Source organism: Myotis daubentonii, chromosome 9 (assembly GCF_963259705.1).
Source record: "Myotis daubentonii chromosome 9, mMyoDau2.1, whole genome shotgun sequence".
In the NCBI taxonomy this organism is placed as follows: domain Eukaryota; kingdom Metazoa; phylum Chordata; class Mammalia; order Chiroptera; family Vespertilionidae; genus Myotis; species Myotis daubentonii.
The window spans coordinates 70,437,908-70,498,855 of record NC_081848.1 but is presented as its reverse complement, the minus strand read 5'-3'; the positions used below and the strand labels follow the sequence as shown (position 1 = coordinate 70,498,855).

The 60,948-nt window shown below is 47.9% G+C and overlaps 1 protein-coding gene across 1 annotated transcript; it reads right to left on the bottom strand.

Moving 5' to 3' along the window:
• Positions 1–753: 753 nt before the first annotated feature.
• Positions 754–37,619, bottom strand: SYT13 (synaptotagmin 13). The gene is made up of 6 exons (XM_059709583.1): positions 37,307–37,619; positions 15,338–15,563; positions 12,478–12,612; positions 10,651–10,952; positions 6,236–6,365; positions 754–4,385 (listed from the first exon to the last, which is right to left on the bottom strand). Exons 1-6 carry the CDS (start codon positions 37,487–37,489, stop codon positions 4,081–4,083), a joined length of 1,281 nt encoding a protein of 426 aa, XP_059565566.1. The 5' UTR covers positions 37,490–37,619; the 3' UTR covers positions 754–4,080.
• Between the last annotated feature and the right edge of the window lie 23,329 nt (positions 37,620–60,948).

The following is a 60,948-nucleotide window of genomic DNA, read 5'->3' as shown; positions in this document are numbered from 1 at the left end:
CAGAGCAATCTGTGATCCAGCCATTCTACTCACTCCCAGGTAGATATGCCAGAGAAGCTTGCACAGGCATCTGCCCTAGGAGGGAGACAGAACAGATGCTAGGGATCTGAGCTCCTGAAGTGGTGGTGCTTCCAACTGGCTCTAGAAAAATAGAAACTCTTCGGTTGAAAATTACTACCAGCTCCATAGGCAATTAAGAAAATGAGAAGAGACTGACTCAGAGCCTCAGGTGACACTGCACATCCATAGCAGTTCTGTAACAGCAAAGTAAAGGTGAGAGGGGGAGGGGAGAGAAAGCGAGAGAGGGGGTAGGGAGAGAAAGGAAGGAAAAAAAAGAAAAGGAAACCTCTAAGTGTATATCAACAACAGACTGGGATGGTGGTATATCCATAAAATGGAATATTATACAGCAACAAAAAATGAACTGAACTGGACCTACGTATGTCTGCATGGATAAAGCTCAAAATTTTAGTGTGAAGTAAAAACAGTGTGATGAAATTTAAATTAAATTTTAAAACACATAAAAATACTCTATGGCACCCAGGGCTTACATGTGCATGCAGTAAAGGGATAAAGAAATGCTTGTGGTGAGAAATAAATTCAGGATGGTGGTCTCCTCGGTAAAGGGCTGAAGGAACTTCAACTGTATCTGTCAAGTTTTATAAAGCCTGGCAGTGATTCATGAGTGTTTATCAAATGATCACTTCTGCATTGTATGTCTAAAATGTTGAGTGAAAAGAAGAAAACACCAGGTAGGTAACCCAGTTGGAAATTATTTATTTACCACTGAAAGGTTTTTGCTCCAAAGTGTGACACCAGACATAGGACTACAATGTCTCATGCGTCTTTTTTGTGCTTCGGTTCATAATTGCAAACAAACACACACTTAGCATTGACAACAGGAAACACGGTGGCAGAAATGAATCACAGGGGCTAGATCTCTTGTTTCACGGTCCTCAGCTCAGTTTGGCTTAGGCAATAGCTGCCTGCCCCCCAGGACTCCTCACATCCCAAAGGAATTGCCCCATCTTGCTCTCTACATGGGGTGATTTGTCACTCAACCCACAGCAAGAGTCATGTCCCAAGTTGAAATGGACAGACGTGTGCAAGATCTTGACCAATAGGCACTCAACAAATAGATATTAATGTGATGTAAGAAGTGGAGCCAAGATTAATTCTTTGTCCCCATCACCATATCTATGAAAGAACCAGATCACGGTGTGGGCAACCGTCAGCTGGAGATGGTTTCTTACTTTATTTTTATCTCTGTTTTGTGACCTTCTTAGAAAACACTCCCTGGCAAAGGACCAGGTGTTCCTTTCAAAAAATCAAATGTGCTCACACGGACCCAATTACACTAATGTGGTAGTAAATTGCAAATGTGCCTGGTACTAGGTAAGCTGATGCAAAGAGTGCTGAAGTTTTTGGATTTGGCAGTCTGGTATCTCTGAGTAATATAAAATTCACCAGGACGAAGTTTGGGTAGAAAAGCACAGCGATCATATTCTCTTCTATCATCAATGACATTTACACAGAGTTACAAATTGTGAGTAGGTGAATGGTAATACTCAATGTCATGACTTTCTAGGCCAACTGGGATTTCTGATGCCTGTATCTTTGAGCAATCAGCCAGGACTCTGATTTTTATGCCAGTTGCAGTGACCTGTTCTGTCTACTCCCCTATCCATCCTTTACTCATTAATTCATTCAACAAATACTGTACTTAGGGGCCATGAGCCAGCTTTGTTCAAGGTGTCAAAACACACCAGACAAAAACCCCTGTAAAATCTCTCTCATTTCTGTGCATGTCTGTTAGGAGAGCTGATAACTGACACCCAAGATGTTCTGTGGTGGCATTTGATTCTTATTAGCAGCAACCTTTAGTTTACAGACTCTGGAAAACTAAACCTCTGAGATCCAAAGAAATGAAAGCCTCATGGTGGAAAGAGCATGGGTGGAGTTGATATTTCTGGAATCAGAGACCCAACCCAATCCATCTCAAGCATCCTTTGGTGTGACTATAAGGCAGGTACATAGATTTGTAAGGAAGTGGAACCGTATTTCCTGATTTTAAGCCTAGAATCCAGACTTTTTTAGATTAAAGTAGCAGATGTTACCAAGAAGAAAGTACTGATCAGCTTACATAGAGAATGTTCTGTTCTCTTTTAGCTATGCCAACAAAAAAAAAAAGGAAACAAGAGTGAGGTGGGTGAGGGTATCTCAAAAACATGATATAGGAAATCACTAACAAATGCTTTGCCTAAAAAAACTTGGCAGGAGGTGGTAAATGTTAGTGATCAAGATTTCTAATTATCTGAGAGGTTTTCTCATTAAAGGGGGATTAGATATTTTTTCTGTTTCTTCAGAGGGTAGGTAGAAGTTGTTTCTAATGATTTTCTACTTTGGTGCAGAAAGGAAAAAATGATAACTATGGGCGATAAGATCCCTATCAGATTCTCAGGGGGAGGCTAAGAATGACTTATTGAGGTTGAAGGATAGCCCTAACCCATCTTGTCTAGAAATTCTCGTTTAGATCAGCACTAGGGTGACATTGGAAGGCCCAGAATTTGGATGTCAGTATTAAGGAGTCCAAATGCAGAATTCATGGTTCTGAAAATGCCTGGGATGGTTCTGGTACTTTCCAGGCATTGTCAGCTGCCAACTTAAAGCTTAAAGATGATCCTCTGGTGGTTTCAGAGTTTGCTTCTAGCCAGGGAGTGCCTACAGCTTTCAAGCATGCTTTCATCTATCAATCGCAGAATTTACCCAGACAGAGCTGCCATGTCATTAGTCCTGCTTAGCAGACAGCCAACAACAGAACCCAGGAGTCCTGGTTCGAGGGCAAGTATATCCACTCCACAAGGCTCATCATTTAATTAATGATATGGACAGCTATTTGGAATAATAAGGTAGGAATCTGAAACTTAGCTGCTGGTTACTTACTGATTTTAAAGCGACAGGCCCTGAAAACTGAAGTGGGAGGCACATTTGTAAAAGCCTTCGTTTCCTATTTATCTTCCTTCTCCACCTCCACAGAGCCAGGCATAATAAACTAAATTAATATTTGTCCCAAACTGAATTCTTCCTGAAGTGGCTGGACCGCTAGAAGCAACGGGACTATCTTGGAGGGTCACTTTGGTGATGCTGGTGGATGTGACAACTAGCGCCCAATAACTAACAGGGGGATCCCACACTGTCAAGGAAGTTCCCCCCCCAAATATAATATAAACTGATTCTGAGATAAAACAATAAAGCTATTCAATAAAAAGTACAAATTCATTCCAAGAGCAGGATCTGAAAAGCAAAAATGAAAAATATTAAGAATTAAAATAATTAAATTAAAAACCTAGAGGCTTCTAAATGTCACACTGATGGTTGAGACATCCAGTACTGGAACTGGCTGTGAAAACCTGTCTGGAATGTTGTAGAAGGGATTCCTCCAGGCACAGTGCTCCAACCTCTGCATCCAGACCACCGATGCATGTTAAAAGGCAGGCTCCTGGGGTCCGGCCGGGAACACTGGTTTGGAATGTCTACAGGTGGGTCCGGGAGTCTGCTGGTGATTTCTTCACACTGAGGGTTTGAGAACTGCTGGATTACTGCTGCCTGGTTCAGGAGCACGACTTCGTGCTGGCCGAGATGTCAACCCACCCTAACAATCTCCAACTCTATGAGTAGATCCAGGATACTTTTATTTTCTTCATCATTTTTGAAATGCTCACTTTTAAGAAAACACATTCTTTGTATCCATTATTGCCCAAACTCAGCTTTCTCTGCATCTGGACTAACATGCCCACCCCGCAAAACCCGCACTCGGGCTGCATTTGCTAAGTGTCTCTTCTGTGACACAGATCAGCAAAATGCATTCCCCAGGGTGACCCAAATGTCCACACACTGCCCTCTCCTGCTCATTGTTCAGATTGGGGGTGTGATGAGAGAGGAATGGGGTCCTGGTCTTTGCAAAGATGTCTGTCTTCTGAGTGTCATTATGAGGATGTGGCACAAAGAAGAGGTCACAGAGGACAGCTGGGACGGAAGGGGCAGGGCCGTGCCCGAGAAGGGAGGTGGACTGGGAAGCTGCTACAGGTGCAGCTGGTGCCACATGGCGATCTGCCGGCGCGGGTTTTTGAGCATCTCCTCCCAGTGGCTGCGCTCAGAGCCGGAGGCGTGCAGGCCCAGGCTGCAGTGGCCCAGCACGCAGCTCTGCCCCTCCTCTTCCTGGCCCAGCACCTCCAGCTCCACGCTGGAGGCCTGCAGCAGGTCATCTGGCAGCTCGAACATGATCATCTCATTCCACACAGGGTTGATCTTGTGCTTGGCTCGTTTTGTCTGCTTCTTTTTCAGCTTCCGAGCTTGGTGCTTTAAGGTCACCTTGACAGAGACATCTGGGCAGGAACAGAAGGGAAAGAGAGTCAGAGAGAAGGGTCAAGAATGAGTTTCTGGGATGTGGTGAGGCCCAGGCTAATGCTCTCTCTTAGGGATGGAGAGAAAGGGTCTCTGGTTCAAGGTCTACACTGAGACTCCCTCTTTATGCACCCCTCCCCACCTCCATGGGTCAGGTATGAATTCAAAAATTATTCAATGCTCACCATACGGCAGACACTGGTCTAGACATGGGAATACAGCAAAAGTCCCTGCCTCATAGAATGTATACTCAAGTATGGAAAACAGACAATAGCATCATGTATAAGGCTGGTCATCGGGTGGCCCATGATTGTGTCATGCTAGCGATAACCAGGGAATCACCCTTTGCCATGAGCCTTTCCAAGTGCCTGTATGTCCCACATCAAGCCAGGCCCAGGACAATGGCTCAGACATCCTGAAGCTTGATTTCAAATTCAGTCCAGAAAAACAAAGCCACCCCATGTCTTCATGCCTTTGGTTCTCCATCCAAGCATGTTTGTCTGTTATGAAGATAGTGGGTCGCCTGCTGGTTGGATGAGTTCTTCTCTGTTCTTTTGTAAGTGTTACTTGAGGACTCCAACTGCACGTGGAGGGTGAGGGTAGGCTGCCTTGGCCCGTGGGCACTGCACCGACAGACCTACCCCCCTAGGAAATCCGCCTCACCACCCACCCCCAGGAGAACAGGCCACCAGACGAGCTTTCATGTACATCAAGGCTCCGGACCCAGATCAAGTTTTCATTAGTCAAGGTTCCCAACGCTAATGTGAGAATAATTGCTCCTCTGCATTTATTGCTATAATTACCACCCCCGGGTGGTTAGTTTGTTATTTCAGCAGATATTTGAGAGACAAAGTGTTTTGCTGTAATTGTCCTGACAGGAGCTATAAAAAAGGTGCAGGAAGCAAAGAAGTGTCTGCAGGGGATGCGGAAAAGGCATTGATGTCTGACCTTTGGCTCAGGAATCTGCAGCAAGGCCAATTCTTCTGATTTCATTCACCCAAAAGCTTTTGCTCAGAGATTCTGAACGCAGTGGCAATTCTTTATTTGTATCCTGCTATAAATATCTATCTATTATATGCTGCCATGAGCACTTGGCTCTGGGTCCAAGCACCATATGGTAACCAGCAATGTTTCCTGCTCTGACAAGAGAACCTGTTCGGCCCCCTGACTTGGGGCTGAGCTGAGGTATCCAGACGGAGAAACTGAGGCTTCCAAGATGTTGAAGAGATGTTTATTTGGGTATGTGGGGCACAGATGCCCTAAGCTTCAGGCTGCCTCTGCCCAGGCACCCACACACCTTCTGCCATCACCCACACCCAGCTGGTGTGGGGGTGCCAGGTTGGCAAAGGCTGAGAAAAGCGAAGAGACTGGGTGGGTGTGGGGAGCACAGGGATGGCTAGTTGAGACAGGAGAAGGGAACCTGGGATGCTGACACCTGCCTGTGAGGTGGGCCCAGCCAGGTCGTAAAAAGTCTGGGCCAAGTTTGCTCTGTAACCAGATACTCCACTCCATGGCTACAGCCCGACCCTTGGCTTCCTGTGACCCGGGAGTAAGACTGGTTCTTCTCCCAGTGGATCCCCAAGGTTGGGAGTCCCTGGCAAGTATGAGCTCATACCTAGGGTCTGATGGATGGGACTGGCCAAGGGATAAATGGATGCGAACTTAAAAAAGTGAGTGTGTGTCCTTTAAAAATTCATTTGAGCTTGGGGTGGAGGACACAGCTGAGCTAACTCCACAAATGTCCTCATGCCCCACCTCCCTGCTCACCTGTCCCATTGTCTTCCAGGTGTTACCTCCCTCTGCACACATCCTCCTCTCACACCTCACTCACCCTTCCCCAGCAGCTCCTTGGACTGGTTGGAGTGGAGGTTCTTGGCTTTAATCAGCACTACCAGGAGGCGGTTGGCCGCCGGGAGGTAGCTGATGGAGAGAAGGACCTCTCCAGCTCCTGCAGAAGGCTCCTGAAACACGAGAGAGAATGTCAGAGATGCCTTCACTTAGGGGTGGCTTCAGCCCCATCAACGAATGGTAAGGCTAGGATCCCACTACTTGTATCCAACAGGCATCCCAGAAACCATTTACCCATCAGCACTGGTTTCTCCACCCTTGCAGAAGGGAGGGGGGCACATAAGGATTATATGTGCATCTGTTTCAATAAGAGTTTGTTTCGTTCACCACAACATGTGATTTTCCAACTACCTTATATTCAAACCCAACATACAAGACAGATCAAAGGATGCCACTCAGGATGTGGCTGGGCAGAGGGTTGGGACTCCCTCTCACCCTTCACCTGCCCTTGCCCAAGTTCCTAGGGCATCTTTACAGAACGCTAGGGTCTAGGGAGCACAGTGGAGAACCACGGCATTGACCCATCCGGTGCCTGGGGCCGTGGGGAGTTGTGATTCATTACTCTGTTTGAAAAGATAATTCCTTCCAGCCCCTACAGAGCTGGGAGAGTCAATAATGTCATGTACTGATGCTGAGCAGGGCCCTGCTTAGTCAACAGAATGGCCAACCATGTCAACAAAAGCCAGGCATACGATGTTAGGCAATGCACCGGAGACTACCTGCAATCCTTGCGCTTGGCAGGGGGTGTGGAGGCCTGGAGAAGCATCCAAAATCTCTATCCCCATCTGCAGCTTCACAGTGTCTCCCCTGAAAGTGCTACAAGAATTTATCGGGAATTTTAACAAATCCATTGAGGGACCAAAAATGACCAAAAGAGCCCCTGCAGGAGGCGGGTGTCTGTCACGGTCCAAAGGCAGTGCTAAGAGCATAGACCAGTGGTCCCCAACCTTTTTTTGGCCATGTCCCACCTAAGCATCTCTAAAATCCTGATGCCCCCTCCCCCGCTGTGACATACAATTCTTATCATTAAAAAAGTGAACTCCTATTCACGTGGAGGGAGCCTTAAAGGCTATTAACTTGGTCTAAACAAACTTCCAAAGAACATGGCATCCATGAAAGAGAAAAAAATAAAAGAACGAAAGGATAGTTGAAGTACTGAGTAAGAAATTGTTTAAAAAAATAATAATAATATGAAGTGATATGAAAAATATCAAGTTTCAAAACATATAATAGAGAACTGAGATGCATAAACATGTCACAGTATATGTTTATATACTATATATGAGGCCCCTAGAACCATAAGAAAGGCAAAAAATTCACTGTGAATCACTCATTCTCGAATTGCCCCCCTTAAAAATCAAACTGCCCCCCTGTGGGGCATGTGCCCCACGTTAGGAACCACTGGCATAGACTCTAGAACCAGACTCTCTGGGTCTGAGTTCCAGTCCTACGATTTACTAGCTATGACATCGGGTGAGTCACTTAACTTTTCCAAGCCTCCCTTTCCTCATCTGTAAACCAGGAATAATAGCAGCAACCAGTGGGGTTGTAGAAGTTAACTGGGTTCATATTTAATGCTCAGAACAGTGTCTGCCACTCAGCACTGTGGACCTGTTTGCTTTATCACCATGAGTTATTAAGGAACGCCCATCACTACTTGAGATTAAGTGGGAACAGTGTTTCTGGATGGATGGGGGCCAGTCTGGGCTTTGGGAGTGAGGCTGGTTGGAGGAGCCGGCCAGCCTTGGCCTGAGTCACACCTCTCATCCAGGAAACCTGTCTTCAACGGGACCCCAATCATTCAACTTGCCACAAGTGACTAGTCATATGATGGAATGATTTGGGAGCTGCCAGGAACCTTGGCAATGTTGTGAATCCTAGCAGCTAACGTCAATTAAACACTATGTGCCGGGTGTAATTACATTAGCCATCACACTAGGCTATAAGCGCCACAAAGCCATCCCCAGCACCCAGCACACAGCTGACACAATAAATACTTGTGAGAAAGAAGGGCGAGACATCCCATTTAATCTTGGCAACAACTCTAAGAGCAGTACTGATTTTGTTCCCATTTTAGGTATAAGATCCTGATGCTCAGAAAAAGCACATCACTGCTTGAGGTCATGTAGCCAGCAAGAAACAAAACTGGGCCTTTAGCCCTATCCGGTTTGGCTCAGTGGATAGAGCGTCAGCCTGCGGACTCAAGGGTCCCAGGTTCAATTCCGGTCAAGGGCATGTACGTTGGTTGCGGGCACATCCCCAGTAGGGAGTGTGCAGGAGGTAGCTGATCGATGTTTCTAACTCTCTATCCCTCTCCCTTCCTCTCTGTAAAAAAATTAATAAAATATATTTTTTTTAAAAAACTGAGCCTTTAACAGAAGTCTGGTCTGACCACAAAGCCCAAGTCCTAACTCCATTGCTCTCCAGCCTCCTTGGCGTCTGCCCCAGACTCTCATTTCACAGTGAGGAAACTGAGGCCCAGAGCCTTGTCCAGGCACCAGGGGGATGGCAGCAGAGCTGGATGGGCACCAGCCTGCTGATTCAAGGGCACTTATTGGAAGTCCATGGTTGGCCTGGGCGGTAGCCACAGGGTGACCAGGCCTGAGCGCTCCACTCCCCGCAGCCCAGGTGAAAGGAGCTGGACCTGTCAGCCAGTGAAGGGCTCGTCACCTTGTGTATGTGTCAAGAGTCCCAGCCAAGCCCAGCTGGCTGCACCGCAGCCAGAGGGTTTAACACCCGACCCTCGGCTCTGCTGCTTTAAGTGCCTGCTGACAAAAATACAGGCATCACGGGAGATATCGCGGGTTCGGTTCCAGACCACCGCAGTGAAGTGAGCATTGCAATAAAGCGAGCCATGATCTTTCTGCAGGTGGAGGGTCTTGCCTTCAATTTGTAACAAATGCAACATCTGTGGAGTATAATAAGGCAAAGCTCAATGAACCGGGGTATGCCTGTAACCCTCTTCCTTCCTCCATCCTCTCCCTGGTTTTTCCTGCCCCCTCCCCCCATCTTTCTCTTGAGCTCTCAATGAATCATTCACGCCGCCCTTGGAGTGGGTCACTGTATGATCCCTGGTGACGCATATGCCACTTTTGGCTGAGTGCCTTCCGGTGAGAACTGGGGCACCGCTGGCACTTTTGTTAACCCATTCTGGGCTGCAGTGACTGAAGGCTTCACCCACCTGTTCACACGCACCCTCCAGCTGGGACCAGGACTCTCTCCTGCCACACACACTGAGTGACCCCCTACCGCTGACTCCAGGCTGCCCTCTGAGATTGCTCACGTGTGTGGGAAACAGGCCAGCCGGCCAAATGAGCGTGAGAGTATATTTGTGCAACAATGACAGCTACGTGTGTGGTGATTACTAGAGTGAATGAGCCATAAAGGCAGGGCTTTGTCTAACTACTGCCGTGTCCCCAGCTCCTGGCAACGTTCCTGGCAACGTTCCTGGCACATGGTAGAAATCCAGCAAGGTATTTGTGGAATGAATGAGTGGCTTACTCTTCCGGGGGAAGGACAGAAGAGGTTCTGGTGCCTGAGACTTTGCCTGTACAGGCTGGAGCTCAGCCCTTTTGGGCTGGCACCAAAGTCTCTGGGGGGCGGGGAGCATCCCTGGAGAAAGCTGGTTTACCAGATGAATGAACCAGTGTTAGTTCTTCCCAGGGCCCCCAGCTCCGACTCCTCACAAATCCCAAACCACACACTAATTAGACAGTGTGCTTTGGAGCAGCCCAGTTCCAGCTGAGGATGGTTGTCAATGCTTATCAATTTTCTGAACCTTAGAAAAAGAAAAATAAGGCAAGGAAGAGATGATAGATGGGAGCAGGTGGGAGTGAAAGTGCACTCCCCACCCTGCCAGGGTCCACCAGGAAAGGTGCCTGCTGCTGGCGCTTACATGGTGTGTGGCGAGGGGACGGCATGAGACTTACAGCCAGAGCAACCTGGCCTCACAGCAGAGTTCGTCATGTCCCAGATGGCGACCCTGCATGGGTGACTGAACTGCTCCAAGCCTCAGTCCCCTTGTCTGGACCCGGGGAGTCACAGCACCACCTGCTGCTCATCTTCCCTGCAGTGCCAGGCACATAGTAGGAGCATAGGAATGAGAAATGAATTTAAATGAGGATAATACTGCCAGCACCAGAGCCAATACACTCATAACACGATGGCAGGGGAGGGAGGTCTTTGCGTGGCTAGAAGCAAAACTAGACACTAGGAATCCCAAATCCTGGGCTGTGGTTCTGCTCCAGGTCACTGTTTAAGACTCCAGGCTTCCTTACACACACACACACACACACACACACACACACACACACACACACGAGCATGAGCACTGGCCCAGTCCTGCCACACCATGCTCCACTAACTGGTTTTATCTGTCCTGGGGAGAGATAACCCTACCTTAATTGAAGTCTTCAGCTCCCCCCACTGGGCGGCCCCCAGAGATCCGGACACCCCATCCAGGCCCAGGCGCAGCTCCCCAGCCACACTGTGGCGGGAGAAGCGGTCACAGGTCCTCAGGGTCAGCGTCAGGGTCGCTGTGGGGAGCTCCTCCTCTGCCAGGGGGAGCACCAGGCCTTCCTCCCAGGTGGTGTGCAGCTCCCGCTTCTTCAGGGCCGTCTGGGCCTCCACAGAGCCTGTCCTGTTGGCTACGCTGCCTTGGACATAGCAGTCACAGCCTCCGTCGTGGTCACTGGTCACGGCTGCAGCCAAGGACAAAGCAACACAGACAGGGAACTTCTTGAGAACCCAGGGAGGGGAGAAGCATGGCCCTGCTTGGAGCTGCAGAATCTGGCTTAAAGGCCATGACCTCAGGTGTGTGGAGAAAGCCCAGGGCTGACCACCCTGGCTTTGTAGAATCACCTTTCAGAAAGACATTGAGAGAGAGCTCTCCCGCCTGAGGGGCCAAGGTCAGCACGGGCTGGTCTTCCTTGGAGAACAGGGACAAGACTCAGTGCTTCCCAGAGCCCTTCCCACCCCACGAGCCTGAGATTTGCCAGAGGTGATGATTTATCAGTGTTGCTGCTGACACCGTGAGCGTTTGTCTGTGCTTTGGATGTTTGTCACACAACCACTTGTGAAGTGAATCACTGAGTACGTTGTTTTATATTCTGAGCCTTGGTGTTTTCAAGGCTTTGCAATGAGGAAATGTGCACCTGCGTTGCTTTTACGACGGGTTCCGAATGATAACATGAGACGCCGTAGCTGATGTTCCCCAGGAAGAGAAGAACTGAGGCCACGTGTCCCGATAGAAAGAACCCCCCACTGAGCTTCAAGGGAAGTGCGTGCAGCCCTGGCTCTGGCACCAAGAGTTGGAGTGACCTTAGACAAGTCACCTGACGTTGCTAGACCTGTTTCCTAACGTGCAAAATGGGGCCACTGTGAAGACCAAATGTAATGAAGTACATAAAAATGCTAAAAATCCTTTAAAAATAAAAAAAGAGAGATACTCCCTCAAAAAAATAAATTAAATACAAAAATCCAATTTACCCAGCCCCAGCTCCCAGGAGCCATGGAGTAGCCCACTGTTACCCGATTCCTTAGCAAAGTTTTCTCTTTGTTTGCTGATAGTAACCTGAATTGTCAGGGTAGAGAGACCAGAGACAGCCTGGCCCTCCAGGAAAGACCACCTGATGCTAGGAATACTGACCATTCAGAACCCACTCTGTGTCCGGCACAAAGCCCTATCCAATGTCAAAGGCACCCATGGCAGAGATAGTTTGCTGTTCATCAAAACCCCATTTCTTCTTTTTGCTGGGCACCTGTTGGACCACATTTCCCATCCTCCTTTGCAGTCAGTGGCCATGTGACTGATTCCAGCCAATGGGATGTGAGCAGGAGTGATGCATCCCACATGCTGGTAGTTTTTAAGAAAAGGTTATGCCCTCTCCCTATTCTCCCCCTCCTCCCACCTGCTGGATACAGATGACAAGGAGGCCCAAGAGGATTATGAAGCCACAGATGGAAGGAGCCTGGTCCCTGAGTCACCATTTGGAGGAAAGATGTCTGCCCACTAGGCACCGACACTTTGGACTGACACTTTGGAGAGACAGAAAAACCCCTGTGTGTCTGAGCATCACACACTTCAGGGTCTGCTTGCTACAGAGTGCTAATCTAGCACCAGCCCCCAGCTGTGGGTGCTCCTATCCACCCCCTCTCCCCCACCCCGTGCAGCTCCTCCAGGGAGACAGACCCATAGAAGACCCTGAATGTCAACTGAGAGCTTACCTTCCAGGCAAGTCACGAACAGCTCCGCCTTCTGTTGGTCATACTGCAGGCAGTAGTGAAGCTTGGGGGCTTGGTTCCAGCTGGCAGCCTTCGCTGGGTTCCAGGTCTCCATGACACAGACATCCTCCACCACACCTGTTAAGAAGGTAAAGCCGTCCCTGCCACCCACGCTGGGGTCCTCTCTTCCCGATCACACCTCGTCTCTGCCATCTATGCCACCAACCCAAATCATGGTGGCAGCACCTGTGTCCCTGGGCCTTGCCTTTCAAGAGACCGTCACAGCCCAGTGGTCAGACATGAGCTGCTAATAGTTATATGACCTTGAACAAGTTGCTTGATTTCTTTGAACCTCAGTTTCCTCATCTTTCCAAAAGAATGATAATAATTCCTTCTTCTTAGAGCTCCTGTGAGTATTAAGTAAAATCAAGTGGGGAAAGTACTTAGCCCAAGGCCTGACCCATGGTGAGCTTTCAGTAAGAAAAACTATCATAGCCTGTGTGGTTCTGGTCACCCTGTTTCAGGCGAACCATCCCCACCCCATCTCTGGCTCCACCTCTCCCACAGGGTGCAGGCTCTGCTCCCCAGTAATTCATGGCCGGACATAAATATCAAAGAATGAGTCAGGAGGAGATGCTGGGGCAAGGTCAGAGATAGTGGAGTTGATTTTTGTGCATGTTCAGTAAGCACTTGCTGAATGAATGAATGACCTTATCTTTAATTCAGAAGTTCCTAAAACCAGAACTGCTCCTCGCTCTGCCCCTCACTTGAATAGGAGCCAAACATCTGGAAGACTCTCGTTATTCAAACATAATACAGGAAGGAAAGGATCTAGCAGCTGCCGCAAACTCTACTTTAAGCAAACTGGAATTTTAAAGTTATTTTCAGAACTAATTTAGAGGGCATAAACATAAAGGAGTATTTAATTTCTAAAATGGTTCATTATCGGGTTCCTGCAAGTAGTGAAAAATGTCCCTGGTGCATCTAAACAAGAAACAGATTGGCTAGGATGTGAGCGATGTGTAAAGTGAGATACACATGCACACAGGACCCGCTGGCTTCCAAGGGCACCGCAAGGATAACCACAGCAAGGTCAGGGTCAGAGGGGGCTTGTTGGGCACCCAGAGCTCTCAACCCTCAGACCACCTCAGCCTTCAAAATAAAAACCAAACCAAAGCCAGCACCACGTGGAGAAGCATGGGGTGGATTCTGCTTCAGAAATTGGGACTTTGAGCTGTACACCTGAACAAATACAAAATAAAACTCAAAAAGAAATGGGGGCTTTGAGCTCTACAAGGAGCTGGTGAGGACTGTGGCCTATGGGAGTAGATACCTCCAGCACATCACGGGCACAGTGTCTGAGGGATCTGGCATCCGCCTCCCCCCTGGCCCACGCTTGCTGAACCAAGCAACTCTTGATTTCTGTGGAATCAGAACTTGGTTGCTGCCTTATGGGATGCAGAAATGAATGAGGAAACCTGAAAAGGAGGAGACAAACTAATGTGTTTTGAATTCTTCAAAGTTCCAGACTCTGATTTGCTCACCTGCTCTCGTTGGTGGAGAGTGTCCAATCCTGGCTTTACCGGAGCTTTCAGAAACCGGGGGCTCCCAAGAAAAGGGAGCCCATCGTGATTATGATTATAATTAGCACCCCAAGGGTCCTCAAGCAAATGGTTTCCTCCCAACCTTAAGCTCTCAGGTCTTTTTTTTTTTTAAATATATTTTATTGATTTTTTACAGAGAGGAAGGGAGAGGGATAGAGAGTTAGAAACATCCATGAGAGAGAAACATCGATCAGCTGCCTCCTGCACACTCCCCACTGGGGATGTGCCCACAACCAAGGTACATGCCCTTGACCAGAATCGAACCTGGGACCCTTCAATCCGCAGTCTGACGCTCTATCCACTGAGCCAAACCGGTTAGGGCAAGCTCTCAGGTCTTTGTGGGTGTATTTAAGATGTGGGCTGGCAAACCTGGAAGCTAAAAGCCAACCAGGACTCATTCACGCCATAGGCACTTTCAGCATTTGTTCTCCAGGAAAAGCCAGGCTGATCACTGTGGTTCTGAGCCAGGTTGGAGGGGCGCTGGAGCCAGGCCAGGACACGTGTTAGGAGGGGGGGTCATGACAAAGCTGGTTATGCTGCTTCTGCTTCTACTGTCTCCACCTCCAACCACACAAACAAAACCCCAAGCCACACAATCCCTCCTCCCAGCTGTAGTTGTCACCTCCTTTTAAAGGCCTGCGTGCTCCTTTGGGTTATCTGCGTGCTGCTTCGCATCCCTGCCCCAGTGCCCAACACAGCACTGTCACCGAAAGGAGTTGCATTCTTGATGTTGATGTTGATGAGTAGAATAGAAACAATAGCATCAACAATATATTTGTATGACCTCCTAGTGCCAGGCCCTGAGCTAAGCACTCTATATGCATTGTTTTATTTATACTTTACAACTTTACCGAGTAGGCAACAGTATGAACCCACTTTAGAGGTGAGGAAACGGAGGCCCAAAGAATTTAGCAGTGTCACCAAAGCCACACAAGTATATAAAAGGGCAGAGAATTTGACCCATGACTCTGAACCCATGGCTTTAACCACGACTCTTTAACCCCTCTCTCAATAATTGTATATATGACTTGAAAGGCAATTTCCATTTCCCAGTGCAAAGCTAGGGGCTTTGGGGAGAAGCAATGTGGCAATGTGTCAGCAGGAATAAAGGACTGTGATCCTGAGGTCCTGTGCCACCTGCTTGCCCAGGGTCAAATGTCACAGACACTGCCGCTGGCCACACCTAGCATCTACCCAGACACTGACAGACCCCCTGAGTGAGTGTCGCTCATGGAGCAGTGAGTGCAGCAGACCCCTACCATTCTGAGGAAGGATGAACAGCTCCTCCGTGACCTGCCTCTTGAGGCGGCTGTCATTCGGGGCCTGGGGGCTGGCGGATGCAGCAGGCTCCTCTGTGGTCCTCAGCGTGTAGTCTGCGTAGTTGATAACCTCTGGGGCCGTCACAGACGGCCTGGGGCCGTAAATGTCTGGGAACTTGAGGAGGGCTCGGGGCTGCACGGGCTCCGTGGACTTTTTAATGTTGAACTGCAAACAAACCACCTGGTTAGTCTTCCAGAAGACCTCCTGTCTGATTCCCACCCACAGAAGCGGGTAGTGATGATCTGGCCTTTCATGGGAGACAGAGGGAGGGCTGGGGTTACCTGCTGCTCTGAGGGGTGTGACCTGGGAAGCAAAACATCATCAGTCAAGCCAGGGCCCACTGATGTGTCCGCCCTGTTCATCCATCCCCCCTCCATCCATCCTATGGCTGAGTCCCCAGGTGTTAGCTGGGCCTGTCGTAGGTAGTCCTTCCTCTGCTGTTCTCTATGCCACTTGCTTCTTTGTTTTCTCTCTTTGTTTAAGCTGGCTTGAATTGGGGTTTTTGTGACTTGCAGCCAAGAGCACCCTAAACTGATGTACTGCATTTTTAAGAAGCATCATAGGAGGTCACGACCCTGGTGTAGGGAACTTCTGCCTAGAGTCAGACACCACCTCCTCCCAAGCCCAAACCTCTCTGCATCCGGCCGAAGGCATCCTCATTCGCTGTTTATCCTGGCCCTGCCTTGGTAAGGCCCTGTGGGTAATGCCTGCCCTTGGCGGAGTGTGATTTATACCCTGGACTGGCTGAGAGCAGTCTGATGACTAGCGCATGAGCCTCTTCAAGCAGTGAGAGCAGCCGCTGATTACTGATCTTGTTTTCTTGTACAGTTCTATGTATTGCATTTCAAAACCCTGGTTCTACCACCTCGTTCAAATGCATCTATGTTTCCACTTAAATAGCTTAAACTTCAGTGCCCAAGAAGCAGAAAAGATGTTTGGGAGTTGAGAGAGGGAGCCTGGGAAAGGATTATAGATGGAGAGGAAGGAGGCGGGCAGGGGAACAGACCCCCATAGGAGGACCTGTGCCTCACACAGCGATCCAGCCGTGGCAGGATTTGGAAGTGGGGATTCTCTCTCTAAATGTCCCATGAACCCAGGGGAGATGGCCTGGGATCAGATGCAGGATGGGTCAGGGAAGGTTTCCAGGCATTCAACACTGAGGGAAGGTCCCGCTGTGCTTGGCATTGCAGGCACAGAGCTGGCGGAACACCCTCGGATGGGGCGCCAGACCCTCCAGTGTGTCTCCTTGGATTCGCCCTGTCTATATGCCTCTGGGCCTTGGGCCACCTCTTCTCCCCACCATAGCCAGCTCTGCATGGACTCCAGCAGCTTCAAGAGGGCGCAGCCTCAGTCACACCCATGCCCCTGCCCTGGGGCTTCTCAGTGGCTGCTGAGGTGTGAGGCATGCAGGGACATGCTGTGTCTGCCCCAGGGTCACCCAGATGTGTTAAGAGTTAAAACTCCATGGAGGGCAGGGGGGACTTGACCACTTCAAGCTGGAAGCCAAACAGGGCACTCTCTTCCCTTCCTCCTCACTACCCCTCCCAAGAGCGGCTTCAGTGGCCTTTGGAAGATGACACCTCCCCGATCCAGCAGTTGCCCTTCACACCAACTGGTGGCTGGCTCAGTCAGGCCCTGGGCCCTGTGCGTGCCCTCCCTTCTTCCCTCCCTCCCGCATCCCTGGATAGAGGCCTCTGGCAGGCTCAGCTTTCCTGTAATCCCGGCTAACTAAGACTGATGGCATGGGGTGGGGGAGGGCAAACCTTCATTTACTGAACAAATATTTATTGAGCCCCAGTACAGGCCAGATCCTGTGCTAAATGTTAGGGAAACAGAAGTGACAAGACAGATGCTGTCTTTCCCTATGAGGCTTATGTTGGGAAAGGAGAAATTAATTATGTAATTAGTGAACTGGAAACAAACATTTAACTTCACAGAGATGGGAGGCGACCCCTTTTGTGACATGAGTACTTTTCTCACCTAAGGACCGTTTACTGATTTGGGTTTTCACGTCGGGGCTCTGTTGTAAAGCATCCCAGGAAGTCCCAGGAAGGGGGAAGCAGACTCAGCTCGAAAAGGGGACTGATGGCTTTGCCCCTTATCCTCGAACTTTAAAAAGGAGAAGGAAGAGATGGACACAGCCTGTTTGAATGATGCCAAACATGGGCCATTGCAGCTGGGGTCTGCAGCTAAGCACGGGGAAGCCCTCAGGGGGAGCTGGGCCGGGGAAGAGGCACCCGCCACCCCCGTCACTCTGGGCTCTAATACTGGTCGGTACACACACTAACATGTGTACAGGAGTTTGAAATAGAACCTGGTGGTCAGTGTGCAAGCCTGGCTGGAGTCCAATTACTTGCTACTTAAATCTTGGGTCTGATGAATTAATCTGTGTCCCCAGTTACTTCATCTGTAAAATGGGGATGTTTACTCCAGGGAATGAGAAGTCTTCAGGGGCAGTGGGGAATTTTTCTTGATTCTGTCTTAAAATTCATGTGACGTTTTGTATTTGACTCCATACGATTGTTTTAGCATGAAAAGTTTCCCCTGCTTATTTTGTGACTTAGGATATTCACAGGACACTAGCTGGCACCACAGCCCCTCTGCTCACCCCTGCCCCCACTCTCCCCTAATGGGCAAGCAGGACTCTCTCTCCCTGTGTTGGCCAATATGTGGTAAGTGAAGCTAGAAGTGAATGGAAGAAAAGTAATTTTGCCTCCATGGAAAGATAAACTCCTAGATGCTGAGTCTGCATGGGAACAACCCTCTCTCCAAGTTTTCCTTCCAATCATATAGATAACTCTTCTAGAGAAAATTTGGGGGGGGGGGGCAGCCATAGACATAGATGCTCTTAACTAACATAAAGACTTGACTCTCTCTGCCTTTTCCTAGAGCATCCTCACACCCCCCCACAACTGCTTGAATCCTCACAGTCAGCAGCTCACTTGTTAACAGCCTTGTATCAGTCAAGAAAGGCCAATGCTATGTAACAAACAATCCCTAAACCTCAGTTCCTGAACAAAATAAGAGCTGATTTCTCACAGTCTGAAAAGAGTCTGCTGGTTTTTCTTCAACTCAGCATGCCAACCTCTTCTACCTTGTGTTTCTGTCCATCTGTGTTCTGCACTGTTCAGATGTGAATTCAATGGGTCCTCATAATAACCCTATCAGGAAGTGCTACCATGATCAATCCCATTTTACAGATGAGGACACATGGCCAGCTTCTGAACAGTAAAGGTTTGATTCAAAGCCAGGCTGACTCACTCCAGAACCCTACATTGAGCCACTCTACTGTGCCTCCAGCCCCTTTACCTACCTCCTCACATTTCTAGTCACACTTTACCACTCACCCATGCTTTTGTGCCACTTAAACTGATGCCTGGGTCACCGCCTGGCCTACCACCTCTTATTCTGCCTCCCCCCACCCCCGCCCCTGCCCCCCAGCACCTTCAGAGGAACAGGCTTGTAAACGCTGGTGCCCATACTTGGTGTCATACGTTTCACCTGGGAAAATGTAAAATTCAGATTCCCAGAGCAACCCCCCAAGGGGTTTGACTCAGAGGTTTTAGGTGGAGCCTGAGGAATTCGCATGTCTAAGAAGCTCCTAGCATGGCCATGATGTGGGCGCTCCCGAAGGCTCAGATGAGAATGCCCGGTTTGAGAAAGGCTGGGTAGATGTAGAAATGTCCTCTGGCATGGTGAGCTGCTCACAGGCACAGCCTCCCCATCTCTTAAACAAGTCCTTTCGGCTCCCCACGAACATTTGTCTGGTAGATCTCCAGAGCCTAGGGAGCTGCTGGGACCAGATAATCTGCTTCTTGGCTGCTTATCTGCTAACCCACGGGGTCAGGTCCCAGGGGGGGAGCATATTTCAAGCTGCAAAGTTGAAATTTACTTTGAAGCAGCTTATCTTCTGGTCCATGCGCCAAGCAGTGTTTCCATGGCAACCCTGCCACCCATCATCTTTTGTTATCCCTTCCAACACCTCCTCTTCTGTTTGTTACAAGTCTGTGTCCCATCCTTTCTCAAATCCCTTCCCTGGAGACTCACCTCCCGCTGGTCTCTTCTTTCCCCTCAGTGATAATTATAAATCTAAAAGGGCTGGCCAACCACCGTCTTAACCCCTAGCTACTACTGCTGGTGGGTTAGCCCTGCTGTCAGTTGGGTAAATGTGCCTCTTCCAACCAGGCAGGAATGAGACACAGCTGGGAATGACAGCCAGGCCCAGTGCAAACCCTGTCTCTGCTGGTTACCATTCATCCAATCTTTGGTTCAGTATTTATTAAATCTCTAAGATGCTGGTCAGCTGCGAAATAACACTGTCCAGTCATTTTCCTCGTGGAGTGAGCATGGCCAGTGGAGTAGGGAACAAGAAACCAGTAGATTTAAAAAGGCAATTTTAGATAGAAGTACTATCGAGACAGAGACAGATGGGAATGGGCTGAGTAGAAGGAAGAGTTGTGTCTACTAAGAATTTAAAGGCTTCTTAACCCAAAATTCGTAGGAAAATCATATCTAGAATTAATCGTCTTACCCATAAGTTTCCATTTAAACCTTACAACCTCAGGAGGGAGGGATTACTGTTATACCACTTTATAGAGCCAGTGTTGCTATCCACACACTGAGGCACCGAGGATATAAGTCTAAAGTCACACAGTTAACTAGACACAGAGCTGGGATTTGGACCCAGGCATGTGACTATGGAGCATATATAGGTTTTCCAGATCATCCATGTACTTCCATGCCTGCGTCAGACCAAGGAACCAAACATTCAATAATCTGTTACCTTTCTAAGGTCTTGGGGAGATTTAAGGAAAAGCATGCTGGGGTTGGAGGAAGATGTCCCACCTCCTACCCCAGCCATCCATTCATTTATTCCATCAGTTATGATTCAACATTGAGAACCTCTTATGTGATGGAGGCCATGAAAGACACCGGTCACTGCCCTCACACAATATATGGGTGGGGAGGAGTGGGCAGTGGAGGGATTAGTATAATAACTGCTATGATGGAGACCAGAAAAATATGAGACAGAGACCATAGAAACACATTAAACTTTGCCTGGGGAGGGTGCAGGCCGTAGTGTGTGTGCTGGAGACAGGTGACTTTAAGGAAGATTCAGAGGCTCTGACTCTTGGTAGGGTGTCCTCCCCCAAAGCCTGGGCAGCAGTTTGACAGATGGAGGGGTGGGAGAATGGCATTCTGGGCCAAGGCAGTGTCTTGAAAGTCTGTGGTGTGTTCAGAGAACAGCAGGTGCAACTAAAGCTAAAAGCCCGCTGAGAAGAGGAGGGACAATGAGTGTTGCCATTATCCCAACATTTTTGGAGGAAACAGAATTAAACAAAACTCCGAGGGACTGGAAACCACAAAATAGCAAGATCCCACCTAAAGATTTACTTCTCATAGGTGATCCTGCATGGACTTCATCAGTTACACCACAATGCCATCAATATGGCCACCATCCCTTGACCACTTCCTATGACCAGATTCTCTTGGAAGTGCTACAGACTTCATTGTACTTAATCCTCATGCAACCCTATAAATAAGTGCCTAATATTTTCTTACTCTATACCCCAATATACATAAATAAAAATAACCTAATTCTTTTCTCTACAGAGAAGGAAATTAAGGCTCAGAGAGTTTGAAACTTGTCCAAGATTCTACAGTTAGTGTAAGACAGCTCTGGGCTCAGAACCCAAGTTCATCCCTAAGCCTGCGTTGCTAACCATGCACTACATGATTCCCTGAGGCTATGTCTTGATGCTAACCATACACAGGTAAAAATAAAAATGTCCAGATCATTGTTTTTTATTTGCTAACAGGTGCCACATCATTAGTTTGATGACCCCATTCTTATTGCATCTAGTTGTCTGGGTTTTTTAATGAACTGCCTAGATGTTTGGGCATCAGCTTTGTTACGGCTCAGTTCTAAATCTGGGCTTGCCATTCTTTGTGCAGAAAATGTGTTTCATTTGTGACATGAGCCAAGATGTCAACATTATGTTGTAACCTCAATGCTCGCCATAAGCACTATTTCAAAGTTGGAATTTTTCAAAGGTCAAAGAAAACCCCTTCGATCAGTAATCTGGGGCTCAAACACAGCCTTCCCACCCCACCTCCCCATCCATCCTTATTCTCCCATCTCCAGCCACCTTGGCAGGGCTGTTGGCAATGGACTTGACTCAGAGCAAAGCCTCCCAGGCAGACTTTAACTTCCAAATTTTCCACTTGCTCCCCTGCTCCCATTGAATTGGTTTACTAGGGCCTTAAAAGTCTTTGTTAAACTGAATCCAAATATCTAAGGGATATCTCAGCCCTACATCAGCAATAGCTCTGTCGGATGGGAACATACATGTTGAATATTGATCTCTATGGTCTTAACCAACAGTGTCCATTTGAATACTTTAAGCATTTTTCTTAGCGTCTCCTTTGTGGGGGCTATGTTTTTAATATGGAAAAGTCATTTTGGTACTAAAGGCTGACATATCTCATTATGTACCAGTTTCCTTGACATTGAATTCAAATTCTTCTACCAGATCAGCTATAGGATTTTTTGATTTTATGATGATCAGCTAATTGATGAAACCACTGACAAAGGCAACAACTTTTAACCTTTGTGTTATGCCACTATTTTTAAAATAATAGCTGTAGGGAGCGGCTATAGGGTTAAGCCTAGGACTGACCTGTTGGCAAAGCCACAAACAAGACCCAGCTTAGAGGGCACAGCCCTCTTAGCATAATTAGGCTTGACCTTATGATGCTCCCTAGATCCTATCTGGGAAGCTAATGGGCTGTGGGAGGTGTAGCAAGTGCTGGCAAAACAAGTGAAACTCATCGTAACTATGGTGACCACTACCTTGTTTACCTCTGGCTATAAAATAAAGGCTCAGTTTGCTGTCTGGATCTCTCTCTCTGTGGCCTTAGTCAAGCACAGGAAGATCCACCTAGACCCAGCTTATTCTCTTTGTCTTCGCCACCCTTCCCCCCGCCCCCCTCAGGCTCACCGAACCCTTGGCTGAGCTGGCCAGGCACAAATAGCTAAGTATTGAAATTTAATACTTTTTTTTTTACACATTTAAAAAATTGGTTAGAGCACATTTAAGGTTATTTACATAAGAATACTTCCTGCATTCTGATTAGCTTTCCTTAGTGGGACAGAAAGGAGGTGAATTCTGTAGAACCCTTTGAGCATGTGAATCTCATCCTTCATTAAGGAAAATAAGTCCTGAGAACCACTATCCCAAGACATACACCCACTTATGTGCAGACACTTGAAGGCACATCAATTTCTAACCTGGCAGGTTCAAAAACAGCCAAGTTGTAAAGTGTGACTTAAAAATAGGATAATTAGTATTTTATATTTTGGTTTTAAGCCAAAATCCTCCAATTAAGCAACCCTTAGATTTCTAGCCAAACAGACCACAGAAGATACATAAATAAGTGCCGGGGTCCAACCCCAGCAGGTCCAGGGGTCCCCAAAGGTGTGGACGGAGTCGGCGAAGAAGGAAGGACACGGAGACAGTGTTTAGTTGATCAGCAGCCTAGCCAGGATCTCTAGCCCGGATCTCCAGCCCGGATCTCCAGCCAAGTTCTGGTCTGGATCTCCAGAGAGGTTCTCGGAGTCGGCGAAGAAGGAATGACACGGGGACAGTGTTCAGTTGATCAGCAACCTAGCCAGGATCTCTAGCCCGGATCTCCAGAGAGGTTCTACTTCGGATCTCCAGCGAGGTTCTGTAGCCATGTTCCCTCACTAGGTTCTCCAGCCAGGTTCTGTCCAGGCTCTCCAGTCAGGTTCAGTGTCCAGGTTCCAGTCAGGTTCTCCTGCCAATCTCTGTAGTCAGGTTCAGTCCAGGATCCCTTGCCATGTTCTCCCGCTAGGCTCTGTCTCTAGGCTCCGAGGCCAGTCCCTCTCCAGGATCCTCCGGCATGCTCTCTCCAGCGAAGTTCTTCTGTCTCCAGGCTCCGTGTAGGTTCTGTCTTCTTGATTCTGTTCTAAGTTCTGAGTTTTTCTGTCTTGTTACAACTGTATTTATACCAGTTGATTTAATCCTATCAATCTCTATTACAAAGGTTAGGGCGTTTCTTATCTCCATTCCAGGGAGAAAAGATTATGTAGTTTAAGCATGATTGTTCGTAGTTAAAGGGATTAATTACCCGCCTGGCACTTAGTTGAGGGGTTTTATTCCCTCCCTAACTTCAGGGGAAAATCCCTACCTGGGGAAAACAACCTTTCTCAGAGACCTTGGTTAAAACACATAGTGCCAAGAAGGTGAGCAAACATATTAAGAACAGTATGCCATATATGCCAGGTCCCTTGAAACAGCAAGCATGGACCGGCTCCCGGCAAATAAGGCCCTGCCCTTGAGAAATTTATCATCCAATGATGGACACCATCCCATTAACCGGAAATAGGAAGTGCTTATGCCATAGCTCTCCTACCTATGCCCGTGGCAGACATGACTAATCAATTCACGCATCCTTTCCTGCTGTGCTCAGGTACAGCCTGCCCAGCTTAGGGCTCCAGGAAGCCACCACCAATGAGTAAGACTTGATAAGCAAAATAAAAGCTCTATGCCCTTCCTGGTGCATACTTATAAAAGGATAAATAAATATAGAAGGTAGTCTTAAAAGGCCAAATGTCTGGACTGTGTGCTACAGAAGGCCTAAGAAGGAGCTTCTCATCATCAATGAGATCAACGAAGGTTTCCTGGAGGAGGGGGTTAAGCCCAACATTCAAAGATGACTATGGATAGGAGAGGGAGAGGTGCTTCAAATGGAGAGAGTGACAGCAGCATGGGTCCAGAGAGCACACTTGGGGCATTGTGAGTCTGACAAACCAGTCGAAGAGAAGGTGTGGACGCGTGGGAGAAATGGAATGGTGAGGCCAAACCACGAATGGCTTCGAATGCCTAGCAAACAATTTTGAATTCTATCTTATCAACAGTGGAGGGACTGACAGTTCATGAACAGGAGAATGACATGAGCAACACGGTATTTTCAGTACATCAAAGTAGCAGGTGCATGCAGGGGGAAACTGGAGGTGAGACGTCCAGCCAGAGGCCTGGTGGGAATATCCAGGTAAGAGGGAGCAAGGACTAGGCCAGGAAATACCTGTCAAGATAAAAAAGGAAAAGCAGCAATGCCGGCGACTCCTCCAAGGAAGATTCGACAGTGCTTAGGGGTGGAGCGATGTGTAGGGAAAGGGAGGAAGGAGAGAGAGAGCTGCGTCAGAAAAAGTACTTCCATGATCGCTGCTCAGGTCACCTCTTCTGAAAAAGCATAATCCCCGAGCATCACGGGAGAACAGTCTGGGTCTTCCATGTGACTTCCATGTGAGTGGTCAGCAAGGAGATTTTAAGGGACAGCCGCTAAGGGGCTGCTCCTAGCATTCTCCTCCCAGCTGTCATTTGGGCTGACTCACAGCTGGTGAGTATCAGCCATAGATATAGCTGTTCCTTCTTTTAAATTAGATGCAAACCTACGGTATCTCCCTTCTGCGCCACATGAGTCAACATTCCAACAGTTTACAAATGTTGTCACAAACATGCGATTTGGTCACTGAAGGTCAGTAACATCAGAGCATTTGGTTCCAAGGTACTATAAATGGCAACTATTTTTTCCTCAGCTCATTTCAAGCTTTTTGAGGACAATAATCGCACCTTCTTATCAGCCTGTGTGTCTGTCTGGCCCGAACGTATCAAGGCTTCAAGATGCGCAGAGCCCCACACTGGAGGCTGGATCCAACGGGAAAACAAAAGCAGTTTTGAAACCATCTGGCCTTGTGCAAACAGAGGGCTTTGTCATTGTTGGTCCTGACCTTTGCCAATTTGTACACATTCTCTGATGCACAGACTCTCCCTTTAATATGATTAATTATTAGGGTTTATAGTAATAGCTCACATTGCTTGAGTACCCTATCAGTAAGCGTTTAGGAGTAGCAGATGGCACATTCGAAGTAGGTTACTGAGGGAAGTTTCATAAAGCAGAGGGAACAGTAAAATGATGGGAATGAAGAGTACCCATCTAGTACATAAGTCAAATCCTTTTACAGAAGTTTTCATGGCAACTTAATGATTAATGCCATTTCTTAATCCAATAACCATTTCGCGTACAGTTGTGATTAGTGCCGCCTCTCAAGGCTGCCTGTGGGAGTCACAGGGACTTGGTTTCTTCCCAACCATGGCAGCAGCCAAAGTCACCCCTTCTCTGTTCCCATGGAGGCCAAGGGCCCTGATGTGCCTCCACTAGGGACAGGCTGTGCACTGAGAATGTTGCCTGGATTTCAGGCCGAGGCCCAGAGAGCTGAAAACACACCAGGGGTGTCAACCCCACTTTCCAGTCTTGGAGCCACGGGGACAACCAGGTTCGGGCCAGTGCCCTGCCTGAGCCACCTGTGGGCTTCAGGGGTGACAGGCTTAAGGAAATCTCCAAAAATGTTGACGATCAGAGCATTAATCAGTTATTCCTTCTTGGGGGGCCCACTGACCTCCCCTACACACCTAACATAGCTGTAGATTTGTATTCATTTGTACGACTGTGTGAGAACATCTCTACCCTTAGAACATGAGCTGCAGCAGGGCAGGGATGTTGTCTGCCTGATCACTGCGGTGTTCTCAGTGCTAACTCAGTGCCGTGCACATAGTAGGTGATCAAGAAATAAGTTTTGCATAAGTGAATATTCGAGAAGTGGGATGTTCGTGCTCCCCTTCCCACACTAACAGAAACCTTTCATTCTTCATGCCTGGCATACTTTTAATGGACTCTCTCTTTCCTACATAATGAACGTACAGTCGAGTCATTGTTTTGACAAAGAATAAATAAGAAAATGACTCACAGGTGCCTAAAATATACTCTGATTAGTAGTCCAGTGCCGAGTGTGCTGGGTGCTTCCAAAAGTGTAGTCATCAACATTACCTTAGAGAACCTTATTGTGCTCATCTCTGTTTTATTGATGAGAAACGGGCTCAGCAAGGTCAAGGTCACTTAGCTGGAAAGGGGTGGAGGCAAAATTCAAATTCAGGTTTGGGGTCTAAGTCTAACTTGCTTCCTCTTATATCTCAATAGCTTGATCATAAAATGAACATTTTTCCTTTAAGAGGTAATTTCCTCTTTTGAGTGGTCTCAAAAAACCAAGATTGTTATTGGATACCTAATTCCGGTAGGTATCCAAAATCAAATTCAAATCTACCATGCCGTGGTTACCAATGGGTTACCTCATCTCCTCTTCACTCCTGTCCTTTTTGGCTTAGTCTCTGTGTGCTTGGTTTTGAGGCTGCCCTGTAAAGGGCGAGGGTCATGTTGCTATTTAAAGGATCTGTTCCACTTGCATAGTAAGAGACGGGCTCATCAGATGACGAGATTGCAAGGAGCATGCCAAAAAGCCTTCCAATCCTGCTGGTATTTTCCTATGGAGTTTCGTCTCTTGATGTACCACCACTGCCTTTGCTGTATGTCTCTCTGAGAGCCTTGCCCTTTCTTCCATGTGAAGTGACTTGCTGGCAACGAGGCTGCATTAGAAGATTCTTGGGGTGCACTGTGAGAAAGGTGGAGGGGCTGACACACAGACTGAGCTTCGAGCTACCTGAACTTTTTCTACACGTGCAGCTCTTTCCACCAACGCTTCTAGTCGCCCCGACCAAATGGCTATTGCCAGCCTCCTTTCCTTTCCAAATGCCATCCTTTCTGCAACACGATTCTTCACTTTATTTGAAAAGCCATGTCTTCACAAAGCCTGCCTCAATTACCTACTTCTCCCTCATTATGCCATTCGTAGCAGCCAGTCCCAAACTGTGTGGTTTATAACGCTTTTCCAAGTCAAATGTGGCTGTTGGGGATTATCTGGCTGGCCTTGTGGCTAAAGAGGTTTTAAACTGTCCACAGGGTAGTCGAGCGATGGGAGATTCAAAAGGAAGGGAACCAATAGAAAGTGAGGCTGCCACACCCTGCAAGCTTGTCTTGATTCCTTGCTGCGCCACTGCAGGCAGGCGCAGAGATTCTTGAACCAGTTTGGTGCCTTCTCCTGCTTCCTGTCCTTGTGAATTTTATTCTGGCCGCAAGCTGAGGCAACAGCCCCAAGTATCCCTCCTCCCCATTCATCTATCCATCCATTCACTGGCCCCTGCGGTCATTCAACCTCTTTCTCTTGCTACCTGCCAAGCTCAGTTTTCCTGTGGAGAAAAAGTATGTCTTGGACTGAATAAGTGGAGGGCGAGGGAGTCAATGAACTGTGTCAAAATATTCCAGGGACTATGCCAGATGCACTAAAACTCAATTTCACAGAATTCCCATAGGACACCCTTCCCCTTCTTCTTATTCATATTCATATATACAACTACCCCTCATTATCTGACTCTCATCTGTTCATGGGACTATACTGGCCAGTGAATTTCAGACAGCAGCCACTTGTATTCTATTACTTTAAATGGGAAAAATCATAATGCATTCCGAGTCCGCCCCCAAGTCCCAATTAGCTTCCCAAAATATCACTGTATACCACTGTGATACCCTTAAGTACCATGGAAACATCTCCCAGGAATTTTTATAATATAAATCAATTAAAACACCCTTCACTTAATTAGCACTTAGGGAGCCCGTTAGTGGGAAGGTCTGAGTGTGTGCGCAGAGAACTGACACAGGTTCCAGGCTCCTTCCAGCATGATCTTGGCCTGATAATGTCAATCCTGGGGAAACGATATTGAAGGAATAGTCGATATCACCTCAGTTGCACCCAGGTTTGTAGAGCCCCTGGGTACCTGGGTGAGGCAGATGGGACCCATGAGGGGCTAAATCTTGGGGGCGGGGGGAAGGTGACAGTGATAACATGCAACATATTTAAAGGAGGGAGCAGCAGGTGTGAATTTGCTAGGAGAACAGGGAGCCAGGACGGCCACACATTCCACTCCTCCTCTGAGACTCATGAACAATGAGGCCTTTGCATGGATGTGCCCACGTGGACTCATTGTTATCGGCATTCAACACAGAGAGCAAATGTTCATTAAAAACTTGACAGATACCGATGATTACTTTAAAAATGAGAGTTTGAATTTTTTTAAATTAAAAGCTTAGAAAATATCATAATGAGATACCACTTCACACCCACTAGGATGGCTATAATAAAAAAAAATAACAACTGCTGGTAAGGATGTGAAGAAACTGGAACCCTCCTACACTCCTGGTGGGAATGGAACATGGGGCAGTCACGGTGGAAAGCAGTCTGGCAGTTCCTCACACCGTTAAACATAGGGCCCCAGCAAGTCCACTCCTAGGTATATACTTGAAAGAACTGAAAACAGATAAACAAACACGTGGGTAGGAACGTACACAGCAGCACTATCCACAATAACCAAAAGGTAGAATCAACCCATGTCCATCAACAAAAGGAGGTCTATCTATACAACGGGATATCATCCAGTGATAAAAAGGAAATACTAATACCTACTACCGCGTGGATGAACCTTGAAAACATTGTGCTAAGTGGAAAGAAGCCAGACATGAAGGGTTACATGTTTTATAATTCCAATGATGTGCAATGTCCAGAACAGGCAGATCCATACAGACAGAAAACAGACGGGTGGTTGCCGGGGCCTCGGGGAGGCGAGAGGAATGGAAGTGTCTTCTTCAGGGTGATGACAATGTCTTAGATCTAGATGGAGGTGGTGGCCGCACACAGTGTGACGTGCTAAATGCCACTGATTTGTATACTTTAAAATAGTTAATTGTATGCGCCATTTAGCTCAATTTTTTAAAAAGCTTTGAAAATAACAGTAACTTTAATCATCAGAACATAGGTCAGTGGCCCCCATAGGTGCGCATATTATGTGCTGTTGAGTGGTTCTGACTCCTGGCAACTCTAAGAATGAGAAATGGCCATACTGTCCTGTTCTCACAGCGCTGCTCAGCTTGTGTCTATGGCTTCTTTTATGGAGTCAATCTATCTCCTATTTGGACTTCCTCCTTTCCTGTTGCCTTCTATTTTTCCAACATTATTGTCTTTTCCTAAGATTCTGCCTTCTCATGATATGCCCGAAGTATTAATAACCCTCACATAGGCATTAATAAATGTTTGATGCATGAATGAGTGAACTTGTCCATGGTCTACAATGCCCACCTATTTAGCATCATCATACACCAGCTCCCCCTTGCTCTCTGCTCTTAAGGTGCACTAGCCTTTCCCTAGACCCTCTTAAGTGCTAGGTTTTATCCTACCATAGGGCCTTTGCACAGGCTCATTCCTCTCTCTGGAGTCCCTCACACTCCACCCCATTGACCTGGTTAACTCCTCCAGCTCCAGCTCTCAGCTTGGCCATCACTCTCTCCAGGAAGCCTTTCCCTGAGCTTGACTGGGAATTCCATCTCACACTCTCATAGCATCACACATTTTCATTTTTTCTGCTCTTCTTCTATTAACTCTTGCGCCCCCTCCCCCTTCCGCACTACACCATAAGTTTTATGAGGACTAAGAAAGGGTCACTGCGTCATTGAGAAGAGGGCAGTTCCACACCCCCAAGCACAGTTCCAAACATAATATATGCTCAATAAACATAACTGAGGGGAGAGGAAGGAATATAGCTACCCTTTTCATCTGTTTTCCTTTAGAAATCTATAAACATTATTTCTTATGGAATGGGTTATGGGAGCCCTTTGTCTGAATATGCATGTTGACTGTGACATACACATACAGAATCCCTTAGTTCTTAAAGCCTGTCTCTGTGAAGCTATTCTTCTCCATCCTCCAAGCAGGGTTTCCCAGAGTTTGTTAGCAAGAAATAAGCTCCAGAGGCAGTGAACACAGCTGCACTACCAGTAAGGTAGAAGTGGGAGATTGTCACTCAAATAGCGTGGACAGTACAGGGATCATCTCTGCTCACTGTGACTTTTCCTGCTGGTCCCAGACTCTGGATGGTCAGTTGCTCTTTATTTCCTTCTGGGTCTGCTGCTTCCCCACCCCTCTGGCCTCTCCCTTTCCTTCTGACGTTGCCTTAAGCCCCCTCTGATTTCTTCTTCAGGTGGTTTTTCCATTGTGGTCCAATGGCCTCTCTATTCCTTCCTGCACCACAGGTGCTTGATGGTAACCTGGACCAGTATCTGAACATCTGAATGTTTCTGAGGGTGCCGCAATGTTTTCTACTGGTGTTAACAAAGGGTGCTAGTGAAGCATCAGTCCCATGAAGACAGGGCCACACACCTGAGTTATCTGTACACTGTGCCAGAGGAGAAACTCGGAAGGGAAGATGTGAGAGGTCTGAGACCTGCCCCTGGAAAGGGATTAATGGACACAGGCGTAGGGGCTTCATCGTGTTTCCAAGAGCCTCGTGTTTCCAGAGGGTATGTGCTCATTTCCTTGAAATAATCTATGCTAATTTCTTGATGAAAAATTCATACTGTCTTCCATGTTGCTAAGCAACCAGCCCAAACATGTCTACTATATAAATGTCTCTGGAAGGCCCTGGGTTGCACCCAGTGCCTGAAGCCTGGTGGGCGTAAGAGGCAGCAAAGCAATCCAAAGCTTCCGGGAAAGGTTTCTGAAGTTCATGGGGATACAATTAATATGGCTAAAGTGCTTAGTACAGTGCCGGGCACATAAAACGAACTCAATAAATGTTAGCTATACTATCACTACTTTGTATTTCTCTATGGAAATGGGATCTATTTCTTGTTGTTTGTTTACATGAACAGAAGACTACTGGCCAGAAGACCAGCTGAGGAATGAATCCTTTCAAAGGGTAAGATTCCATGGAGGTGACACCTCACAGCAGCCCAGAGTCAAATCAGTTCCAGGAGTGGGGTTTGCAATTCATGGAGCCTCCTGTGATACCTGAGGGGCAGGGGAGGCCTCAGCAGAGCAGCCAACCAGAACCGGAGAAAGTTCTGCTTTGGGCTGAAGGTGGGATGCCCATTTCCATGGCCCCCGTACCTCCCAGGAACACGCTTCCTGGCAGTTGCTGGCTTCATTGTCTGTCTCCCCACTTATCAGAAAGAACATATGCCTGTCTTTTCATTGCTGTATCACAGTGCTTAGCATTAACCTTTAACGCTCATCAACTTTTAATGAATGAACTTATTATTAGCTAATGAAATGCAGCATCTGGGCTCTGGTCCATCCTCACACTGATGAGTAGGAGTTCAGACAAGTGGTCCGAATGTTGCTCCAATGGTCTAAGGAAGCAGATAATGGGCGGGAGGGTTGATGGGGCCACACTCATGGCCGTGAGGCCCCATCCCCAGGAGGAGCAGCAGAAAGCAGCCCGGGCCAGGGATGTAGTGTGCAACTAACCACAAAAAGGAGGGCCGTGTCTCCTGATTATGGCCCCAAAGTCCTCCTGGTAATAAAAATATTGGTTGATACTAAATTAATGTTCACAAACATTAGGTCACAATATGACAAAATTTAACAAATGCTATACTGAAGCGTAATTCCCTAGAGAGAAGTACAATCATAAATGTAGAGCTGTTCTTTCATGAAGTGAATACACTCCTGCGTAACCAGTTCCCAGGTCAAGAGGCTGAGCTTGTAAACAAAAGCCCAGAAGCACTCTCCCATCCCCAGCTATTACCAGCCCCCAACAACAGCACCGTAAAGAAATTGGCTTGATTTCAAGTCTTGTGGAAATGGAAACTTAAAAATATGCACTCCTTTGTGTTTTCCCTCTCTTATTTGGTGGGTGTCACAATATGATGATGATTTAAGTCAAATACATTGAAGAGTTATCATGTGCCTAGCTCACTAGACAGTGTCAGGGATACAAGAAAAATGAAAGATATGCTCCCCGATTTTGGAGAAAAAGACTCCACTATGCATAGTATATTGTTTAATACAAATTCAGCACTTATTTATATTATTTCACAAAAACCCGGAAGCAATCTATTAGTGTTTGCTACAATATGAATGCTTGTGTCCCCCTAAAATTCATATGCTGAAGAGGTGGGGCCTTTAGGAGGTAACTAAGTCATGAGGGTGGAGCCCTCAGAAATGGAATTATTGCCCTCATGAAAGCAGCTCAAGAGAGCTCCCTTGCCGCTTCTGCCATAGGAGATTATAGTGAGAAGTCCAGAAAGCAGGCTGTCACCCAACACTAAGTCTGCAAGAGCTTTGCTCTTGGACCTCCCAGCCTCCAGAACCGTGAGAAATCAATTGATGTTGTTTATAAGCCACCCAGTCTGTGGTCTTGTTTTAGCGGCCCAAACGGACTCACATAGTATTCCATCCAAAGCCACTCGGTCTTCCATACTCTGCAGGAAGGGGAGTAGGATTTCAGTTGGTAGTAAGTGGCAGTGGGGGATGGTGGAGGTTGATAGAAGAGGCCCGGGGAGCCTGCTAAGGGGCCAAGCAGCCTGAATACAACCTCTGACCACATGTTAGCTTCCATGTGACAGCACCAGGGTCAGCCTGGGGACCTCTGCCACACATTTCAGAAGGTTCACTAAGGGTACAAGGTAAGCACTGTGTCGGGAGAAACACCAGGTGCTGAAACGGAAGCTTTCTGAAAACAGGACCCCAACTCCGGCTAAGTGCTGGGTGTCCAGGCTGGTGAGCAGTGGGAAAAGGGCAGTTCTCCCCGCGCTCTTTAGTGACTGAGGTTAGCCAAAAAGAGGGCTTCCTCTGAAAGGACCCAGAAATGCGGTGAGTCCAGACAAGGGTGCAAAGGAAATTCAGGGAGAAGGAACCAATGCGTCTGGCTGCCTCTCACTGCCAGCTTCAGAAGCAGCAGCAAAGGGAAGATGATCACACACACACACACACACACACACACACACACACACACACGCCCTGTTCTGCCTCTCTGCTCTGTCTCCTTGCTCAAGCTGACCCATCACATCACTGCACAATAACCCAGCTTCCATCACATCCCTGCACAGTAACCCAGCCTCCATCACATCCCTGCACAATAACCCAGCCTCCATCACATCACTGCACAATAACCCAGCCTCCATCACATCACTGCACAATAACCCAGCCTCCATCACATCCCTGCACAGTAACCCAGCCTCCATCACATCCCTGCACAATAACCCAGCCTCCATCACATCACTGCACAATAACCCAGCCTCCATCACATCACTGCACAATAACCCAGCCTCCATCACATCCCTGCACAATAACCCAGCTTCCATCACTTCACTGCACAATAACCCAGCTTCCATCACATCACTGCACAGTAACCCAGCTTCCATCACATCACTGCACAATAACCAAGCTTCCATCACATCACTGCACAATAACCAAGCTTCCATCACATCACTGCACAATAACCCAGCTTCCATCACATCACTGCACAATAACCCAGCTTCCATCACATCACTGCACAGTAACCCAGCCTCCATCACATCACTGCACAATAACCCAGCTTCCATCACTTTACTGCACAATAACCAAGCTTTGGAAGCTGGGCTGACAATAGTGGGGGAGTTCCCAGGTGATCCTGCCAGATCCTGAGTGGGTGTCGTAGTGACACTGAATCCCTGTGTCTCCCAACAGACTGCCATGGTGAGGCTGAGGAATTGTCTGAGGAGGCAGAATAAAGGGTCCAGTACGTGTATTTCAGAAAAGCAAAGAACCACTGACGCTGGCTGGAGGCGTGAAAGGCGATGCAGACTGAGGGCTTCCATCGTCTCCCACCTCCTCAGCAGGATTCTGGGCCGTTTTTCGTCCGTGGGTTCCTTCAGCTGTCCGGAGGAGCCTAGGAACACGTCTTCCAAATGTTTGAAAAAGCTGAATATAAAAGATATGAGGCTACAGAGGGACATCTAATAACATCCATTTGTGAAACAGTTCAGTGTACGCCTCCTTATTCATTCAGTAAGTAATAGGATCGGGCAGGAGATTTAATAAGTGCCATGATTTAGAATGAGACATGCGCATAACGACATTGTGAAGTCGGCAACAGCCACAGTGTGCTCTGAAGCCGTCTGCGGTCTCCTCGGGGACGAAGTCACTGCTGCTGTTAATACTCCTGTGCTGTGCTGTTTATATTCCCACTCACAGGAAAGGCTAGCTTTCAGTTAAGGTTAGTGAAAATAACGATGTAAGGTTTTCCTCTCCGAGACCCTGAGGCCTTTAAATTCTATCGCAGACCCCTGGGGAGAGGGCGGGAAGGAAGGTGTATGGACCTGAGGTTAAGAACTCCTGGAAAACCTCAGATTTCTGTTCACCGTCACTACAAACCTCAGTTTCATCCAACCACTCGGGGCCAGAAATCAGATTCCTAGGCATGGCCTGCAAATCCAAGGAAATTTTCCAGCCAGCACAGCCAGTGACTACGCAGACATGGCAGTCACACCGTATCCTGCACACATCCCAGTCCTCAGTGACTATGGGAATCTAGAACCTTCTTCCCAGCCCCATGCCCTCTCCTCAAAGAACATCTCAAAGAGCCTTCCCCAACCCCTCCCCCCTTGTCAACATGTGCCATGTCCACCTCCCTGCTGTCACCTGCCACCCCAACACCATCTCCGTCATTTTCTTTGAAATGTCAACTGCGCTGTCTTTGTCTGTTTACGCTATCTGGGTCATGGCTGCATCAGCCTGAGCACAAGGGCAGGCCAACGAACACTGAACTCTCAGCTTCACCACATTCACACCCAAAGATGCAGCCCCAGCTTGCCCCGATCCTTGTCACGTGGGAGGGAACCAGGTGAGGGGATGTGGATGGATGGGTCTCACGTACCCACCACCGATTCATGTGCCTCTGCTGAGCTAGCACCGGGCAGCAAAGGTCTGCTGCCTGCATGCACGTGTGGAGAAATCACTCAGACACTATCCCACAGGGCTGGACACCGCGATGCATTTATTTGTCAACAATTAAAGAAACATGCAAGTCAGCAGATCTGAAAGATCGCGTCCAACTGTCACAAATGTTAGAAAAGAATGTGGACAGGACATATGCAATAGGGTAATGGGGGAGGGGTGCTTAATTACATGGGGCAGGAGATAAAGTCCTCCCTGAGAACGTAAAATTTAAACAGAAAGAGACTTAAGGATAACAAGGAGCCATTGGTGTGGAAAGCCAGAGGGAAACAGGAGGGGTTGGTGTCTTTAAGAGGGATCACAATTCCAGACTGCCCATGAAAGGAGGAGCTGGCATGAGTTTGGCTGGTGAGGTAGCTGCCAGATCAAGCTCAGGGAGTGGTGTGGAATGCTAACAGCGTAGACTCCAGAATCCGGCTCTAAAACTTCTCTAGCTGAGTGACCTTGGGGAAGTCACTTACCCTCTCTGAGCCTTAGCTTTCTCATCTTTAAACCGGGATCAACATATATGTCCTTCATGGAGTTGCTAAATGCCTTAAGTGTAGAGCGCATAGAACAGTGCCTAGTGCACAGTGAGTGCCCTGACGTGTTCCACACTCAGTGAGCAGTGGTGGGGGATTGACAGCTGGGAGAGGAACGCTCTGTTTGTTTTTAACAGATTATGGGCCATTGTGGGGGTCATCAATAAGATGGAAGAGTTGGAAGGGAGCCCAGGGCTCATTCACTACAACCCCTTCCCAGTGGTCCTCTCTGAGAAGGGGAGGGGTTGTGCCTGAGGAGCCACCACTGGGAAAGGCAGAAGAATGGCGGTCCCTTTAGGGCACTGGGCTGCAGAGAAGGTTGAGGGGCAGCAGGCCACGGCTTCTGGAGAAGGGCACATCCACCGCCGCCATGCTTCCCCAGCAGGGAGCCCGCTCCTCCCATTTCCAGACGCACACCACGCTGCCCAGCTGGCTGGTGTTCCTGCCAGTGTCAGTGTCACTTTTGTTGGAATGTCAGCGCCTCAAGGACAGCAGCCATTTCCTCCTACTCCCACTATACAGTGACTGACGCAGGCCCCTCGCAAGGCGACTCAGAGCGTTTGAATAATTGATGGAGAGGAACGTGGAATTGTAGCACGGTGGGGCCACTCCTGGACTCTAAGCTCCATAAGGAACCCAAGGGCTTTGGGAGTCCTTCAGTCATGCCCCTGCCCAGGCCAGCTCCTCAAACGCTCCAGCCAGACCCTCTCCTCTGATCCCCAGAGGACATTTTGCTCTCCCACCTTGGGATGCATCCCGGGTTCACAGGCTATGCGGGGAGCTCCTTCCAAACCGCTTCCCAGGGCCCCGTGCTGCACTGTTCGGTGGGGACACCCCTTATGTCCTGCCCAAAGGGCCTCCGGAGACAAGCCAGTGCAGAGGATAAAAGCCCTCCTGTCTCCAGGGACATCTTCAGATACATCTGGGCGGGGAGGTGGAGGGGGGCGGGGGAAGCCAGAGCAAGCCCCTCTGGCTGGGCTGGAGCTGAGGGCTGCTGGGTGAGGCCAGACTCCTCAGTCCTCTCCACGTTCCCTGCCTTTCCAGACCCCAGGCACTCCTGGCCCAGCTGACCCCTCTGCAGCTACCCCCGCCCCCCACCTGTGCAGCAGCCCCTCCCCTCTGGTTTGGGGTGATTTTCCTTCTCAGCTATGTGACTGCTCTCCCTACACCAGCCCATGATGCCTCCTTCCCCCACCTTCTCTTCCCTCTCACTGTCCCCTTCCTCCTCTCCCCAGCTCTGCAAGCTTCTCATTCTCCACCTTCCCCACGGCCCCTCCCATAGCCCCCTCCACACATTCCCCACCCCAGACTCCCTCTCCCCGCTCCTCCCGCCCCCACGCTCCCGTCCAAGTCCCCCACATTCCACTCCCAGCCCCAGTTCCTGTCCAACTCCCCTTTCCTTCCCATTCCCTCCCGCTTAGCCCTTGCTGTCCCCATTCCTCTCCCGTCCCCAAGTCTCTCATCGCCTAATGACCACCCCTGCCGACCCCCGCCCGGCTTGGGTCCCTCAGCCGGGTCCGCCGCCCCCTCCCTGCCCAGCTCTGCGGCGCAAAGCAGAGCCGCCGCGCCGACTCCCGCACCCCAGGTCCCACCGCTGCACCGGGACACCCCGCCTCTCCCCGGGAGGCCGAGGCGCCGCCGCTCACCTGTTGGGCGGGCTGGAGCACGCCGGGTCTCGCCTTCTCCGGGTCGGGGTCCCGGTCCCGCTGCAGCAGCCCCTTCTTGGGGTGCATGTGCCGGCACAGGCAGGTGACCCCGCACAGAGCGAGGATGCTGGTGGCCGTGCCCAGCGTGGCGCCCAGCGCGATCACGGGCACCGACAGCACCATGGTGCCCGCTCTGGGCGCGGGCTCAGTCCGCCGCCGCGCCCCTCTCCGGGCCGCCCCGCCGCCTCCCGCCGCCAGGCAGCTCGGGCTCGGGCGTCGGCAGCTCTCCCGCCACCGGAGGGGCGGAGGGGCGGGGAGGGCGGGCGGCTGCGAGGACGTCAGAGGAGGGGCCAGCCCAGCCCGCCGCGGCGCCGCCCTCAGTACCGCGCTGACGCGAGCACCCTTCCCGCCAACACGTGACTGGACCCCCGACCCCCACAGCCAGAGCCTTCAGTGGCAGGAACCCTAGGATGCCTCAGGCCTTCCCTGGCGCTTTGTGTGCGAAGACATTGTGCCGAGAAGGCGCAGTCACACTGCTGCGGGGGAGAACCGCGCCCCTGGCTCCTCCAGGGTAGGTACCGCTGACCCCCTGGCCACCCCTCTGGTGAGGAGGCTAGCACCCTGGTTCCTCCAGGAGCCTTTCGGGCACCTGCACACCGAGCTGGAGGGTCCCGTCTCAGGAACTTGAATTTGTCAGGCGTTTGCTACCTGGGAGAGCGGCAAGCTCCGGGTGGAGGGCATCGGTGCTGGGGAAGATGATTGGGCTGATTCTATAAACACCTGCATCTCCTTTAGCACCGAACCGTAATTCACCTTTGTTATGTGAGCAGCAGGTCTTCTCAGGTCCACTTGCTGATGAGGAGGCTGAGGCCGTGGCCCAGAGGGGTTGTGGGGCAGCTAGAAAAACCCTGCCCTCCCGAACTGCACTCGGGTTTGCGGGTTCAAGTCCACCCCTTACACTTAGAGGAAGGACTTGTCTCAGAAGGACAAGGCTATCAGGTGCAGCAGCCAGGAGTCCACACTTGAGCGGAGGGGGAGATAAGAGAGGGATGCTCCCCAGGGAGAGGAGAGCTCCAGGCATGAGGAGGGTTGTCTTAGATCCCAGGACAGTGATGGGCAGTGTTCTTCATTATGCGGGGTCGCTGATTCAGCAAGTCTTTGCAGCCAGTGGCTGTGCTCTGGGCATGCTGGGCACACGTGTGAGAGGGCAATGCCACCCACAATAGGGCTTTCAATTTCCCACGAAGTTGATGACGCCCCAAACTGATAGCTCCAGCCAGACCTGTCCGGCTGAGCGGCAGCAGTGACCACCACCTGGTGCCTCTTCGTGCACCAGGGACCTACCACTGCCAGGGTTAGGGGTGCAGACCCCCCCAACACACACAGTTGAAAATCCTCATGTAGCATTTGACTCCCCCAAAACTTGACTCCCTAATAGCTTACTATTGACTGGAAGCCTTACCATTCACATAAACAATCAACACGTATTTTTTATGTTACATGTACTACGTACTACATTCTTACAATAAAGTAAGCTAGAAAAAGATAAAATGTTATTAAGAAAATCATAAGGAAGGGAAAATACATTTACTGAAAAACATACTCATGTCTGTGGACCCACACAGTTCAGCAGTTCAAACTCATGGTGTTCAAGGGGCCACTGTATTTTGTTTCTTCTCATGATTTTGTGGGTTGACTGGGCTCAGCTGGGCGGTTTTCCTGCTGCACATGGTGTCTTCTTGGACTGCAGTCCGCTGGGCTGGAATGTCCAAGATGGCAGACCACATGGGGAGCAGTGGTGCTGACTGCCGTGGAGCACAAGTGGGCCGTCCTTCGTTGCACTTTGATTCTCCCCCACTTGGCTGGAGCTTCTAACAGTGTGTCAGCCAGGTTCCAAGCGGAAGCAGGAGCTGCCAGTTCTCTTGAGGCTGGTGTTCAGAAGTTCTAGAACGTGGTTTCTTTGGTCAAAGCAGTAGTCTCCCTCTAATCCTTTCCGTCCTGAACATCTAAAAAGGATGTTTCTGAAATGCAAAGCTGACGCTGTCACTCACGCGCATATAAGCCGCCAGAGATTCTCCAGAGATAAACTCAAGAGCCTCCAGTTAGGTCCAAAGCCCTTTGTGGCGTGGTCCCTGCCAACCCCTTCTGACTTCCCTCTGCACATTTCCCAGCATGCCCTTGAGCCCTAGCCACTCCCAGGGAGTGGGGTTTCATTCAGTGAGTTAGTGTCTTTAGAGCCACCCCTGGGTGCATACAGCAGGCACCCAGTAACTGCTTGAAAGGATGAATGACTCACATGATCATCTCATGCAAGACTCCCAGTGGGTTGGAAGGAGTCCCATTTGCTAAATAGCTCCATTTGATTCAATTGATTCTTCCAAGTATTTATTTTGTGCCTGCTGTATGCCAGGCACATTTGCCTGCTGAGCTGCATTTGCTGCCAACTGCAAAGCCAAAGCACCCCCGTCCCTGGTGGTAGACTTAGCATTCTCTCTCATAAGAGCTGCCCTGGGAGGCCTTCTTGGCTCCTGAGCCTGGCAATGCAAAGTGTTCTGGGGGAATAAGAGTTTAATTAATGCTGTCAGTCCAGATCTCCCATTCGGAGCTGATCCTCTGGGAGACCTCAGTGCCATGTAGCAGGATCCAGGGTGGGGGTGAGGGGAAGGATGAAGAGCATTTCATATCAGACACTGTCTGATAGGGATCAGACAGCTGTCATGTGGTCCATTGTTACTATGGTTACTAGGATGACAGTGACTATCAGTGCCCTTCATCTTTAACAGGAAGAGGGACCCCAGCCCAAGAAGAACAGCTTGCCTTTTGCCTCTTTCACACACACAGTGGACCCATGGCAGGGCTAGGGCAGACCTCCGGACATTTGAACCCAGTCAAGTCATCAGGACTCTAGGTCACCTTGGCTACATCAAAGATGCAATTTTTTGCTTCTTGGTTATTGATATTCAGGCAGTAGCTTTTAATGGCAGCTCTCTAAGGAAAGGCATCAGGGGGTCCCTTTGAAAAACTAGGTTATCTTTATTGAGAAAGGCGGTTGACAGAATCAGCCGAGTGGAACAGTTGAGACAGTCTAAGGAGGAGGCCTGAAAATCATTGGAAATGCTGGGGCCACCAGACTACAAGGGCAGACAGAGCAGAAACATTGGGGGACCTTCTGGAAGGTTCCCCAGTCTCTCGATAAAATGTCACCATTGCTATTTAGATCAATAATTTACTCATTGGGTCATTACATAAACTGAGTAGTCACTCTGAATTTCCAAGATATTAAAATACTTTTATCTGAGGACAGCGTTTCAAATATACAAGGTTCTCTTATCAGCAAACATTTATATCTGCCTGCATATCATGCTAGTCAGGAAGGAAAAAAAAATACACAAGCAGAACTGAATTTTAACATGGGGAGGATTTCAGAGATCACTTTCATTTTCCCAATAGGGAAACAGGCCCAGAGAGATTGTGGCTTGCCAAAGGACAGGAGTGAATGGTAGAGCTGGGAATGTCTTATAGGTCAGGGTAGGTTGCGTTCTGCTGCAGTAACAACCTCAAACTCTCAGGGATTAACTCAGTAAAAAGCATATTTCATTCCTATCACAGTTTAAGGAGGGTCTGGTGACTCCCGTAGGCATCGCATCTCATCTCAGGAATCTGGACTTTTGCTGTCTTGTGTCCCATCTCCTTCCTGCCATGCAAATTGAAGAGAGAGCACATTGAGGACCGCTTGTGCCATGGCTGCAAACGGAGTTCATAGTTTCCACCCCATCGCATTGGTCAGAATTTGGTAACAAAACAAATCTAACAAAAGAAACTGGACAATATAAAGAAACATGAACAAAAGCAGCCTCTGCCTCAGAAGCCAACGCTCAGGACTTCTTGCCTTGTGCGTGTTTCGAACTCATTCATGAAGTCAGCAAGGTTTCTGAGTTTCTCCCATGTACGAAGCACTGTGCTGAGTGAAGCAAAGGTAGTGAGCGAAACCAGGCATGCTCTCTCTCGTCATGCAGTTTACATTCCGGTGGAGAAGATGGGCAGTAATCCTTCACCATATTAATACATGTGAAACTACAACTGTGATACGAGCCAAGAAGGACAGGTTCAGGGCTGGGCTTTAACTTCTTCTGACACCAAGGAAGGCTTCCCAGAGGAGGTAGCAATTGGACTGAGGTCTAAGAAAATAACATTAACTCCGCAAAGAAGAAAAAAGAGTATCCCAGGCCAAGATGCCGTTATGTGCAAGGACCCTGTGGTGGAACCGCACAGTGGGCGCGGGCAGCAGTGTGCTGCCAACCAGCTCTCAGGGGGCAGGCATGGGGGACTGATGTTTAGCATTTGTTGATTTCTCTGGCGTAAATAAATCAACAGCACCGTCAATTTCCAGCTACCAACAAATTCCTGAATATTTACCAATTGGCTCTCTGAGCTGGTAGGAGCCAGCCCCAGCACCCAGATGGGAGAATCTCTGTGTGAGATGAGCCTGAAGGAGAGGCAGGAGCCAGCCCACAGGCCTGTAGGCCATAATGGAAGACCATTGGGTGTCTTTAGATGGGTTGCATATGATCAGATTTGTGTCTTGAAAAGACGCCCCCTGGCTTCAATATTGAGAACATATTGGAGAGGGACAAAGTGGACACTGGTGGACTAGAGAGGAGGTCAGAGCAGGCATCCAGGAGAGGGATCCCACGCTTCCCTAAAGACATGTATAGCTAGCTAGATGACGAGCTGAAATTGTTGATGGCATGAGGACAGGGCAGGTGTGGTGGGCAAGTCACTGTCTTTCTCTGCTGACCTCCACTTTTCAGCTCTGTGCTGTCACTCTCTCATTTGATGACTCTGTGGTTCTCCAACCTGGACCACTGCTAACTGGAGGTTCCCCAAGTCCTGGGCCCTCCCAAATGCAGGGTGTGAAGGAGGAAACTGCCCCGGATAAAGGGGTGGGTATCATGGGTCCCCAACAGAGTGACGCAGACCCAGGAATGCTGAGACACTGGCCGTAGGGCCAGGAGGGAAGGTGCTCAGATGAGGCTCTGGAGTGAGGCCATTGTAACCCTAACCCACAGCTGCCCATCCCAGAAGCAGAGCTGCACCGACGGGCAGCGCATCACAGACACGTGATTGAGCCTACTGCAAGCGGAACCACCCAGCGGAGCCCCCAAAGAGCCAACCACAGAATTAGATGGGTTTAAGTAGTAAGTGATAGTCCTGCTGTCATAGGATTACTGTGAGTGTATGTACGGCACCCAGCACTGGGCCTGGTACCCAGAAGTTGCACAATGAATGGCTTTGGTTATTGTCCTGAGTTCCCAAAGGCAGCCTCACCAAGCATTTCCTAGTAATGCCTAGTGGGTACACGAGCCCATCAATAGTTGTGTACAAATAATATTGGGGACCCCAACACCAAAGAATAGAGTAGCAGCTCTCTGACCCAACCTCCTCTGAACCAACTTTCCAGACTGGCTCGTGCTCTCCATTCCTGGTGCCCACAGCCGATGAGGCCTCGTGGCCAGCAGGCCCCTCTCGAGTGGCCTGCAGCCTTTCTCCCCTTCCAGTTAAGTTGTGTGCTCACTTAAGGCTCCTTGTGTTTGTCTCCAAGGCTTTTTATACCAGGAAATCTCATGATTTGATTATATATTTTAACTAACTAACATGTCAACTAACGAACTAGAAGAACAAAGGAGAGTGAGTTCTGTAAAAACTAAGGGGAGCACTTTGGAAAGACCTGAAATGTATGTTGCTGTTAGAACTTCTGTTAAAATAGGTCTGAGCAAGTGATCTGTGAAAGGTTGGGAAGAATCATAAACTTCTAGGATCCGGCCATCAGATTGCTAGGCAGGTGTCTCTAGGTCTCCTCCGCTGAAAAGAAAGCGAGACTGATGTCACAAACGATGCACCGCGGTGTGCACAGAGGAAAAGCGCTTAGAAGTGCTTCCTGCGTGCGTGTCAGGCAGGGCTCTGACATTCGGTCTGTGCCAATGTGTTTCACAGACTTTAAGAAAGATGGAGCGCAGCTCTCATCAGTAAGAGGTGGGAAAACAATGACAGCTCTGATTGAGATTAAGGGAACATTCTTCAGGTGTGTGTGTCCCTTAAAACTGTTATTGAAGGTACACAGATCATAACTAGAGCTAATGGATTTTCACATAGTGACCATACCTGTCTGGCACCCGGATCAAGAAACAAAACAATACTCACACCCAAGAAATTCTCCGTGCATTGTTTTCTAGAGTCCCCATTGTAACCAGAATTTTTATAGGAGCTGAGTAGCCCTGGTGCCCATAGCGTCAGACTTAAGCAAGCTCCCCAGGAGAATGGGAATGAGAGAATGCTGCCACCTAGAGGATATAGGGGGAAATGGGCTCTCCCCTCCTGGTCTCTACTTCCGGCATCACCTTCTTTATGAGGCCTTCTCTGCCCTCTGTCCTTCACCTCCTCACTCCCGGGCCCCCTTTCTTGCCTTACTTTTAACATTACTTAATGGTCCATATCATTTCCCTTATCTTGTTTGTCTTGTTGGTGGCCTGAGTCTCCCTTTTAGAATGCAGGGTCTAGGGAGGCAGGAATAAGGGTCTGTGTCATCCACTGCTGTTTCCAGCCCTAGAGCAGAGCCTAGCACATAGTAGCACCTCCGTAAGCATGGCCAGTGCACAGACAGGAGCCCTGACCCTGTCCCACAACCCTACCTCGGGGACCTAACCCCAAGCCCTAAGGCTCTGTTGTACCCTCATGCAACCTGAGGGAGACGTATGAAACCCCTGGCACAGTTTAAACTGCTCCAGGGTGGGGAGAGCGGGAGAAGCTCTGACTGGAGCTCCTGCGCCGTGGTCTGTGTCGTAGCCTGGCCAGTGGTCAGGCAGCTGGAAAGCGCTCCGTGCAGCTGTCAGGCCAAGCTCGTATCCGGGTCTCCCCAGGGAACTGGTTAGGTGGCTTGTGGCAAAGGAGTTTAATCTGGGAGAAGCTCAGTTTGGCCATTTGACAATGGACAGAATTAAGTAATATAATAGTGTGACGTGCTCAGCTCAATGTCTGGCAGGTGGTAAGTGCTGGATTGTTGCAAATTTCAACCATGATTTTGAAATGTTAGGGCTGAAAGGAAAACTAGAGGCCATAGGGTCCAGGGGAAGCCTTTTTCGGGGTTATTTTTTAAAAAAATCTCCCCCTACTGGTCTTATGTGGAAATTTGACTTGTAAACAAAAGACAAGCTGCTCTGGTGTGAGGGACCGTGGGAGGGAGAATCATCTGGGGCCCTCTCATCACCGAGCCCTCTCTCCCCACCTCACACACACCACACACCTCTAAGGAGCTCCGAAGCCACGGATGGTGGTTGACACCCTCATTTTACAGTCGGGGACACCAAGTCCAGAGAAGAGAAGGGCCTTGCCCAGGTCCCACCAATGCTGCGGCCAAGCTCCCAGACCCGCTCTCTGCCACTGCCCAGACCTCTCGCAGGCTACTCCTGGCTGTCAGTGCAGGCCCTGGGTCCTCATAAGGGGTGATCGTCCTTCCCCTCCCTCAGATCACGGTACACTTCCAGGTGGAGCGGGGGCGGGGGGGGGGCGGGGAGATTATTTGTAGGAGACAATAGCACACTGGAGAAGTCTCAGTGGCAAAATCAGCTGGTGAATTTGAGGAGCTCGCTAGGCAGCGCCAGGGCCAATCACAGAGCAGCACCGAAGGGGGTTTGGGGAATAACTGAGAAAGTGGAATCGAAGAATCTGTCAAAAGTATTTTGAAGGTTTCTAAGTGCTAAATAAACGACAAGGTGTTTGTTGTCATCAATATTATCATCACACATTATAGTAATCAACAGGCTTGGAAAGTGATTCTGATTAGAATTAATTCTATGAATGAAACACCATGAATAAAAATGACAAAATGCCCATTTCTGGGCCCATCTCTAGAGAAGCTGATTCCGGGGTCACTGGTTCAGATCTCAGCAACTCACTTAATAGCTGTGGCTAGTTGCTTAACTTCTCATAAGCCTCAGTTTCTTCATCTGTAATATGGGGCAAGGATGGTTAATACAGAGGTTGTCATGTAAGGAAAAAATAATGTTAATGGCAACAGAATAATGTTAGCTCTGGTTAGCTGGATCCAGATGGCAGACATTGGAACCCAGGACTTGTCTATAACCCTTCCTATAGTGAACCTTATGTTAAATGTATTGGGGGGGGGGGTGTTTATGTGTGTGTGTGTGTGTGTGTGTGTGTGTGTGTGTGTGTCCTCAGGGCACATTTGGATTCGGCAATGTCTGTAGACATTTTTGGGGGTCACAATTGGGAGAAGGAAAGTTGCTACTAGCATCCAACTGGAAAAGGATGGGAACGCTGCTAACCATCCTTCCACGCACAGGACAGCCTCCACTCTCCAACAAAACGTCATCCAGCCCCAGATGTCATAGTGCCGCTGTCCTGGATAGAATATAAGCTGTATAGGGGCGGGGACTGCTTCTCCTGGTCACTGCTGTATCCCAGACCACAGCAAAGTTCTTGGTTCACAATAAATAATGAATGATTGACATGAATGAATGGCAATGTTCTCAGCGGGCAGAGATGTCTGTGGAGCTGGGTGAACACTTGATTTGGCTGCAGACCTGCTCCCCTGCCTGAGGAGTCATCAAACCCCAGAGAGAGGCTCCCCAGCCTGGGTGGGGTAGGAGGGCTTGGGTAGGGTGAGCTACGGAGGCACAGTCCCTCTGTGGGTGGCATCGTGAATCGAGGTTCATGCGATCTGCGACAGGCTTAGCATTCCAGCAAAGCCTTCAGAAAACTCACAGCAGCCATCCAGGGTGGAGAATCCCCTCGGTCTCTCCTGGAGGCAGGGTCCACGGGAGCCCTCTTAACCTCAGGCACCCGGGAGACTTCAGCCAGTTGTTTTGTCATCAGCAATTCTGAGCCGTCCTGGTAGGGGATGCTAGGGCTGCTTTGCAAAGCGCTTCGGGCAAATCCTCTGGAGTCTGCTGAGTCCAGCAATTACTTTGGTTCTTTAAAAATGTGATTACTTTCTGCCCTAGAAAGTGTACCTCCCAGCATTTCTGCAACGTTGAGAAGAGAATCCACATCAGCGAATTCCAGCAACCCCCTAACCCTGGCCCAGCATCCCCTTCATGGAACCAAGCAGGCAGAGGGCGTGGGTCCTCCCAGCCCCGACAGCTCCTCTTTCTAATTCCCTGCTCCTCTCGCAGAGCAATGAGACCCAGTACACTGTGTGGGTGCAAGGCAGAGACTCGGGGTGCTGTCTAGGAAACCACATTCTCATCAGCCTCCTCACAAGCCCACATCACAGTGGCTGGGGCTGGGGGGGGGGGACCTCCAAGTGGGGCCCAGAGCATCATTTGAGTTTTTCCAGGATGAAGTCCGAGCTGGTACCTCCAGGCTTTGCAAAGTGCAAAGTTAGCTTTGAGATCAAGATATGCATGCATTTGAATCATGGTTAAAGCACTAAATTTCACTTCAATTTAATAAGAAAAAAATGAAATTGAGGCTATGCTCAATGAATTTCTGACCTTCAGATAAATGCTCTTGCTATAAGAGATTAATTTAAAAGAATTTTTAAGATGAAAATGAGAGTGGAAAAATTACTCATTTGGGTTTTTAAACCGCATGTTTTAATTTGAAGCAGAAGAGATTAATGCCCTTCTAACAGCCTGTACGCACCTCTTGGTCACCAGCCCACTCCCTCCTGGTGCCTGTGAGGCTGGTTAATGAGCATAAAGCAAAGGCCACCTGGACCCCCCCCCCCCAGCCTGGTTCCGATGACTTTTCCCGGTGTGGCCTTGACAGGCCTGGCTTTTCCACTGAGCAGGGGTCAGAGTGGCGACCTTGCTCAAAGGGTAGGCCTGCCTGCACGTATTCCCCTCTACCCTGCAGCTTCCATGGCCTCCGGTGAACTTAATCCAATTGTGTGCTTTCCCACCAAGTGGGTTGCTAGCCATCCACCGCCAGCAAGAGGACTGGCTTAGGTGAGTGTGTCTTCAGGGGATCCAGCGTGTCTTGTTCATCCCTGCACCTCCGGGCACCACAGGGCCAGACCTGGGCCAGGTGCTTGGTGCCTTTTGAGGAAGAAAGATGGAGAAACCAAAAAAAGATAAAGGAAGAATTGAAGCAAGGAAGAGCCTGAGCCAGCTAGAACCCCCTGGGTTTCTCAGACAGACAGATGTCTTGACTAATGTTTACTCCCTGGAATATAGTCTCTGAAGCTACAAGAAGGAGGAAGCTTGGTGTGCAGGGGAGGGCACACTGGACGGGCAGTTGGAGTCTTCAGTGACCTCAGTCGAGCCACTCTTTCTTTAGGGCCTCAGTCTAGTGCCCACCCAGGAGGACGTTGGTGAGTTTCTCTCTGGAGTCGTCTTTGTCTAACATTCTGAAAATGGATAAAAGGTGGCCAGTGAGGCTAATCTTCATTTGCTCACGTTTTGAAGTTTATTTATGGCGCTTTTGCTCCATAAACATTTTATTTTTTATTATTTCTTTAAATATATTTTATTGATTTTTTTACAGAGAGGAAGGGAGAGGGAGAGTTAGAAACATCGATGGGAGAGAAACATCGATCAGCTGCCTCCTGCACACCTCCTACTGGGGATGTGCCCGCAACCAAGGTACATGCCCTTGACTGGAATCGAACCTGGGACCTTTCAGTCCGCAGGCCAACACTCTATCCACTGAGCCAAACCAGTTAGGGCTCCATAAACATTTTAAATGTTAAGATAGTCAAATGCATCATTTTTCTTTCATGGTTTCCACTTTTTGTGTTTTAAGAAAACATTTCCTACTCTGAATAATAAAGATATTCTCCCATGTTTTATTCTAGAAGCTCTAAACATTTTTTTCACAGGTAAGTCCTTAATCCACCTGGGAGTAATGTGTGTGTTTGGTTGGAGGTGGGAATCTACTTTTTCCCCAGTAAGATAATTAATTGACTAGCCCATCCTTTTCATATTGACTTGCAGTGCCTCTTCTGGCAAGTTTCCATGTGAATGTGGGACTATAAAGCCTCCATATATGTTTCTAGGTCCCATGGATCCATGTCTCTGTCCTGGCACCCACGCACTATCTTAACCACACTGGCTTTATATCAAGGCTTCATATCCACCAGGACAAACTCCACCCGCCTCAAAATTGTCTTGTTTTTTCTTGCTCTTCCATGTATATTATTAGAATCTATTTTTCAAATACAATGAAAACCCTTTTGGAGATTATGATCAACATTGAATTGAATTTAGAAGTCAATTTGGAGAAAATTGACATATTTATGATGTCAAATCTTACCAGCAATAAACATAGCTTATCGCTCCATTGTTGGGTCCTTCTTGAATGGTTTTGAATAAAGTCTTACTGGCTGCTACATAAAGCAACTTGTAAATCTTCTACTGAATTTATTTTTTGCTCACTTATTTTTGTTGCTATTATAAATGAATCTTTTTAAAATTACTTTTCTAGCTCTATGGTGGTAGGATGTAGAAATGCATTTTATTTTGCTTATTGAACTTATATGTAGCAATCACAGCCAACCTCTCTTAGGTCTAATAATTTGTCCATAGATTCTCTTGGGGATTCTATGTAGGTAATTTTGTTTCTTCCTGTAAAATCTTTATTATTTTTTCTTCTATCACTGTGTGGCTAGAATCTCCAGTGCAGTGCTGAATAAAGACAGAATGATAAATACTCTGCTTTACTGATGGAATTTACTTTTAAGTTATAACTGTAAAAAAGTCTATTTGGATTCCCCGTGTTTTTTTTTTTTTCCTTTCTTGATGTTTTGTTTTACACACTTTCTATAATTGGTAGGCATTGCATTTATTTTTTTCTTTCATTTTCTTTAGAAAAAAATATATGCTCCTAGAAAAGGTAAAAAATAATTCAATGAGTACCCACGTAGCTTCTTACCTAGATTCACCACTGGTAACATTTCTCACTGGCTCCACCTCTCTGTATATACATATATTCACTCACTTCCCTTTTCCAAACCGTTCAAAAGTAAGCTGCAAACATCGTGGTATCCACCCCTAAACACGTCAGTACACATCTCCCAAGAATAGGATGTTTTTCTATTCAAATCTCATCACTTTTACCACACTTAACAACATCGATAATAATCCAAGAACTTCATCCAACACACAGTCCATTCTCAAACTTCCCCAATTATCCTCAAAACATACTATATAGCTTTTATAAAATCTGAAATACAATCGAATTCACTCACTGCATCCGGCCATTATGTCTCTTTAGTCACCCTCCCCTTACCCCACGCCCCTCCCCTCACTTCTAGAACAGTTTTCCCTATCTTCCTCATTTCTTGATTCCCCCCCCCCCCCATGAACATCATGTTGTGACCTTCATCCATGCTGGGGCATGTAGCAAGAGTGTTTATTTATTCTTACTGCCTTGTAATATTCCACAGTGAGTGAATTTACTCTCCCACTAGCAATGTGTAAGTGTTCGGGTCACTCCAGTGCATACTGTCTTTTTACTTGGTCATTCCGGTAAGTGAGTTATTGAGCTTTTATTTTGCATTTCCTAATACCTAGTAGAGTTTAGCACCTTCTCTAGTTGGGAAAAACTAACATCTTTGCAATATTTACACGCTCTTTAATTTATTTCAATAATGTTTCATGATTTTAGTTCTTGCACATCTTGTATTAAATTTATTCCTAGATATTTTATGTTCTATGCTGCTACTGTAGGTTTCACTTTAAAATTGTTTTCTGTGTGTTGTTTCTGGCACATAGGACTATAATCGAATTTTTATGTTGGCTTTGAATCCAGTGATTTTTAATGCATCTATCAAGGTGGTCATATGACTTTTTCTCCTTTCATCTATCAATGTGGTGAACTACACTGACCAATTTTTAGATGTTAGGGAAACCTTGCATTCCTGGAATCAACCTCTCTTGCCTATAATGTGTTGTCCCTTTTATAGTTTGCTGTATATAGTTTTCTGCTATTTTAAGATTTTTGTGTCTGTGTTTATTACAGAGAATTATCTATACTTGACTTATTTTCTGTAACATCATTTCTAGGTTTTGTATCATGTTGCTAGTGCAATAAAGAAGCTGAGAAGTGTCCCTCTGTTTCTGTTCTCTAGAAGAATCTGTGTAAGATTGCTATTATTTTTCCCTTAAGCATATGAAAGAATTATCCCATGAAGCCATTTGAGTCCACAGTTTTCTTTCCAGGAAGGTTTTTATTAACAGAGTCAGTTCATTTAACAGATATAGAGCAATTCAAAATTTCGATTTGTTCCTTTGATCATTTGGCAACTTTATTTTTTTTTTAAAAGAATCTTGTCCATTTCACCACATTTTTAAATGGATACAAATGAAATTGTTTATAATGTCTTTTTCATAGATTTTTAAAGGCTATAAAATCTGTAGTGGCGGCCACATTCAATTGTCACTCTAACTCCAAGACCCTCCCTCTCCCTCACCCCAGATCAAGGGCAGTAGGGTAGTCTTCCTTGAGAGCCCAGGACAAAGGACGGTCTCTCGCCTTGACTGAAATTCAACACCTGCAATGACACTGGCTGGGGAAGGAGCTGAATAGTCCCTGGAATTCACCCTCTGTGGTCACCAGAGCTCAGCAAACCCGTAGCTCTCCACCTTCCAACCTTCCCCAGTGCAGCCTGGCCTCTGTCTTTGAAAGGGTGTTTCTCCTACTCATCCAGATGGTCCTCCTTCGCACCCCCACCCAGGAGAAAAGCTTCTGAGTGTCAGTTCACTTACAGAAAACCTGTTAGTGTCACGCTAAGCACATGCTCCGAGGAGGGTGGTCTCTATTTCTCAGAATGAGGGATCTATATTCTTGCACACAGTCATTAGGAGAATGGCGTCTTCTACCTCTGCCAGAAGCTTGGGTTTAGAGACGTTCAGGACCTAGCTTCAGCTCTTATGAGTGCCTGCTTTAGCTTCTAAAGATGGCCGAGGTCATGGAGGGAGCTTGTCCGAGTTCCTTCATTTGCACCTGATCATATGTCCTATTTTTAAAATTCTTTATTTTTTCATAATACAGTCATTGAAAAACAGACAAAAGGAAAGACTGAATATAAGAACACACATGGGCTTATCAAAATGAGGAAATCGAGTAGACTCAACCCCCAGACTGGCTCAGCCAGTCTGTCCTCTCTGAAGCTTTGTACAGCTGTAGGGGTGGGGAGGGTTGCACAAGAAAAATATGAAGAACACTTGGTTGATAATGGTAATTTTAGAGTATGCAATACTTCTTGGAATTCAATGTTGATAATACAGAGTTGACACAAGAGTTAGTGAATTTATTTAACTTGGACATAGTTTTGAAACCAATATGCTTTTTGTTTCAAAGTCAAATCATTCCTCTAAAAGTCATGAACCACTTGTCAATGTGAATGCATATAGTAAAGGAAAATTTTTTTAAGTGCTTGATTCAGTTATTGGAAACATTTTTTTATGGTAAAATAAATATAACGAAAGTCACGTTAACCATTTTAAAGTGCTCAGTTTAATGGCGTTAAGTACATTCACAATGTTGTGTCGCCATCACAACTACCTAATTCCAGAACTTTATCTTTTCCCTAAAAGCACCCATTAATAATCACTCCCATTTCCTCCCATCCCTCTCTGCCCAGCACCTGAGACCCATTAATCTGCCTTCTGTCTCTATGGATTTTCCTATTTTGGTTATTTTATATAAAAGATCCAGAATGTGTTCACTTGGGGTAATACTTTTAAGGTTTATCCATGTTGTAGTATGTATCAGTACTTCATTCCTTTTCTTTTTTAAAATCCTCACCAGAGGTTTTATTGATTTGAGAAAGAGATAGAGAGAGGAGAGAGAAACATCAATCGGTTGCCTCTGGTACCGCCCCAACCGCCAGGGATCAAACCTGCAACCTAGGTATGTGCCCTGACTGGGAATCAGATCTGCAACCTTTCCATATATGGGATGACACTCCAACCAACAAGCCACAGACAGGGCAGTATTTCATTCCTTTTTATGGCTGAGTAATGGCCCATTGCAAGGATACCCTACATTTATTGTATCCATTCATCAATTGATGGATATTTGGGTTGTGTCCACTTAACGTGAATAGCGCTGCTATGAAATTTGTGTGGATTTTGTTTGAGCATCTGTTACCAGCTCTTTGGGGCATAGACTTAGGAGTGGGATTGCTGAGTCATGAGGTAATTCTATGTTTAACTCATTGAGAAACTGCTAAACTGTTTTCCACAGCGGCTGTACCATTTTGTAATCCAACTGCAGTGCATACGTGTTCCAGTTCTCCATATCCATTCCAGTATTTTTTATTTTCTGTTTTATTGATTTTAACTATCCTAGTAGGTGTGAAGTGGTGACTCATTGTAGTTTGAATTTTTATTTCTTGAGTAACTAATGACACTGTGCCTCTTTTCATGTGCTTATTGGTCCGTCATTTATCTTCTTTGAAGAAATGTCTGTTCAAGTCCTTTGCCCAATTCTTAATTGGGTTGTCTTTTGTTGTTGTTGTTGAGTTGTAAGAGTTCTTAAGAGGTTTTGAATGCTAGGCTTTCAGATATATGATTTGTAAATATTTTTCCAATTCTGCAGGTTGTTTTTTTCACTCTCTTGATAATGTCCTTTGATGCACAAAAGTTTGTAATTTTTCTAGTCTAATTTATCTATTTTTTTTCTTTTGTTACTTGTTCTTTTGATGTCACATCTATGGAACCACTGCAAAGTCAAATGCTATGAAGAGGTACTTCTATGTTTTCTTCCAAGAGTTTTATAATTTTAGGTCTTATAGTTACGTTTGATCCATTTTGAGTTCATTCTTGTATATGGTGTAAAGAGTCTGACTTTACTTTTTGGCATAGGGATATCCAGTTGTGACAACACCATTTTTTGAAGAGACTATTCCCCCACACACACACACACACACTTTCCCATTGAATAATCTTGGCTGCCTTGTGCAAAATCACTTTACTATATATGTTTTACTTTACTTTTGGACTCAATGCAATTCCATTAATCCATATGTCTGTTCTTGTGTTAATACCACACTGGTTTTATTGTAGCTTTGTAGTAAGTTTTGAAACCAGATAGTCTGAACCCTCCAACTTTGTTCTTTTCAAAATTGTTTGACTATTTTGGGGCCTTGGAACGTCCATGTGAAATTTAAGGTAGGTTTTTCCATTTCTGAACAAAAGAGCACCTAGGATTTTGATAGGGATTGATTGCACTGAATCTATAGGTCACTTGGGATTGTTGGCATATTAACAATATTAAGTCTTCCAATCCTAACACTAATGTCTTTCCATTTATTTAAATTTCTTTCTGTAATATCTTTTAGCAATTTGTTTTCATTTTCTGTGTACAAATCTTTAAAAAAAAGGAGGGAAGCTTTTTAATTTTAATTACATGAGGCCAACATTATTATGATTTCAAGCCAAAGACATTGCAAGAAAAGAAAGTGCAGATCATTGTCCCCTATGAATATATATGAAAAAATTCTCAACAAAATAGTAGCAAACTGAATCCAAGAGTATATTAAAAGGCCTATACACCATAACCAAAGGGGATTTACTCCAGCAGTTCAAGGATGGTTTAACATATGACAGTTAATGTAATATACCACATTATGAAATAATACGAAACACAAAGCTAACATCATACTCAATGGTGAAAGACTGAAAGCTTTGCTCTTAAGATGAGGCACAAGACAAGGATGCCCACTTTTATCACTGCTATTCAATATTGTACTGGAAATTCTAGCCAGAACAATTGAGCAAGAAAAAGAAATAAAATGCATCCAAATGAGAAAAAAAGAAGAAGCAAGACTATCTCTATCTTTTTGGTTGTGGAGGGAGTCTGATCGTAGCAAGTATTCTCTTTTGTTTTTCTCTTTTGTGCTTGAATGATCATTTCTTTGGTTGTAGAACTCTGGGTTGACAGTTATTCTCTCTCAGCACTTTTAATACACTATTCTACTGTCTTCTACTTCCATTGGGGTTGTAGGGAGGTTAAGTGTCAGTGTAATGGCCTTTCCTGTGTAATGATTTTCTTTTCTCCCGGTTGCTTTTAGATGTTCAATTTGTGTTTTGTGTTCTGCAGGTTCACTGCCATAGATCTAAGGGGTGGCTGTGAGGGTGATCTGTGCTTCTCAACTTTAAAAGAAAATAATCACACTAGGACAAGTGAGCAGTTTTCTTAGAAAGTGAACTACCACAGCCACTCTGAACCCATGGAACAAAAGAGAGTTGTTAAAATAATGCTTCTTAACTCAAGATTCTCTCTTCAGCCAGATGAACAAACAGCTTCCTCTAAACTAAAGCCCAGATCTGTTGAGGTTGGCCTCGGGGGGTTAAGGGTCCTGGAAGCTGGCATAGTAAGGAGCGGGGTGTGGGCTTTCCTCTCTGTTGTGCAGTTTTGTGCAGATCTGGGGGATACTGGGTAAATGTTCTTCATCACAGGGTGACCACCCAGCTCCATCAGCCCAGGGTCAATGCCATCAAGTAGTGATGTCAGTACTCAAATGTCACTTCCAGTAAGGACCTCAAACACTAGTTATTTTGGGGAGGTCCTGGGGGTATATATAGGGTTTCACAACAATCATGAAATATTACTCTTCTGATGTTACCTCCAGTCCTCAAACTGGTTCTTGGACAAGAGAGCTCTCAGCCGGCACAGACGCCTCCCCTGTGCTTCCTGCATCCTGTGAGGGTGTTGCTTCTGCTTCATTTCCATCCCAGACACAGGCAGGTCCGACTCAGAGCTCAGGTGCTTCTACTGTCCTGGAGCCAATCACCCAAAATTGCTTCCCCCGCCCATTATTCTTCGTTCTGGTAGTTGTGGGGATGACAGTAGGCACCACTTAGCACCACCTGCATATCCACACCGCACCAAGTCCCTAGGAGTATCTTCTGCGACGATCTCCATTTGACAGCTGAGAACATCGAGGCTCTGAGTGGTCACATGCCTGTCGAGGTTGGAACCAGTAGCTGTCCTTTCTCTTTCCACCACACCGTGGTAGAGTCAGGATCCCAGACTCACCTCTCCAGGCCTCTTCAGCCTCCTCAGGCCCAGGGCATTCTGTTTTGTACTATTCTTCCTTCAGCTAGATACACCCCTGGCACCTGTGCACACCCCACCTGGTTCATCCACAGAACTGACTCTCACAGTGGAACGAGACCCCTTTCTTTGCAGTGAGAAGTGACCTTGACCTTTAAGCCAGGTGCCCTTGCATTACCTGAGAGGGCCAAACTGGCTTCAGCCTGAGACCAGACAAGATAATGACCCATCAAGACTGCCTTTGCCGCTGTTTCTGCCCCTGGCGCCACATGGGCTGTTTTATTACTCACTCTGCTCAGCCTCCGGCCAGTGGTCACCTCGAGCATTATTTCAGTGCAGCGGAATGCAGACCTTGCCATAACTGGTGATTTCTGCACAAAGCCTGTTTGGAACAGCGAGAACTGGGGGAATCTCGAAGCTGAAACAAGCTCAGTCACGTTGGGAAATGCTGCATGTCAAGTTGGGCCTCGAGCCAGAGGCCTGAGGGAGAGGGTGACCCATCTTTCTACACTTGGGTTTCTGTTCTTGTGCCGAACAAGTCTCCACAGTTTAACCTCAGACACAACCTCTGATGTACAGCAGTAACAGCTCCTAGCAACTGGGCGCTTGCAACGTTCCCGGCTCTGTCCTGAGCGTGTCACCTGCGTTCGTTATTTGGTTGTAGTGGGGTTAATGGCGGCCCCAAAAGACAAGCCCAAGTCCTAATCCCTGGAGATGAACTGCAAATATGATCTATTTGTTTGGCAGGGGGCTGGGGGGGGGTGTGATTAAATGAAGGATCTCACGAGCATCCTGGATTATCCAGGTGGGCCTTACATTCACTGCCAAGATTCCTTATAAAGTGCACACAGAGGCGAGTGGAGTCATATGGCCACAAGCCAAAGAACACCTGGAATCACCAGGGGCTCGAAAAACAAGGAAGGATTCTCTTCTAGAGTTTTCGGAAGGACCTCAGCCTTGCTGAGACCTTCATTCTGGACTTCTGGCCACCAGAACTTGGAGAGAATAAACTTCTGTTGTAAGCCACCAATTTATGGCAATCTGTTAGAGCAGCCCTAAGAAACGAATGGGTCCTTCAACCACCCTGGGAAATGGACGCTGTTGTCATCGTCCATTTTGTAGAGGAAACAGGCACAGAGTTCAGATAACTGGTCCCAGATCCCCAAGGCAGGAAAAGGCAGTGCCAAGATGAGAAACTAGACAGGATGGCCTCAGAAACCTAGCTCCGAGCCACAGCCCGCACTGCCTCTGCTCTGCTAGACTGCTGGACCCCTGACATAAATCGGCATTCCTATCCCCATTTTGCAGGTGGGGAGAGTGAGGCAACTGTGGAGGCATTGGGCGGGGAGGGACCTTGTATGGCCCATTCTAATGTACAAGCATCTCCTGTGTGAGTTATTCTGCGTCATGCTCACAGCTCGCAGCCACTGGAGAGGTGGCTGTTAGGATGCCCACACTCCAGATGCAAACACTGAAATGGCGGCTCTTGGAGGCTGAGGCCTGTACACCACGGCTACCCCGAGCCTGGGCCTGACTGAGAGCAGTTCAGAGAGGTGTGGCAGCACGCCCAAGGTCACACAGCCTGCCACTGAGGGACCAGGGACTCAGGCCTAGGTTCTCTAACTCCAAATGCTGTGTTTCCATCTTATTGAACAAATGCTAAGCTCTGTTGTGCAGATTATAAGAGAGAACGAGTGGGGGGGGGGGCAGGGAGGCACGGTGAGCTCTCGAGATGTTGATGGCAGCTTTGGGATGAGGGGGCTGTGCCTTGAGGGTTGGAAGAGTGTAGGCAGGTGGAGAGGAGGCAGAAGAGATGAATTGGCTGGCACCCGTGTGCTGTTCCTGAGTTCCGGGGGGTGGAGCGGGGGGGGGGGGCAGGAAGGAGGCTGGGAGCTGAGCGGGGGAAGGAGACCCAGGTCTGCTCTGCAGCCTCCCTCCTCTTAAGCCCACCCTGCAATTGACAACACCACAAGCTCGAGCCTGCAGTTCCAGGGCCTTCTTCATTCATCAAAAGTCAGAAGGTAACCCCACAAGGTAGATCGGTTATTGGGGCGGGTTATGCCGGTGCCCACAAGTGCATGCATTTCCCTGGGCCCGGGAGTGTCAGCTCAGCTTCCAGAGCCAGCCACTGACTGCTGCAGGCTCCCAGGCAGCCTTCAGGAGCACGAGGCGCTCTTCGTCTGGTTCTCAGGAGTGCGTTTCCGTGGTCAGAGAGCTCTGTGTTCTCACAAGTGCTGCTTTTGAACGGGGACAACTGCTGCTGTGAGTTTGGGGAATCGGCTTCCTGGACTTTGATAATCTCTAGAAATCTTTTCCTTCCTATTGTTTAACTTCTGCCTTCAGCCTCCCCCTCTGTCCAGGGGTTGACAGTGACGAATGTTTTCCTGTAGGACAAGGGGACGAGGAGACCGTGGGGAGAATCCTGGCCAGGAGACCGGATCTCAGAATTCTAGTCTTTGTTCTGCCTCTGTTTGGCATAGTGGGACCAGCGGGGGTGCTACAGTCAGACAGACCCGGGTTCAAATCCCAGCGAGGCCCCTTCGTGGCCTTGGCCAAGTGGCTTAACCCCTCTGGGGCTGTAAAATGGGGATAATGATAGAATGCAGGGCATAGATCTGTGGTCGTGCAGTGAGATAACACTCCCAGCACCGTGCTTGGTACGTAGTGAATGTCCAGCACACGGTCATTACCATATTGCTGAGTGGTCGCCTCTCCTTCCTGGGCTCAATGCAGCCTCACTCCTGGCCTACCAGGTTCCAGCACAAGGCAAGCCCTCTTCCTCTTTCTGTTCCTTATTCCTGGAATCCTCACTCCTCAGCGCCTTGAAAGCCTGACTGCTTTTCACCTTTAGATAAGAGTAAGTGCCCCATCTGCACCGCACTTGTTCCTCCCCCTCCCTCCCTTCCCCACAATCTCTGATAATTTAGTTGATTCCATTACTTCTCGTTGTCTGTGTGCTCCACTAGGCTGCAGGCTCCAAGCCAGCAGGGACCACAACCTTCCCTGCCCACTGCTGTACCTCCACCACCTACGCACTGAGTGTGTAATATTGAGACCTAATAAATGTTCAGGGAGTATTTGTTGACTTGCTGATTCCTGATGTCTGACCCTAGGGAAGCAACCTGAACCTTGTGTGATTCTGAAGGCTGAAACATATTCTTCCCCAAGTTTCCTGAATGAATTGAATGGAACGAGGGAGAAAAGGCAATGAGCTGCCTTCATAAACACGGCCTTTTGCTGCCCTCTAGAGGCCAAGATGATGAATGGCACTTCCTCGTTTCCCTTAGTCTGTTTCTAGCTCCTCCAGAACTGGTAAAAAGCAGCTCACTTTAGCAGAACAAAACTTCAGAAAGAAAAAGAAATGTCTTTGTGGGCTCTTCCCATGCATGTGGGATTCCTTGCATGTATTCAGTGGCCAAAGGAAAGGGGCCATGTCTCCTTGGTTAGGTACACCCAGCGCTGGGTCCTGGAGCTTGGGAGGAGGTGAAATGCTGCAGGAAGGGCTGGGTGGGACTGGTGCCTGCTGTCTACTCCCAGAGAGAACTCGGGCACAGTGCAGCCTTCTCAGAGCCTCCACTTCCCCATCTGTGAAATGGACATACTAATATCTACCTCTCACTTGTAGGGTTAAATAATGTAAAGTACCTGGCATGTGGCAGGTCCTCAATAAAGGTTAGTGCCCTCTTGGCTCCAGGTATATTTTGTGTGAATGAAATGCAGTCACATCCAGGAAAGAACGAGTCCACAGCCTAGAACAGGGGTCCTCAAACTTTTTAAATGGGGCCAGTTCACTGTCCCTCAGACCGTTGGAGGGCCGGACTATAGTTTAAAAAAAAACCTATGAACAAACTCCTATGCACACTGCACATATCTTATTTTGAAGTAAAAAAACAAAACGGGAACAAATACAATATTTGTATTTGCATGTGACCTGCGGGCCGTAGTTTGAGGACCCCTGGCCGAGAAGAATCATGCCTGGTGTGCGAATGAGCAGGAAGCAGCGTTGTATCCTGGAGAAAATCCTGGCCTTGGCGTCAGGAGCTTTGGGATCTACATTGATTAGCCCCGACATACATTCGCTGTGTGTCGCCTCTCTGGACGTCAGCTCTGTCACCTGAGGAATGAAAGGTTGGGTATCAAATTATCTAGAAGGCACTCGGCTTCTGGAAGTGAAAACCCAAGGGCAGTGACAACCCAGGGACCAAATCCGGCTTGCCAGCCATTTTTGTGCTGCCCATAGGCTAAGAATAGTGTATGTAGACTAAATAGCTGGGGGAAAAAATGGAAAGATTTTTCTTATATTTCCTGAAATGAGGACATTATATGAACTTCAAATTTCAGTGTCCATAAAAAGTTCTACTGGAACCCAGCCTCGCTTGTTCATTCATGTGCTATGACTGCTTCTATCATTCACTCATGTGCTGTCCGTGACTGCTCTCATCGTTCACTCATGTGCTGTCCGTGACTGCTCTCATCGCTCACTCATGTGCTGTCATGACTGCTCTCATCGTTCACTCATGTGCTGTCCGTGACTGCTCTCATCGTTCCCTCATGTGCTGTCCGTGACTGCTCTCATCGTTCCCTCATGTGCTGTCCGTGACTGCTCTCATCGTTCCCTCATGTGCTGTCCGTGACTGCTCTCATCGTTCACTCATGTGCTGTCCGTGACTGCTCTCATCGTTCACTCATGTGCTGTCATGACTGCTCTCATCGTTCACTCATGTGCTGTCCGTGACTGCTCTCATCGTTCACTCATGTGCTGTCCGTGACTGCTCTCATCGCTCACTCATGTGCTGTCATGACTGCTCTCATCGTTCACTCATGTGCTGTCCGTGACTGCTCTCATCGTTCCCTCATGTGCTGTCCGTGACTGCTCTCATCGTTCCCTCATGTGCTGTCCGTGACTGCTCTCATCGTTCCCTCATGTGCTGTCCGTGACTGCTCTCATCGTTCACTCATGTGCTGTCCGTGACTGCTCTCATCGTTCACTCATGTGCTGTCATGACTGCTCTCATCGTTCACTCATGTGCTGTCCGTGACTGCTCTCATCGTTCACTCATGTGCTGTCCGTGACTGCTCTCATCGCTCACTCATGTGCTGTCCGTGACTGCTCTCATCGCTCACTCATGTGCTGTCATGACTGCTCTCATCGTTCACTCATGTGCTGTCCGTGACTGCTCTCATCGTTCACTCATGTGCTGTCCGTGACTGCTCTCATCGTTCCCTCATGTGCTGTCCGTGACTGCTCTCATCGTTCACTCATGTGCTGTCATGACTGATTTCATCGTTCCCTCATGTGCTGTCCGTGACTGCTCTCATCGTTCACTCATGTGCTGTCCGTGACTGCTCTCATCGTTCACTCATGTGCTGTCATGACTGCTCTCATCGTTCACTCATGTGCTGTCCGTGACTGCTCTCATCGTTCACTCATGTGCTGTCCGTGACTGCTCTCATCGCTCACTCATGTGCTGTCCGTGACTGCTCTCATCGCTCACTCATGTGCTGTCATGACTGCTCTCATCGTTCACTCATGTGCTGTCCGTGACTGCTCTCATCGTTCACTCATGTGCTGTCCGTGACTGCTCTCATCGCTCACTCATGTGCTGTCATGACTGCTC

What these genes read in the sequence shown, in the direction of transcription:
- SYT13 (XM_059709583.1), bottom strand. Translation starts at nt 37,489, where the DNA reads ATGGTGCTGTCGGTGCCCGTGATCGCGCTGGGCGCCACGCTGGGCACG. An exon ending in AGCTGAAGACTTCAATTAAG is followed by an intron (nt 6,366 to 10,650) that starts GTAGGGTTATCT and finishes CTCGTGTTTCAG; the next exon opens with GAGCCTTCTGCAGGAGCTGG. An exon ending in CAAGGAGCTGCTGGGGAAGG is followed by an intron (nt 4,386 to 6,235) that starts GTGAGTGAGGTG and finishes GTTCCTGCCCAG; the next exon opens with ATGTCTCTGTCAAGGTGACC.